This window comes from Apium graveolens, chromosome 10 (genome assembly GCF_009905375.1).
Source record: "Apium graveolens cultivar Ventura chromosome 10, ASM990537v1, whole genome shotgun sequence".
Classification (NCBI taxonomy): Eukaryota; Viridiplantae; Streptophyta; class Magnoliopsida; order Apiales; family Apiaceae; genus Apium; species Apium graveolens.
The window spans coordinates 196254601-196326689 of NC_133656.1; the positions used below are offsets into that span (position 1 = coordinate 196254601).

General features: G+C 36.1%; 7 protein-coding genes and 1 pseudogene across 7 annotated transcripts; 1 reads left to right on the forward strand and 7 right to left on the reverse strand.

Annotated features, from left to right (window-relative positions):
- Window positions 1-12471: 12471 nt before the first annotated feature.
- LOC141691551 (uncharacterized) lies at window positions 12472-12924 on the reverse strand. Its single transcript, XM_074496281.1, has one exon. The coding sequence runs from the start codon at window positions 12922-12924 to the stop codon at window positions 12472-12474; it is 453 nt and encodes a 150-aa protein (XP_074352382.1).
- Window positions 12925-16827: 3903 nt separating this feature from the next.
- Window positions 16828-18192, forward strand: LOC141692811 (pentatricopeptide repeat-containing protein At1g06140, mitochondrial-like). Its single transcript, XM_074497752.1, has one exon. It carries the CDS (start codon window positions 16870-16872, stop codon window positions 17815-17817), a length of 948 nt encoding a protein of 315 aa, XP_074353853.1. The 5' UTR covers window positions 16828-16869; the 3' UTR covers window positions 17818-18192.
- Window positions 18193-19221: 1029 nt separating this feature from the next.
- LOC141692511 (pentatricopeptide repeat-containing protein At1g05750, chloroplastic) lies at window positions 19222-20786 on the reverse strand. Its single transcript, XM_074497378.1, has one exon. It carries the CDS (start codon window positions 20751-20753, stop codon window positions 19230-19232), a length of 1524 nt encoding a protein of 507 aa, XP_074353479.1. The 5' UTR covers window positions 20754-20786; the 3' UTR covers window positions 19222-19229.
- Window positions 20787-23482: 2696 nt separating this feature from the next.
- LOC141688951 (receptor protein kinase TMK1-like) lies at window positions 23483-27867 on the reverse strand. The gene is made up of 2 exons (XM_074493102.1): window positions 25254-27867; window positions 23483-24310 (listed from the first exon to the last, which is right to left on the reverse strand). Exons 1-2 carry the CDS (start codon window positions 27601-27603, stop codon window positions 23802-23804), a joined length of 2859 nt encoding a protein of 952 aa, XP_074349203.1. The 5' UTR covers window positions 27604-27867; the 3' UTR covers window positions 23483-23801.
- Window positions 27868-31495: 3628 nt separating this feature from the next.
- LOC141689739 (xanthotoxin 5-hydroxylase CYP82C4-like) lies at window positions 31496-33134 on the reverse strand (annotated as a pseudogene).
- Window positions 33135-34815: 1681 nt separating this feature from the next.
- Window positions 34816-35208, reverse strand: LOC141691552 (strychnine-10-hydroxylase-like). The gene has a single exon (XM_074496282.1). It carries the CDS (start codon window positions 35206-35208, stop codon window positions 34816-34818), a length of 393 nt encoding a protein of 130 aa, XP_074352383.1.
- A 3459-nt stretch (window positions 35209-38667) lies between these two features.
- On the reverse strand, window positions 38668-40679 carry LOC141692756 (cytochrome P450 CYP82D47-like). Its single transcript, XM_074497689.1, has 2 exons — window positions 39727-40679; window positions 38668-39521 (listed from the first exon to the last, which is right to left on the reverse strand). The coding sequence occupies exons 1-2, from the start codon at window positions 40666-40668 to the stop codon at window positions 38901-38903; spliced, it is 1563 nt and encodes a 520-aa protein (XP_074353790.1). The 5' UTR covers window positions 40669-40679; the 3' UTR covers window positions 38668-38900.
- Window positions 40680-42183: 1504 nt separating this feature from the next.
- Window positions 42184-48991, reverse strand: LOC141690084 (transcription factor LHW). The gene is made up of 10 exons (XM_074494692.1): window positions 48244-48991; window positions 47388-47564; window positions 47194-47275; window positions 46841-46882; window positions 46706-46765; window positions 44083-45852; window positions 43879-43980; window positions 43510-43650; window positions 43257-43382; window positions 42184-42639 (listed from the first exon to the last, which is right to left on the reverse strand). The coding sequence occupies exons 1-10, from the start codon at window positions 48336-48338 to the stop codon at window positions 42460-42462; spliced, it is 2775 nt and encodes a 924-aa protein (XP_074350793.1). The 5' UTR covers window positions 48339-48991; the 3' UTR covers window positions 42184-42459.
- Between the last annotated feature and the right edge of the window lie 23098 nt (window positions 48992-72089).

Genomic DNA, 72089 nt, shown 5'->3' on the forward strand with positions numbered 1-72089 from the left:
TATTTAAAATAAAATACTCTTATAATAGATTAATATTCACAATATAATTATATAAATATAAATAGAATTGTAATATGTCTAATGGTTTTGAATTAAACAAAATAATATGTAATATTAAATAAAATTATATTATTGATCTATTCCTAAATAAAAAATAAAAATAAATTATGTACAATTAGTTGGATTTGCATCCTCTTATTAAAATAAAATAACAAAGATTGATAAAATTTTGAAAGCAAATTTTTTTGGTTATTATAATGTCATCATGCTAAAATAAAAAAAATAAACGAGTTAAAACAAAATAAATTGAAAGTAAATTCGTTTGGCATATATAATGTCATCAGACTAAAAAAAATTATACATATTATCAATTTGTCTAAAACATAATAATATTCATTTCGGACTAAAATGAACTTAAACTAAATATAATTAGCTGGATTTGGTTGACATAACGGGTCTGACACTAAAACCAAGATTTGCTAACTCATGGTAAAACAATATAATAAATACTACCGATCTAGCTAAAAAAAATATTTTATCAAACCAAGTTACAACATAATACGTTGGTCGATATAATATCATCGGAATAAAACAAAATACGTTATTTATTCATCTTAAAACAAAATAATATTTGACCAGAGCTAAAATAAAATTAAAATCAAACTAAATGTAATTAGATGGTTGATATAACGGGGCTAAGGATAAAACAAAATAATGTATATTATAGATCTTCGCTAAAATTAAAATTAAATTCAAACTAAAGATAATTTTTATATTATTGATCCGTGTTAAAATAAAATCAAAGTCTACGTAATTCGTTGTTAGGTATAATGTAGGCTCTGGATTGTGGGATAACTGGGTTCTGAACCTAATAGCCAAAATATTAAAAATTGTGTAAAATGTTTGGATTTATATAATTACGGGTTTTTTCAATTTCTATAAAATCAAAATCTATTTTAATAACATGAAAATAGAGATGATTCATTAGTCAGTAAAATTGCGTCAGATTAAAATAAATCAATGCATGTTATTCATTCGTGCTTAAAAAATGTACAATTGATTCATGATAAATTAAAAAAAATAACTATACGAGATAAAAATAAAAAAATATGTACTTTTATTATTGATACATAAACTTTTTATCATTGATCTGGGTTTGAACAAATTAAACCAAAATAAATTTGAATATAAATAGTTAGATTTGTTCGGTATACCAAAGTAAAGATAATTTATTTACTATTGATTTGAGCTAAAATTTATCATTTAACTGAAACATAATTATTTTTATTAAACACACGTATGAATTTTAACAAAACTAAATCTTTCGATCAGCGGTACTTGTTTAAAAACTAAGATTTTACTAAATTATACACATGCATGTTTAAAATAATTATCAAATCATATTATCCAAAATTTATAATAAATAAATTTTAGAGCTTAAAATTTCCACTTCAAATTAAATTTACAAATTATATAATATTAAAAATAATACATGCATCGTACGGATTTTAAAATTGTAATATATAACTAGAAAATGTGAAAAGTGGACCTTAAGAACTTAAGGCAATTCTATATATATATGGTAAATATTAATTAATTTTTCTCTGACCTTATATATTTACCCGGGTGAGTATGAGAAAATATTATAAATTCATATTACCTGAGGATAATTTTAGATACAAATTATGATACATGCTGATGCATGTATGATATTCAAGACTGTACAAAGATGTCGCCGTAATTATTCTTAATGAGGGCGTTGGTGTTGCATCAGCATTAGACGTACACCATCAAATCGCCAATTACTCCCATATCTATCCTATCTTTAAGAAGATTTTACAGCTACCTACTGATCATTTCACATCTCTCTGTGACACACACTATCAACACCACATTGATTATATTAATTCTAAAGGGTAATTAGCCACATTGATTAGATATTTAGATGTAAAACGAATATGTATAGATATGTGTAGAGGACGTGGACAGAGTTAGAGAATTTGGGAGGATACGAACCAATAACTAATGTTTAGGTAAGAAAATTATGTACACGAATACAAAAATCAACAAATACCGAATAATTAATGTGGTTTAATTTTTTGATGTAATTGAAGGAACGAAAGTATAGGTATAAGTATAATATCTATAATATAATTTATAGAGTAAAGTATATTTGCTGTACTTGTATTTGATTACCACTTGCAATCTTATAAAATCGAGAACTTGAAATATCAATACTTACATTTTGTAACACATTACTCCCTCGGTCACTTTATCAATTGACCACTTTGACTTATACGATTTTTAAGAAATTAATGTAAATTTAAATCCCAACCACATAAAAGAGGTAGTGAGGTGATAGATTAAGTGTATTATACGAATTTGTGATTGATATAATCTTAAATAAATGTTATAAATAGTAAGTTCATTCTTTTTGGGATATCCAAAAAATGAAAATGGTTCATATAAAATGGGAAAGAAGGAGTATCACATTCTGCTAATTTGGATTAACTCCATATATAATATAAGGAATAAAATATATTTTGTATACTCGCGACACTTACAATTAGAGATGTTCAAAAAATCCGAACCCGAAATCCGATCGATCTGATATGGAAAAAAGACCGAAAAGTCCGATCCGGAAAAAAACCCGGCCAGGTTCGGCCTGGCCCGCGGGCCTTAAATGGGCCTCATTTTTTCTCGAAAATCCGATCCGACCCGAAACCCGAAAAGCCCAGATAAAATCCGGATTTAAATAAGTCTGGATAAAAGTCCGGATCGAAAAAAGCCCGGATAAAAGCCCGGTTCGACCCTGATAAAAGCCCGGGTTTTTTAAAAAACCCGATTAAAAAACCGAATTTTTTTATATAAAATTTGAAAATATACAATACTTTTTATGATTTTTAAATCATATATTATAATATTAGAAACAATTAAGGTATATATAAATATTTATATATTATATTGAAAATAATTATTTATTTCGGTGTCTAAACTACTCTATTTGATATATAAGATATTATTTTTTCCGGTATTTAAAATACTCATAATTCAAGTTATAAAATATTAAAATATTTTTTTAATATATAAATAAGAAGGCCGGATAAAACCCGGTTCGTCCCGATCCGTCCCGGCCCGCGGGTCTAAACGGACCATATATTTCTTAGGAAGCCCGGTCCGATTTTTAAAAAAGCCCGGTCCGATCCGTTTTAAAAAAAAACCGGGTTTTTTAATGTCCGGATAAAGCCCGACCCGATTGACTTTTTGTGCATCTCTACTTAAAATACTCTAATTTCAAATAGAGAGTTACGTGCTAAGTACACCAAATATACATTAGTTAAAATGTGAGTATACAAAGTGTACCTTACTCTCTAAATTATTAAGGGGTCATTTGATTTAAGATATGGTATGAGATTTGAGTGAAACGATGATGAAATATCATATTTGATATCATGTATTTGGTTAAGTGCTGAAATGAATATTTTTAATTTAAAATATTATAAGTCAATAATTTTAATTTAATTAAATATATTATATTTACTATTTTGATTTATTTTTTGTTCATATATTTATTTTGCTATTAAACATTTTACATTTAGTTACTTAAATAAAAATTAAAATAATATAATTAAAGTTGATTCACATACCACTCTCTTCTATGCACCTCCTTGTGTATAAAAAAAATCATACCTTTTGAGGAACTCACCATCAATATTTTTTTCTAAATCAAATGTTAGGTATGTTGTTAAAATAACAAAAACTCGTACTTGATTTCAGAATTTGACAAAGTAAGTTCACCCAAATTAAAGGAATGCAAGAAAATATATATACAAACATCGATATTTCAAGAGCTCGATTTTGAATTATATTATTAAAATAATGTATGGAGTAAGATACCAGGATACCAAAGACACTTTACTTCAATTTGTAATTTTTTTATTAAATATGAATAATGTAATTGTACTTAAAACTTTTAAAACTTCTACGTAGATGTATTTCCCCCCAAAAAAGGTATATGTACTACTTCCTAAATTTCTGTTATTAATTTTAACCGGCACATTTTAACTAGTTTCATGTAGTTTGTATTCAAAACTTGATTAGTTACTGTTTGAGTCTATTTACTTGGCTAGTAAATTTTTTAATATTTGATATTTAAATTCTTTTCTGCGATATATAATTTGTATACTTTCGTTTGTTAAATAAATAAACATAAAAAAGTTAATTTTGAATTAATGTCATCCAATTAATTTACAAATATAAATTTGGGTAAAATTCTGATTAAAATTTTGACACGAAAGTATAAAAAAAACAAGAAAGTTGTGTGCACATCCCGGCCGTTACTATGGTTGGGAAGAAAGAGAAAGGTAGGGGGCGAGAGAGAGGGGCCACCATAAAACTATATAAGGAAAAAATCTAACGAATGTCGACAGCTAAAAGGGAGATATGTAAAACAAATACAGGGATACAGGAGTACAAGATACAAAATTATAAATATGAGTAGGGTAGCTAGACGCTAGTACTACTAGTACACAGAATCTAGTAGCTAGCTAGTAAGGCTTAGCAGCATAACGGAAACTCCGAGTTGGAAACACTTTAATAAGTACCACTGATGTTTCGCCTTTTCCATTAATAAAGATGACGATTGCCCTTGCTTGTTCTTAGCTGGAACCAATCGAAGCTGATTTGATCTAGCTCATACTCATTCATGCCTTTGCCTCCTTTCACAGCTCGTCATTAATTATTTTTCTACTTACAAACTTAAGTTCCACTACTGCACTTGTACTGATGCATGCGTTTAATTATTTGGTGTTATTTCTGTTTACATATATATATTTATTTATTTATATCTGTTACGCCCAGATCCTTTCGGTAGCTTGAACAGGCTTCGGTTGCCTTGAAGGTGGCTTCGGCCGTACCTGAAAGTGAAGAGAATGCGAGGGTTTGTACCCCGATTCACCTCCGGTGTGAGAATCAGAATCTGACTGTAAATGTAGGGTAATAATACAAGAAAAGCAAAGTATTTACGAGAATGTGTATATGTTTTGTCTTACTTTACAAGAGTTTTTATACCCAATTCCACCTTGAATGTCCAGCCGTTATCAATCATTAAGAAGGGAGTGAAAAGGGGGCGTTATGTCCCTTGTTCTGTTCAACGGTCGGCGAGTAGTGGGCCTCGGCCTGGGCTTCCGTGGGCCTTCGTTATGCGGGCCTGGAGGTCCTTCGGCCTAGTAGTTTAACCGCTTACTGGGCCTTCGTTCAATGGGCCTTGTTGGGCCTATAACCAACATGTCCCTGTCCTTCGGCTGGGCCTTCGGGCCGGCCGACGGACACCGGTCTCGGCCCATATAGGGGTGAAGAAATCCTAGGGCGATCGCTTCAGTTCCGCCTCGATCTTCGGTCATACACGTAGCAAGCTTGTGGGGACTTGCAGTGCATTAATGTGACAGCTGTTGGCACGTCGTTCCATGACTCAATCTCAGCCGTTGAATATCAACCGTTTTAATCTGGGACGTCTATTTCAAAAACCCCCAAACGTCGCTTTTTTGAATTCATTTTAGGCGCCTATATAAGCCCATTTGTGCATTTTCTTTTCTTTTCATCACTTTTAGTTCCTCCATACACAGTGACAAATTGCGGTGAATCTTTCAATCACGGGCAACAGCAACTCCGTCTTCCCAGATCATCCCATTTCAATCCAAGAACATCTCCAGATAAGTAAGTCCCTTTTCTTGCTTTTCAGTTTTAAATATGCATGCCAGTTTTCTGTGTTTTAGGATGTTTGCATGTGGACTTAGTGGTTTTGTTCTGGGTTCATGGGGTTTTTCTAGGTTTTTCTGGGACGTGTACTCGGTTTTTTATTTTTTCTTTAATAGTCTACTAATCCGAGTACATGGACTAATGTCTCTCTGTTCCTGATATAGGGACATGGACCGAGCAAACCGCCCCCCAGATTCTTGGGACCCCTTGTCGAACAGCTTGGCGGGAACGTCTTCCATTCGCCTCGAGCGGACGGGACGGGCCCTTTTTGGTTCGGCTGCGGACTATCCCGCAGCCAATAATCGGTCAGAACTGTCGAAGGGACGCGTGGTTCAGATGTACGATGATTATTCCGTCCCTCGAGGGTTCTGTTGGTTGTATGCGCCGAGGGAGGGCAAAAGGATCTATGATACCCCCGGGGTGCCGGATGGATACGGAGGCTGCGCCGTAGGGGTGTCGGAAGCGGCCTTTAAATGTGGCTTAAGGGTGCCTCCGTTGAAGTTAATCAAGTATCTTTTCTTCCAGATGGGCATCGCCCTCGGGTAGATGGACCCGAATGGGTTCATCCATATTAACTGTTTCCAGAACAGATGTCTTCACGTCGGGATCGCACCCAACACTCGTCTATTCTGGTACCATTACGACTTTCGGAAGAACCCGAAGAGTCCCGGTTTTTACACCATCGCCCGTCGAGCAGGGCGACCTAATTGGACGGCGACCAATTCGAACAACAAATCCACTCACACTCATTGGTGTTATGTGAGTGGTCCAAGGTTGGCTGTCATGTCGGTTTGGCGAGATGTGAATCCCTCGCTGATTCTCATGCCGAGCCTGACCTTGGAGGAGAAGGAGAATTACACGGTGTTAGTGGACGTCAATGTGAAGAAGTTGGGTCCCAGAGAGTTTCGGGACAAGGACTGGCTCTTCAGCTTGTGGGGTGGGGGTAACAAAACTTCTTTCTTTATTTTTTCTTTCATTAGTTTTGTCCCATCACCGATATATTTGTTTTTCCTTGTTATGCATTCGATTATATATGCTTGGACTGACTTATTTCCCCTTTATATTTCAGTGTCTTCGAGAGAGGCTTTGATCGAGACGAAAAAGGCCAGGGCGGCCGAGAAGAGGGCGGCTGAGGAGGCGGCGAAGAAGGCCTCCGACCGGAGGGCTACACCAGATCCTTCGGAGGACACAGACGAGAGGGCTTCGTCACCCCTCCAATCTCATGCGGCTTCTAAGGCCGAGGAAGGGGACGACCTGGAGTACATGGGAGAGGGAAACCCTTCCAAGCGGACCCGGAGCAAGGAGGGGATTGTGCGCTCTTATCTCCCCGGGTGGGGCGTGCTCACGTCCGACCACATTGTGTACCCGGCCCGGCAATCCACAAAGGAGGTGGCTTCGGACATATGCCATGGCCTCCAGCTTCCGGTTGATCTTCCGACCTTCGCTTCGGCCTCTGCTACCGAGGCCTGTACGGAGCTTCTGTCCTTCCTGTCCCTGGTACGTTTTTTAATCTCCCCTTTTTATCTTTCGCTTATCTTTTTCTCTTCGGCACCTCTTAGTAATGTTTTTTATCTTCTTGCAGGCTGCTCCTTGGGCCGCAGCCGTGGAGGATAATGTTAAGGACATGGAGACTCGGATGGCCGGGGTGAAGGAGTTGGAGAGGAGGGCTACGGCGGCCGAGGAGGAACTCGTAAGGGTGAAAGTCCAGAACGAGGTCGAGGCCACTGCGGTGAAGGAGGACATATCACGACTAGAGAATGAATTGGAGAAGGCGAACCGGAGGATCTGCCACCGGAACGTCCAGCTGAAGAGGTCCCGAAAGGAGCTTCGGAAGAAGCAGAAGCAGCTGGACCGGACGGAGGAGCGCTACTTCCAATTCGGCGCTGACTATGTCCTGGAGAAGGCCCATGGCCTGAACTGGGATTATAAGCAGTTGCTGGACGACAGCCTGGAGGATCCTATCGGTCGGCCAGCAGTCGAAGTCCCTCATGTCTCCTCCGGCGAAGATGAAGAGCTCTCGGATGAAGACCCTCAAGCCTAAGCCTTCAGCACTGAGGTGCTTGACATGACGGAAGATGATCTTGTTGCGAAGTTTGTCGTTGGTGTTTCCATGGTCATACCCAACTCTTGCAGCGGCATTCTTCGTTCATCTTTCTGACTTGTATTTTTATTTTTTGTAATCAGTTCTGCCTTTTGTAATTGGTACTCCTGCCTTCGAGCTTTTGTAATTTAACTAGCCTTCGGGCTTTTATATTTTAATGCATCTTTCATCTTTCGTCAGCATTATTTTATTTATTGCTTTTAATAGTTGTATCTTTGGCTTCATTCGCCTTAACCATTGAAACGAATCGCCTTTTCGGTATTATTGATGCCTTAACGATTTTAATGGGATGAATCGTACCTTCGGCTTATTCATTCGCCTTAACGATCTTTTTTAATAAAATGAATTGTATCTTCGGCTTTATCTGCCTTAATAATTTTAACAATTTTAAATAAAATTAATCGTATCTTCGGCTTGTTCATTCGCCTTAACGATCTTAATGAATTGTATCTTCGGCTTTATCTGCCTTAATAATTTTAATGAAATGAATCGTATCTTCGGCTTATTCATTCGCCTTAACGATCTTAATGAATTGTATCTTCGGCTTTATCTGCCTTAACAATTTTAACAATTTTAATAAAACGAATCGTATCTTCGGCTTATTCATTTGCCTTAACGATCTTAATGAATTGCTGCCTTACTACCCCCTACGGCCCCAAGGGTTAAAGGCCGAGGGTGACTTCCGGCTGTTAATCCTTCTACGGGATGTAGGCGAAGGAACAGGGATGCTGATCTTTCAGCGGTTTCCCCTAGATCATCATGTCATGGTTCGTTCATCCAAGAGGAGGTCTTCTTCGGGATTGCCCCTAGACCTGGTTTTGGGTCCTTTTTAGAACACTTGATTGAGACGAATGACCATGTTCTTCTTTTGATTGCCCCGGGACAGGGGTTCCTTCGGCCTTTTTAGTACCAAATGAATGAGGCGAGACGAATGACAGGGCGTTATTCTAGGATTGCCCCTTAAGGCCCTTAATTCGTGTGTACCATGTTTAAATTGAGTCATAATAGTGTAGTGAATGATGTTCGAATTTTGGGCGATTGCCCCTTACGTCGTGTTTAATTAACAAATTAGACAAGGACGGCGGCCGAGTGGTTTATCTTCTTCGGGATCGCCCTCAGATAATACTCGGGCGGCCGTGGTACGTGTAAATAAAGAAATTTGACATGAAATGCATCTTCATTTATCGTCAAATCGTTTACATTCTTCTCATATAATTCAAATATAAACTTTCCAGAAATTTCTTACTGATAAAATTTTCGAAGGCGACTGGTGTGTCAAGTGTTTTTGATTGCTTCGCCTGACAACGTTTCGAGCTTGTATGTTCCAGGACGAACGACCTTGATTACCTTATAGCGCCCTTCCCAGTTAGGCTGGAGTTTTCCTTGTTTGGCCGGCATGGATGCGGCCAACTCCCTTAGGACTAGGTCTCCTATTCCGAAGGACCTTTTCTTCACATTGGAGTCATAGTGTTGTGCCGCTTGTAGTAAATACCTCATGTTCCTTTGATATGTAGCTTCTCTTTCTTCCTCCAGTAAGTCTACGTTCGCCTTCAGCCCGAAGCTATTAGTTTCCATATTATAGGTCTCGGCTCGGTACGATTCCAAGCCCACTTCAACAGGAACTAGGGCCTCGGTTCCATAGGCCATTCTGAAAGGAGTTTCTCCCGTTGATGTCCTAGGGGTGGTTCGGTAAGCACATAAGATCCAAGGGAGTTCTTCCTCCCATCTTCCTTTGGCCTCGCCTAACCTCTTTTTTATTCCTCGGAATATCACTTTGTTTGCCGCCTCGATTGCCCCATTTCCTTGCGGGTGGGCGACTGAGCTAAATTTCTGTTTGATTTCGAAATGGTGCAGAAACTTGCGGAATTTGTTTCCAATAAACTGAGTTCCATTATCTGAGATGCATGTTTTTGGAATGCCAAATCGGAGAATGACCTGTTCCAGGAAGAACTTTTACGCGGCTTCTTCGGTTATGGATGACAAAGGACGGGCTTCGACCCATTTGGTCATGTAGTCGATGGCGATTATTCAGTACTTCGCTTGCTTCGTGCTAGTGGGCAGTATGCCAACTATGTCCACGACCCATACGGCGAATGGAATAGGGCTTAACACATAGGTCATTTCTTCTGGGGGCTGTTTCGGGACGGTGGCGAACAACAGGCACTGTACACACCTTTTTGCATAGTCGCTGGTGTCGGCCCTCAGAGTGGGCCAGAAGAATCCCTGTCGGAGAATTTTAAAGGCGAGCGACCGACCAGCCAGGTGCTCGCCGCAAATTCCTTCGTGCACTGCCTCCAGAGCCTGTTGCTGTTCTTCGTTGTTCAAACAGCGCAGAAAGGGTTGACTGACTGATCGGCGATACATCCGCCCATTGATTATTGTGTAGTTAGATGCTCTGTATTTAATTTTCAGCGCCTCCTTTTGGTCGGGTAGTAGAATGCCTTTCTCTAGAAAGTTCCTGAGGGGGGTCATCCAGTCGCTCCCCTGGTGGATTTCAAGACATTCTTTCTTCTCTCTTCTCGATCGAAGGCATCTTGGCTTCGGTGAGGTAAATAGAACCAGTTAAGTTCTGTGTCTTGGCCGAAGCTAGCCTGGAAAGGGCATCTGCCCTAGAATTGTTCTCTCTGCCAATTTGACTTAGTTCAAAGGTTTCAAATGATAAAGAAGCATCGCGTACCTTGGCAGCATAGGCTTTCGTTCGGGGATCCCTTTGCTCATATTCCCCCGTGAAGTGTTTCACGACCAACATGGAGTTGCTGAAGGCCCTTAGGTGTTTCGGGCCAGCTTCCCTGCGAGGAGGGCCTCATATTCGGCCTCATTATTTGTCAAAGGGAAGTCGAGCCTTATGGCTTGACATATCTCAAATCCTTTGGGGCTGGAGAGGATCAAGACGGCGCCACACTTTTTTCCGGCTACCGACCCATCTACAAAAAGCTTCCATTTTCCTGGGATCCGGATTAGTTGTTCATCAGGTGAAAGATCCTTCGGGCCCGAGAATGTGCATTCAATCATGAAGTCGGCCAAAGCCTGGGCCTTAATTGTCGTTCGGGGAACGTACTCGAGATCAAATTCCCCGAGTTCGATGGACCATGCTATGACTCTTCCAGAGGCTTCAGGCCTAGTCAAAATCTTCTTCAGAGGTTGGCTGGTGACAACTTGGACCGTACGGCCTTGGAAAGCCGCAATTTTCGGGAGGCCATAACCAACCCATATGCGAATTTTTCGGCGTTGGGGTACCTTGTCTCTGCATCCTAGAGGACATGGGACACATAGAACACAAGATGTTGATTACCTTCGTAGTTTTTCACAAGGACGGCCCCCAGAGTTCTGTCGGACACAGCTAGATAAAGCTGAAGAGTTTCCTTCGGATCGGGCCTCATCAAGAGTGGTGCCTTTGTCAAATATTCTTTTACTTCTTCGAACGCCTTTTGGCATTCGGGCCCCCACTCAAAATTCTTTGACCCTTTGAGCACGGCGAAAAAGGGAAGTGCCTTCTCAGCTGACCGGGAAATGAAACGCCGAAGAGTGGTGAGCCGGCCCGTCAATTTCTGTATATCTCTGATGCATTTGGGAGGTTCCATATTGATAACTGTTTCGATCTTCTCTGGGTTTGCCTCTATTCCCCGGGCGCTGACCATGTACCCGAAAAACTTTCCACTAGAGACTCCGAAGGTACATTTGTTCGGATTGATCCTCATGTTGTACTTTCGGAGCGTTTCGAAGCATTCTTTTAAGTCTTCGACATGATCTCGGAATAGTGATTTTACTATCATATCATCCACGTATGCTTCCATGTTCCTCCCGATCTGCTCTTTAAAGACCTTGTTCACCATTCGCTGGAATGTGGCTCCAGCGTTCTTCAGTCCAAAGGGCATTCTAATATAAGCATAAGTCCCCTTCGGAGTTATGAACGCTGTCTTGGGCACATCCCTATCATTCATAGAAATTTGATGATAACCAGAAAAAGCGTCCAAAAAACTAAGTACCTCATATCCTGCCATTGCGTCTATCAGTTGGTCGATGTTAGGTAATGGGTAGTGATCATTCAGACATGCTTTATTGAGATCCGTGTAATCTACGCACATCCTCCATTTTCCATTTGACTTCTTGACAACCACCACATTGGCTAGCCAGTCGGGATACTCGATTTCCTCGATAAATTTGGCTTCTAACAATTTTTCCACTTCGGCCTCGATTACCTTCTGTCGTTCGACTCCAAATGTCCTCTTCTTCTGCTTTACCGGCTTGGCCTCGGGCTACACATTCAAGCAGTGCGTTGCCGTCTTAGGATCCAATCCAGGCATATCTTCCGGCCCCCAGGCGAACACATCATGGTATTGCCGAATGACGGCTATTACCTTTGTCTTCAGATCCGCCCCCATGTTTTTTCCAATCCGAACCATCTTTCCCGAATGACCCGCGTACAATTCCACTTCCTCGGTCTCAGCGGCGGGTTCGGCGATCGGGCTCGAGAGATCGGCCCCGAATTTCTCCAACTCAATGTTCAACATTTCCCAGCTTCCGCTGGGTTCGGACTCTGCCCGCTTCCTCTTCCCAGTTCCGTCCGGTCCTTCATATTCTTGATCCTTCTCAAGGTCTTTGAGCATTATGATTCAGGCGGTTTTCTGATCGCCCCTCATTTCTCTTACCCCTTTTTCAGTGGGGAACTTGAGTTTGAGGTGGGGTATAGACTCCACTGCTTCAAAGGTTGATAAGAAGGGCCTGCCAAATATTACATTAGATGGGCTTTCGATCCGAACTACATAGAACTTCACTAGCTTTTCGACGGTATACGACAACTTGCATAGGAGGACCGGAAGAGTAATCGTTCCTTTGAACTGAATGGGATGCCCTCCGATGGCATAAATGGGAGCCTCGTTGCAGGGCTCTAGTTGCTCTCCAACCAAGTTCATCTTGTAGTAGGTTTTGTGGAACAGTATATTGGCCGAGCTGCCTGTATCCACCATCACTTTCCATATCTTTTTTTGCCCGATGATGGGATTGATGATTAGAGGGTCCTCGTGCGGGCGAATGACATCCTCGTAATCTTCAGTGCTGAAGGTCATGGGCATGTGGGGCTTTGCCTATCCGAATTGATACAAATTGTACACCTGTCAGGCATACTTCTTCTTTGATGTCTTACTATCCTTATCCAGGATGCTTCCCCCAGATATAGTTTTTACTTCGCCCCTTATCCTGTCCCTTCGCTCTGGCTCATCGACCTCTACTTCCTCCTCTTGGTTCTCCTTCGGCCCCAACCTATCTCTCAGATCTCGGACGAACTGATTAAGCTCGCCATCTTTGATCATGCGCTCAATGAGCTTTTTGAGGTGATAGCACTCATCGGTGTTGTGCCCCTTGTCCCTGTGATAGTCGCAGTACTTATCGGGGTTTTTCTTGTGGTTCGGGACCTTCATTTTGGTGGGACGAACGAATCCTGGCTTGCCCTTTATCTCATGGAGAATCTTGGAGATCGGCGCATTCAAAGGAGTGAACACGGCCGAATCTCTATCTCGACGCCGTTCAGCCCCACGATCTATTTCTTTCCTGCTATCCCTCCGGTCAGATTCTGATCTTGAGCCCTCATATCTGTCGGCCCGCTTTGATCGGTCATCTCTTCTTGAATCTTTATACCCCCCAATACTTTCCATCTTTCGGCGAATGTTCTCGCCTCTTACATATATATCATTCAGGGATTTTGGGGGAAAATCGTAAAGAGATGAGCGGAGCTTTTTACCTTTATAGGGGTCTAGCCCCGCCGTTAGGAAGCCCATTGCTTTGATTTTGTCCAGGTTAGTGACCATCCCCGCTTCTTCCTTGAACCGAGTGAGATAATCCCCCAGCTCTTCATTCGCCCTCTGTCGGCAGTGGACCAGGGCTTCAGTATCCTTCGCCTTTCGGCATATGTGCGAGTAGTACTTCAAGAACTTCCTCTTCAACTGCTCGTAGGACCCGATGGACCGAGGTTTTAGGGACTTGTACTACATCGAAGCAGACCCTTTGAGATAAGTCTTGAACATTTTGCACAACGTGATATCATTGTGGCCCATCCCAACCATCAGGAGTTCATACTTTTCACAGTGGTCCTCGGGGTCTCCTTTCCTGTTGAACTCGCTCATCTTGGGGAATTTTCTCTCTTCGCCCGGTGGGGGTTGGTATTGCTCAATCTCTTGTGTCACAACAGGTTCTCGATCGGGCCTCCTATCACCGAACATGGCCTTCTCTAAGCGATTAAGCCTGAGGCGGGATCCATCGGGCTCCTCATCTGAATCAGAAGAAAAGGGTTGTTTAGTCCTCTTCCTTCGGGGATGCGAATCAGAGTCAGACTCATCTTCTTCGTCATATGCCCTCCGTTCCCTTCTATCTTTATGCGCTCTGCCGGTCTCGTCGGCCCGCATCGCCTCCCTCAAGGTTCGTTCTTGCAGTTCAATTTCCTCCCTCTGCAGTTGTTGGGCTTTCAGTCGGAGCGCATCAGCTTCTCTTTTCTTGGCTCATGCTTCCGCTTCTTTGTCAATCTGATCAACTTTGGTCTTACCCTTCTCCGCGACCTTTTCCGCCCGGATCTTTAGGAGTAAGGCCTCTTCTTCGGGGGTTAGTGTGATAACCCCGTCCTCGTCGATTAGGGAGGACGGTTGTCCTTTGTCGGTGAAACCAGGCGGCGGTGAGTGTTCATGGATTGTTTCTGTCATGGTCTCTGTCTCAGCTTGTAATTCTCGTATTTCCCACAGACGGCGCCAAATGTTACGCCCAGATCCTTTCGGTAGCTTGAACAGGCTTCGGTTTCCTTGAAGGTGGCTTCGACCGTACCTGAAAGTGAAGAGAATGCGAAGGTTTGTACCCCCGATTCACCTCCGGTGTGAGAATCAGAATCTGGCTATAAAGGTAGGGTAATAATACAAGAAAAGCAGAGTGTTTACGAGAATGTGTATATGTTTTGTCTTACTTTACAAGGGTTTTTATACCCAATTCCACCTTGAATGTCCAGCCGTTACCAATAATTAAGGAGGGAGTGAAAAGGGGGCGTTATGTCCCTTGTTCTGTTCAACGGTCGGCGAGTAGTGGGCCTCGGCCTGGGCTTCCGTGGTCCTTCGTTATGCGGGCCTGGTGGTCATTCGGCCCAGTAGCTTAACCGCTTGTTGGGCCTTGTTGGGCCTATAACCCACAATATCATTCATGATGCACGTGATATTTAGGGTCATTTCGGATCTTTTAAAAAATATAATTTATGAGCAACTCATTTTTTTTTGAGTAAATTTATATTCAGCTCGGGGTCGACTTGTTGTGTTCAGTTATTAAGTTTAGCTCGACTCGGATAATCTTAAAAGAAATCAAATTAAACTTAGTTCAAATAGAACACAACTCTACTCTATTCATTGACAACTCTAGTCATTTGGATATTGATAAATTGATGTGTGTCCTCTCCTCTCCTAACGATGAAGGAAATATAAATGTTGCAGCATATATGCTTGGGGGTATAAGATTTTTAATGTGAATGCCAGATATTCATTAATCTTTACTGTAACCTAAAAACGAGGACTTTAATTTGATTTTATCCTAACTTTAAACAACAATAAAATTTGCTGTAACAATTATGTTCAGGAAAAGTCCTCTAATAAGATGATAAAAATTTGACAACTTAATCGCTATGTTAGGAAATTGCACATTAGCTTGGAGTTGTTGCAAGTACATATAGTTAGTAATAAAGTTTTTGGTTAAACCAAATTCCAAACACATGAATCTATAGTTATAACTCTTCTCGCAGATGCATTGACGTATATCTGGAGTATATGATTACTGTCAGGCACACAGGACGACAGGGTCTTAAATAGTAGTTACATATACTACGTACCCGAAATATGGCTGCGTAAGTAATCATGTTCTTCATTTGAATTAATTAAATTCGCCATTCTAGCTCTCAACTTCCAGCATTCTCCTCTACTATAAATATGGTCCAATGCAGAGCACTTGTGTTCAACTAGTTCCACTACAGCACCTGCTAAAAACATATTTGTACTACTACTAGATTAGGTTTTAATCCATGGCTTTATCTTGTAAGAACATATTTGTTGTTCTAATGGCCTTGTTGTGCTTCTTTGTGCTCCTACTAGCTTCCGGTATACATGATCTTTCCCTCTCACTTTTAGTCACTAGTAGTAGATTTTTTTACAAATTCATTTTTTTCTCATTGTTTTTGTGCAGGCTACATTGCAGGGCACGAGAGCTCGTATGGCGGTGTAGCTACGAGTAGAGTGCAAAGCAGAAGGGAACTAAGGAAAGCTCCGTCGGGTCCTGATCCCATTCATCACAATGCTGCTCACCCTAAGAACCCTACTACCACTTCTCCACCCACCCGTCACTAGCAAGCTCTCGTCCTTAACTATATATGTACATATATAATTAACCTCTCCTATCTAAATGTACGTATGTGCTTGCGCGCGCGTTTGTGTGCTTATCTAGAAAAAGCTCTAATCTAGACGAACCTGAGCTTGTTTTTGTTGACTTTATATATAAGTACATGTTCATATGGATATGCGAATGCAAAGTGCAGTTTTGTGGTAGAATTATGGATAGTTAACTTGTTTGCTTTAGATTCGAAATGCTCCTACTTATCTTGTTTCATACAACTTCGTACTTTGATGTACTTGCACAAGTTGCAACAAAGCCAACAAAAATATGGAGATTAATTAGTGCTATTTTTGTGGACTAATTAGCAAATTAGTTTACCGCCTTGTTCGTATCCGATTTAGTCTGTGGACGTAATATTATTTTTATCGAAATTGTCAAATGAAAACTAATTTGCTATGGACAGATTTATTTTGTTCTGAAAAATTAAAATTTTTAATTTGAATCCGAATTAAGTGTTTGATCAAATAATTTTCCATTAACTTCCAATCCGAATAAATTTAAATAAGTTTATAATATATTCTAACTTGATAGTACTGTATAAGGTTTATGATGTTGCATGATAAACTAAACCCCTTCTTACAGCCCTGCATTGTTACAGAACAGTGATGCGCAAACCACAAGAAATCATACCTTTGTTTGCGTCACTTCTAGACATATGTTCATCAACTAAAAACTTACAAAAACTCAAACTAGTACATGCAAAAACCATCATCTTGTCAGTTTCAGACAATGATTTCATTAGAGTTAAACTTATTTCCTCTTACTCTTCTTGTCAACAAATGCACCAAGCTTCTTACATTTTCTCAACAACAAATCAAAGAAACAAAAAACCCACTTTTCTATTTAATTCTTTAATTAAAGGGTACAATTCTATTCAACTTTTTAGTGAGACTATTAATGTGTTTGCTTATATGGTTAGTGTGAAAAAACAAATTGACAAGAACACTTTGCCTGGAGTGCTTAAAGCTTGTGGTGGGTTATCTGGGCTGAGACTTGGTAGGATTGTTCATGGGTTTGTTGTGGTAAATGGGTTTGTTTTAGATTTGGCAAATTTGAATGGGTTGGTGACCATGTATGGGAAGTGTGGTGATTTGGTGAATGCAAGGAAGGTGTTTGATGGAATGTCTGAGAGGAATTTGATTACGTGGTCTGCGATGATGGGTGGGTATGGGATGGGTGGGGATTTTGGGGAGGTTTTTGGGTTGTTTGAGAGGATGGTGAGATGTGGAATGGTGCCTGATGGGGTGACGTTTACAACGGTTTTATCGGGGTGTAGTCATGGTGGGTTTGTGGATAAAGGGGTGGAGTATTTTGAGATGATGAAGAGGAGGTTTGGGGTGAGGCCTACATTGGAGCATTATACTTGTATGGTGGATTTGTTGGGGAGGGCAGGGAGATTAGATGAAGCTGAGAGGTTGCTTGAGGATATCGGAGAGGTGGAGCCTGATAGTGCTTTGCTGGGTGCTTTGTTGGGAGCTTGTAAGATGCATGGGAGGGTGGAAGTTGCTGAAAGGGTGGCTGAGAAGTTGTATGGAAGGAGGTTGATTGCATAATCTATGTTGAGTCATGGCTACAACCTGGTACAATATTGATAGGCTAATCCTATTCAATTGAAAGAGTCCGAGGCACTATTTCTTGCGCGATTACAATAAAAAAGGTTTCAAATTGTGGTTTATTGATGTTCAGTATGCTGTCCATCTACGAACCTCTGTACATTCATTAGACAGTTTTACCAGATTAGTTATCGCTATTTCTTACAGATTCAAAATGTAGTTCAGTTATAACGAGGTAAAGTCGTGCCAAATTGAGTTTCTTGGTGTATATCACTATTTTGTGCCTTTTAAGAGGTAATATTATACCAAATTGGATTCGGTGGTGTATATCATTGTCTTGTGTCTTTTAAAGAGGTATTATTGTAACAAATTGAGTTTGATGGTATATATCATTGTCTTGTGCCTTTTAAGAGGTATTATTGTATCAAATTGGGTTTGTTGGTGTATATCATTGTCTCGTGCCTTTCAAAAGTATATTGTATAAAAATGGGTTTGATTGCATATGTCATTGTATATTATGGTAGTGGGCATGTCGAACTTGTAAGTTAAAAATATTTTTTATAATAATCATTTTATAGGTTAAACATGTGTCGGTATTTAATATTGTCCGAGGGTCACGAAAGTTGCAATATATTAATATTTTAAAACATATTTCAAATATTTTCATGTATCAAACCAAAGGAATTCCCTCTGATTAGATTTTTACATAATTTTAATACTTCTACCTATCTTATAATTATGTTATCATATTGAATTTCTGTATTAATTGAATATACATCTCTGACCGAAATTATTTAAGTGACTGGAATTTTTGTTATCTTATTCAGGTATGGTCTTTGAACAAGATGTTAGCTGGACTAGATTCGAAAGTCGGAGATTTGGATTAATCTACAAATAGTCTGCTTGAGCATATACTTTATATAAGTGATCATACCTTTCTTTTACTTTTTCAGGTGTTCTCTCTTCAGACATAAGGCATTATTGTCTAAGATTCCGGGGCCATCGTGCATGATCTTCGGTTAGATATGATCTTCGGTTAGATAATAAACTTTATTGTATGAAGGAAACTCTTTCTTTATTTTGCATCTCGAAACAATCTATATTTCGAGTTTTTATATCTCACCGACAAAAAAAAATGTAGTTTAGTTACTTCGAATATTATACTGATCAATTAGACGTACCTGAGCTGTTTTGGTAAATCTATATCTTTGGAATGAACTTAAGACACTCGTCTGAATTCGATAGAAGATGCTACTTCTGAGCTTGTGTTTTTGTAATACTTCAGGCCTATGAAACCAAGCAACCGATAAAAAGTTTGAGATTCATATTACTAGTTCTGCTGGTAAAATAGAGGGAAGCCTAAGTATTATAATTTGTTGACAGGTATCAGTTAACCTCAGTTCATACAAAATCTAATCATGTTCATATTGTTCATTCAAAGAAGTTTCAGGCACGTAGCCTAACATATTAAGCTCAGAAGACAGAAGCTCTAGCATTCCGTGTATATTCTTTCTATCTACGTGTGTTTTGTCACCAGCCATGAATTTATGTACCATGCAATCGATTTCAATTGAACTAACTCCAGGCTTCTTCTGTATTCCACGAGCCTTCATTTTCCTCCTAACGTTGCTTGCGTTTTGCCAGCTCCCAACTGCAGCATATATATTTGAGACAAGGACATAATTCGAATCAGTCCTCGAGCCCAACTTCATAAGGTAATTTATCAGTCTTTCAGCTAAGGTAATATCACCACGAGTCCTACATGCAGCTAGAAGAGATCCTAAAATAACTTCATTTGGTTTCATAGGCATGTTTTCTATGACACGCAGTGCATCATCTAACCTCCCTGCACGACTGTATAGATCGACTAAGCAACCATAATGCTCAATTCTTGGAACAATTCTGTAAACCCTCTTCATAGTGTCAAATAATTTGATCCCTTCATCAACTAAACCAGTGTGGCTACACGCTGTAAGAGCACCAGTAAAACTCACTCCATCCGGCTCAAATCCATCCTTCCGCATTAAACTAAAATATTCAAGAGCCTCCTCCGGCTTCCCGTTTAGTGCAAAACCAACTATGATAGAATTCCAAGTAACCACACTTCGCTTAGGCATACTATTAAAAATTTGACGAGAAAATTCAATTGACCCACATCTGGCATACATATCAATCAACGAATTATTAACCCGAATATTATCTCTAAAAACCTTCTTTATAACAAACCGATGTATCCACAAACCTAAACCTAACGCTCCCAAATTAGCACAAGCCGATAATACACAACTAATCGTAACATAATCAGGCTCAACACCGTCCATCTGCATTTCTTGAAACCACTTCAATCCCTGCTCAAAATAACCTTTTTTAACAAACCCATCAATCATAACCGTATACGAGATCACATCCCTGTCAGGCATTTCATCAAACACCTTAACCGCCTCCTCAAACTCGCCATTTCTCATATACCCGTCAATCATACTATTCCAAGAAACCTTATTCTTGACATCCAATTCATCAAAACTCACTCTAGCAAGATCCACTCTCCCACATTTCGAATACATATTCACAATCGCCGTCCCCACCTTAACATTCCCAACATCAAACCCGAGTTTTCGGGCCAGCCCATGAACACAAATCCCAAAATGTAGCGATTTTAAAGGCACATTAGCACAACCCGAGAGAAGCGTAACGAAAGTGATCTCATTAGGCTCAACCCCAGCTACTCGCATTGCCGTAAACTCTGATGCAGCCTCTGATAAGCGATTGGCACGACAATAGTGAGATATCGATGAAGTCCATGAAGCCGTGAGATCGATATCGTGGTGCTTGTAGTTGTTGATGATAATTGAGTGATGCGAAAAGGGTTGATTATGATTTTGATGTGGGAAGAATGGTGGTTGAGAAGGGTGTGTTAGAGAGGCGGGAAAGCTCATTTTTCATATCACAGTCGAGAGAAACGACCTTTTAAAAGAATTCATGCATTTTTTTATAGTTTCGTAAATTTAGGGTTTCTGATAGTGTTCGCGACTAGGGATGGAAAAATAATTTGATCCGACGGATAACCGATCCAAAATCCGAAATTTTGGATTTACCGAACCCGATTTTTTGGATTTGGATTTGGATATTATGTATACCGATCCGAAATCTAAAACTCTATCCGAACCCAATCCGAACCCGAAATCCGAAAAAACCCGAATCATTATATATATATATATTAAATATATATATATTTAATATATATATATATTAATTATTATATATATAATATTAGAATTTTATATATTACACATTATAATATATATATATATATATATATATTTTAATAATATACATTATACATATTATTATATAATTTTTAGAACATATATTTTTATATTTATGTTAAAAATTAACTAACTATAAAGTTTAATTAAATATAATTATTCAATCATTTAAATAGGTGATAAGGTTTATAAGATTAACAAAATATCTTTTAGTAATAAATTTAAAAAACTGGGTATCAATTGAGTTGATTTTTTTAAATATTAGCTATATATATAATAACACAATTAATGATGTGGTGTAGTGGTTGAATATGACACATTAAAACTCTTTCTCTATAAGTTGCGTGTTCGATCCCAAACACATGCAATATCAATAATTATACAAATTTTCATATTTCGGGTTCGGGTTTCGGGTTCGGGTATGAATATCCAATTCAAAAAAAATGCGGGTTTCGGGTATACCCGAATCCGATCCGAAATCCGATGGATCGGGTTCGGATATTCATTATCGGGTATTTTTCGGGTTCGGGTATGGATAAAATTTTCGGGTTTGGATATGGATTCTGCAATACCCGACCCGATCCGTCCCGATTGTCATCCCTCTTCGCGACAGGCTAAAATTATTATTTTTTATTTATTAAAATTTTGAGAAAGGAATTAATATGTAAGAAAAAAATAGTAGTTCAAATAAAATGATTATTTCATGTTACACTCCATATATTTAATCATATCTAGAGAAAAAAAATTCCTAAAGTTAATTTTAAAAAAATTATCTAAATTCACTAAAATTTTGTATATAAAGTTAAATGATATTTTTGTAATAATAAAATTTATCCTCCATCTTTATAAAAACAGCCTTGATTTTGTATAGAAAGATGACTTTATTTTAATTAATTAGGTTAAGTTAACCGTAGTAACATTAACTCCTATCTAAGTTCTAATAATATCATTGCATGACTTCAAAAATAATGTCATTTTCATGCTCTATTTACATATTTTCCTAAATAAAAGAGAAACAAGCTCTATATAAAACATTTTAAGATTATATAAAAATTAAATCAGAAATCATGAAGAGAAATTATAAAATCACAATATCTTTTTAATAATTAAACTTATACACCTTACACTTTGAGGTGAGGAAAATCGAATTCAAAACTCAGAACGGAAGAGATAAACCCTGATTAGTCATTGTGTTGAAGCCTAAGGTAGGGACTGAAATTGTGTTGCATTCTAATGCATCTTTTATTAGAATATCTTAACGGGAAAGAATCTCATGATCTAAACCCGCACTTAGCGGTCCACAAGTAGCAGTAACAATTTTAACAACACATGATCTTAATGATCTTGTAGTTCCGTTTGGTTTAGAATCTTTACTTGGCAAAAAAATACATTTTTACCAAGCTGGAAAAGCAAACACCATTGACAGGTGCATATTATCAATTTTAACAAGTAGGGAGTAACACAATTCATTGCAATATAATAGAGAGTGAGAGTCTTGTAATCTTGTAATCTTGTAAATGCAAGTAGTGTGCAACTTCGTAGATCTATCGGCAGGAAACAAAAACTTGGTACCCAAGACTCAAAAATGTTTTCTTAAAGAAAAATAATAATCGAGAAAGCATTCCTTCACGAACATATCGCAAAATGCATTTGAATCTTCCACTACAGGATCAAACAAGAATCCATTTCTTGATTTTGGGAGCTATCTGAAAAGTCCCATGAAGAGCTAACTACATTAGGGAAGTTAGGAACTCAGGATGCCAGCTACAATCTCTTACCAGGCCGTCAAGATAACTGAGTTTGGCAACTAACTTAAAGCTCTGTCAAAGTTTACAAGATGACATGATCCGCTTGCATTGACTTCATCTCACCCAAAACTGATATCAAGGTATCAATTAGTATATAGCAGTTTGTGAAGTGGCGTCCCTCAGATTTGATACTATAATGTAAAATCGACCAACACCATTGTGTCCCTCGGATTTGACACTAAAAAATCAACATTTATAAGTTTGGACCATCATCATATAAGTTAAGGAAATCCCATTCTAAATCAACTTCCTGAATGTATGAATGATCACATGAACGGAGCGTGAAAAGGAATGGATATTTACACTGAATCACTCTTGATCACAAACAAACATAAAAATGCAGCAGGGAAAAGTTACCAGACTCGATGCTTACCCTAGTCTGTAGTTAAAGATTTATATGCATTTTGTGAACCGTTTTTCTGAACTTGGTGCCCATTCTGTACCTTAGGTTCTTAAACTAGCAGTTGCAATACTTAAAAAAAAATCATTATATGCTCTATTTAGAGATTTGCGTAAAGAACAGAGAAACAAGGTCTGTAAAAAACAATTTAAAAATAAAACAAAAAATAAAATCTGAAATCATGTGTAAAATCATAAAATCATTGTATTCAAGCTGAAATAGAGACTGAAATTGTTATATAACAACTGGGTAGTTTACAGTATTGGCAGCCGAGGACATTCAACTTACCTAGCAGGAAAAGCAACACCATTGGCAGATGCATCTAATCAATTCTAACAAGTAGGTACTAACACAATACATTGCAATATAAGAGTAAGAGTCTTGTAAATGCAAGTAGTGTAAAACTTTGTAAATCTATCAGCAGAAAACATAAAAACTCTGTAGCAAAGACTCGAAAATGTTTTTTGAAAAAATTAATAAATCAAGAAAGCGTGCCTTCACACAAAATCACTATCGAGCGTCAGCAGAAGTGAAGGAAGCTGCAAATCCAGTTGGCCTGTACGGAATACTCTCGGTGCTATCCTGTAGATTAGAGTTTGTGAAATTCACGGTGTCTGTTTCCTTCCAGTCGTTCAACATCTGTCTGAGAGGTAGATTATAATCTATGCCAGAATAGTCCTCTGTTTCTTTATCAAAAGGCTTCCACTTTTCAACCAACTGGCCCAGCACATTCACTGCATGTCCCATATCAGGCCGATGATTCGGATCTCTCTCCGTGCAGTGTCCAGCTAGGTCAGCTACAATGGAAATGCTATCAAAATTCTCTTCCTTCGCATCTATTACAGGGTCAACAGCATCAGCTAGCTTCTTATTGTCCGATTTTATCTGCGAAAACCATTCAGCAAGATACCTGGTTTCTGCAGAGCGGTGTTCATCGAGAGCCATTAATCCAGTCAAAAGTTCCATTAACACAACTCCAAAACTAAAGACGTCGGCTTTGGTTGTGATTTTCCCTGTCACTATAAGCCACAATAATTAGAACTAGTAAGAACGATAAGCATTAAAAGAACTATAAGGTATAGTGGGATAAACTATAAGTGGTACATTAATCACTATTCACTAGACTGTAGCTTTAAAATCTCAAAGGCGATGCATCGAAAAAAATTTAAGAAGCACCATATACATATGCAGAAGTATAAACCAGAAACATAAAAGATTGGAAAATTAAAACAGTCAGATTTTTATGGTTTGCAGAATATGTTCACTAATCATGTGGTTCCTGTTCAGTCTTGTTGAAACCATCCGATTTTAGAAATGTTGATCAAATTCAAACTAGCTACATTCATGTAGGTGCTTCAGGTTGCATGTGTGTACAGATGGTAATTTTTACAGTAACCTAGTATCAAGAGGTAACCAAATCTATGTGCAGTTACAGATAGTAGCCTTATAAGACTCATCTAAAATTACACATCCCTGCTCTAGAAAATGATTATCGATATGCAGAATATGTTCACTAATCATGTGGTTCCTGTTCAGTCGTGTTGAAACCATCTGATTTTGGAAATGTTGATCAAATTCAAATTCTAGCTACATTCATGTAGGTGCTTCAGGTTGCATGTGTGTACACATGGTAATTCTTACAGTAACCTAGTATCAAAAGGTAACCAAATCTATGTGCAGTTACAGATAGTAGCCTTATAAGACTCATCTAAAATTACACATCCCTGCTCTAGAAAATGATTATCGATATGCAATAAATCTTCACTAAAATGATGAGTTATTCCCCTAGTAACTTTAAGCCCGTAAGTTCTTCTTTATAACTACATGAAGTTCAGCAATGCATAAACCAAATTCATACATACAAAAACACACACACACACTGACACACATATCTTCTTTACATAAAACAGCATTACACGACAGAATCATCTGCAGAAGATGAGATATTACGTATTCTCTTACCAGCATATTCCGGTGCAAGATATCCAAACGTCCCAGCGAGCCTGGTTGCAATAGACCTGTCTCGATCGGGAGCAAGTTTCACCAACCCAAAATCAGAAATTTTTGCTCTAAAGTCATCCCCTAAAAGAATATTTGAAGATTTAAGATCTCGGTGTATAAAGATCTGACGTGCCAAATTATGGAGATACTCCATCCCTCTTGCAACATCTAAAGCAATAGTTAGTCTTTTTGCCCAAGATAGAGGTTCGAGGTTTAAGTTCTTCCAACGAAAGAGATGCATACTTAGAGCCCCTTGAGGCATATATTCATAGACCAAAAGTCTCTCTTTTCCTTCAACAGAGTACCCAAGAAGCGAAACTAGATGCCGATGTCGAACCTTAGAGAGAACTCCAATTTCAGCCTGAAATTCATCCACCGCTTTGTTACCGACTACCCCAGCTTCCATTCTTTTAACTGCCAATTTGGTTCCGTCTTCTAGTTCACCTTTATAAACTGCTCCAAAACCTCCACGCCCAATTTCGTTTTTTGGTGCAAAATTCTCGGTTACCTTGCGAAGAACCTGAACTGAGATGATAGCATTTCCATCCTCAATCACATGGGTATTTTGTGTTCCGCCATTTGTTCTATGCTCAGGACCAGTCCTGATTTGATTGTATCCACTTATGTCACTAGTAAGTGTAATCTTAACCATGTTATTGGGGTCAGATATATCTCTAGGGTGGACAACATATGCAACAGGAGCTTTTTTGGGGTCTTTCTTTTTCCTGTAACAATATACATATAAAAGAGCTGCAAGAACTAGAATTACAGGAGATGCAGTTATAGCAACAACAAAAATTGGCTTGAGGCTCTTGCCCTTGTTTGCTTCTGTGTGCCCACTGTAAGATTTAGGAGAGTCCAAAGTTGAACCTTTGGACGAGGAAGGAGGGCTGCCTTTCGAGGAATTACTTGATGGATCTACTGGACTTACCTTCGGAGGTCTTCCCACTTCAGCCACCAATTGAGGATTACCATCTATATTGATCTTCACAGCATCACTAAACTTTGGTAATGGAGGTGCAAAATTGTTTTCTTTTATATCCAACAATCGCAAGGATTTTAACTGAGTTAAACTCATAGGAACTACCCCACTCAGATTGTTCCTATCTAGGTGGATTTCTTGTAGAGAATCGAGGTTTGCAAGTGAGGGACTTAGTGTGCCATTAAGATTGAGGCCTCGCAAATTTATAACAGACACTTGGGAATCTGAGTTGCATACTATCCCCAACCACGGCTGTTGACACGGATCATTACCAGTCCATTGTGAAGCCAGATTCAATGGGAAGCCAAAATCGCCTATAAAATCTAATAATGCATTAACGGTAGGGGAGCATTGCTCACCAGGATCCGACAGACAGAATGAATTTGAAGAATAGGTAACATTAGCAGCTTTAAACTTTGGGATTGGACCCATCAGCATATTGTTGTCTAAAATCAGTGAACTTAGGCTTAGATTGGTCAAACCTGGCGGAATCAAACCAACTAATTTGTTTCCATTAAGGTTAAGTTGTTGCAAAGATGTCAGATCCCCGATACTATCAGGAATAGTTCCAGAAAACTGATTACCATGAAGCCATACCTGCGTCAATCCTGTCATCGAACCAATGACATCAATTGTGCCAGTCATCCCCCCATCACCTTGATTATTCAACCACAAAATCTGTAACACAGAATCACGAAAACTCTCCGGTATGCTTCCAGACAAATTGTTAGACGCCAGTGTCAGTAAAGAGAGAGACGGCATTTTGCCAAAAAAATCGGGCAAAGGTCCAACCAAATTACAAACAGAGCAAGAAAAATTCACCAATTGAGCAGACTCCTGCAGCTCATCAGGTACAGACCATCCACTACTCGCATTAAACGGATTTTCATCTAAAGCAAGATTCCTTACACTACTAAGCCCATGAAAAAAATCCAAAGGGATTGCATCAAACTCATTAGAATTCAAAAAAGCATACTGCAATTCCAACAAACCACTAAAACTAGGCAATGCACCATTCAGTTTGTTCCCCTGCAGACCCAAATTTTGCAACTTTACGAGCTGATTAAAGTTCTTAGGCAAAGGTCCTTTTAAGCCCATATTTTGAGCCTGAATTTGTGTAACTCTACTATCAGAACAATACACATGAGGCCATAAAGGAGGGCCACAAGGATCATCACCCTTCTCAGGCCAGTCTAAAAGCTCAGGATTTTCTAAACCATTTTTAAAATCATTCAAAATTGCTAAATCACCAGGGTGTGTAACACTATAACCAACTGAACTCATGCATAAGCACAACAATATAGTCATGTAAACTTGATCACAGCCCATGTCTTGATTCAGTAAAATATATCTAAAACACCAAAATTCACAGCCCTTTTTCTTCAATTTAACAAGATAAATTAATGATCAAAATCAAGAAAATTTACTTAGATATTAAAATATGAACCAACTTGTAATAGAACAAACTTTATAGAAGCAGAAAAATTTACCCTTTGAAAGCAGAATCAAAAGGAGAGTGTGACCAGAAGTTCAAGAAAAAGAGAGGAGAATTCTTGAAATTAGGGAGTTTTATGGAGGCTAATCAAAACCCTGTTCGAGATATTACAGTTGTATCAGGTAGTATGTAATAACAAGATAATTTAATGACACGCGTTTAAAATATAAATAATGCACGTAATTTTAGCAGTATACTAACGTAAATTTAGCCAGAATTTTATTATTAGATATATTTCTTTTACTAGCAATGAATTTTTGATTTGGGGACAAATGTGAGCTTGATTCCGTATTATTATTAATAAAGTCAGCCTGTACATTTATGCATTTTTGAAGAAATTTTGGAAAAAACTGCAGGTATCTACTATTTTTCTTTTTATATTATATATTATTAACAACTATAATAATTATTTTTAATGTTTTTTAAATATAAAATTAAAAAATGTTGTTTATTTATCATGTACATTACATGTTAATGATTGTGACTTGGGTAGTTGGACCTGTTTCCATTTTCGGTCTCGCAAAAAAAAATTCTCACGCTTTTCCAATAATAGTTTTTATTTATGATCGATCATTTTGGAGTTCTCAAATTGAAACAGAAAAATGAATTTAAATATCACAAGAACATATGTGGTGGTCTGATTAGCTATAAATCAATTAATAATAATATACATCTATATCCATATTAAATTTATCAATAAAAATATCATTAATTGTTAAGTAACTAGTATCAAATCATTTGTTACTTAATTTTGATACTTAAGTTACTAATTCTAGCCTACTCTATTTTTACTTCCCACTTATTAATGCAAAAGAATTTGTTCATATATTATTCCAGATTTTATTTTTGATAATTTATCAAGAAGGATATGGTATATACGGTCAGGTATTCAAGTATATTTGGGCTCCGTTTTCCCATCATATATGATATACATCAGAATAGAGCCCTATTTTTAAGATTTAAGAAAGGGCCTCTCTTACCCATATTCGGGGAAAGGGCTGGAACGACCTCTCAATCTACTTACTGCAGCCCTCTACAGTTGAGATATAAAAACTTCCTATCAAGCCGTAGACGGAGTTAAGACGCGTGTTGATACCACGATTTAAGAGTAAGGACGAGATTAAGACGTGTGGCGATACTCGTGAAAAACAAAATTTTAACTATTAATACAAGGAAGTCGCTTTCTTTGCTGTCTTTTTTATTTTGACTTGGTTGGCAGGGTCAGGGTCTTTCTCACTCGGTGAGCGCATCCGATTCTAAAGTTTTTTCCTAAACACTTCACGTTCAGAATGGTGACTTTACTTTTTAGAATTACTTTTTAGAATTAGAGAAGAACTTTTTTGCGGCAACTTTTTACTGAATAACTGTCAGAAAGGTATTTGGTAAATTGTAAAAACCGTTGTCTGAAAAAGCGTTTTTGATCTAAAATCTGCTGTTAGCAAAAATATGTCCCCCTTACTTTTGGAAAAAGCTCAAAAATATATCCTCGTACTTTTGGAAAAAGCTGCTTTCAGCTTTTGTAAAAAGTAGCTATCAGTTTCACTTTCAAACTTTCTCAAAAACATTATTTTTATATATTATATCTCAAAATATGCATAAATTAAAAAATACTATCGAACAGTCATCTAATTTTCCCGACAATACTTTTTCCACCCGCATTTTTTCTCATAATACAACAGTTTTCAACATCGGAGAGAGCCAAAATCCCAATCCAGAGAATTCGAACAAATATTTGAATGCTGAATTTAAAATGTATTCAATTTTTTTAATAACGAGTAAATCTCGATCTTTTGCTATCATAATCAATACTCCCTCCGTCCCTAAAAACGTTTCCTATTTGTATTGGACACGTTTGCTAATGCATACTTTTGATTGTTAATATCTTTAAATTCGTATTAGTATTAAATATAAAAATTTCACTGTATTAAAATACTGATAAATACGAATCCAACGAGATCACTCATGACTATATTTGATATTATAGATTAGACGTAAATTAGTAGTCAATCGATTAGCATAAATAGTAATGAAAGTCAAATTAGGAAACCTTTAACGGGAGGGAGTACCATACAAGATGAGGTTGAGTACGTAAATTAAAAAAATAACCTACATAATAACCTGCTACAAGGCAATCCTCCGAGGCCTACCATGTCCTCTATTTTGAACCAAGTATTTCCACAGGACAGAAAAAGAGTCCATGTATGAATAATGAAAAATAAGTCTATAAAATTTTTGCGTCGATTAATTCTTGACGAGTAATGAAAAATTGTATAGAATCATTGCGTCGATCAGCTAAAGTTTTCTTTTGAGTTTTGAGTCTAAAACGTGCATGAAAATGATTGGAATCTTCATGCAACTTCAACTAAAAAACCTCAACTTTGTGAGAACGGGTGGGTAAGAATAAAATGTCTAAAACTTTTCATGAACCGATAATACCTTCTGGCATTTAGATTACTTGAAAGAAAGAATAGGATGTAAAACAATTCACTTTTAGTTTACAGAATCTCATGAACGAACAAGCACAGTCATCTGCTTTCCTCAACAACAAAAATATCAACTACGGTTACTGCCTAGCAAGAAGTTCATAATTTCTTGTAATAATCGCATATCCAAGCTTTAATTCCAAATCTCAACATTCTGTTACCAAGAGGTATACATTACAAGATCAGGAGTTAGATATGAAATTTAAGACTTTACTGACGTAGGCCTTATATGTATTATAAATTAGTGAATTCGTTCTAGTAAAATATATGTTGCTTTCACTTATTTTTTAGTTCCTGCATATTTTGATTTCACTTTTTATAATTTATGTTATAATTTTAAGTGTATTATTTTTTATTTTTTTTATTTCTATATAACTTATAATTCTATATCAATTATTTTTACCAATTTTTTGAATTTTAGAAGCCATGCTTTTTTATTATTTTATAGGTTTGAATCCTATATTTAATTATGTTTTAAAATAAATAGGTTTATAAATTGGCAACTAAATAGATTCCGAAAAATATAAATCATGACCAAGTAAATAGGCCATGTGTTTAAATTGTATATTTTAATTTTAATTTTTAATTTGTTGATGGAATTTTATTTTAATAAAATAATATGTCAATTATAGACACCGTATTGTGGTTTCACCCCTAAAAAAATAATAAATTTGTTCAAACTGTATTATTATTAAAATTCTTTTTCCGTAGAACTCTAAATTATTTTTTGATAGGGTATTTGGTTTCTTGATTACGCCGTTTTTTGGTTTCACTTGTTGATTTATATTTCATGTAGAGCTCTGTATTATTTTTTAACGAAATATGGATTGTTGTAATCATATTATAATTACCATATTTATATTTTTTGTAGAATTCTTTTCGGACAACAGAGACATAATAATAACCTTGAGTTTGTTATTCTAATAAAATTTGAGTTAATAAATGCTACACATAATTTCAAAAGAAAAATTGCAATAGTAGTACAATAAGTACAATTTTATTTATTATATATTTTAATTATAACTTAAAATTAATTTTTATAATTATTATTTAATATTGATTTTTTGATAAGCACGGTGATCAACTAGTATTCATAATTGATCAGAAATATGCAATATTTTTTAGAAACAGTAAACTGCAAAAAAAAACTTCAAATACTCTTTATTATGGAAATAACAATTGAAGAAAATAAAAGGCCAACGCACTCGAACCATTCACTGAACCCATGGAGTGTGTCTGCTAGCTACTGGTAAAGCTTGTCTGGGAGGCGTGGACTAAGCATAACTTGTAATGGGTATTTCTTATGCAGAGTTATCCCTCCTGCTTCACTCATATTAATCGGTTCATTCGTAGGAGTAACCAAATCACATCCTTGAAGCAAACGAGCTAAAGTTAGTTGCATTATTTGCATACCAGCTGTCATTCCAGGACACGATCTCCTTCCTGAAGTGAATGGTATGAACCCAAACTGTTGACCTCTTGCATCAAGTCCTGCATGACTTGTTAGAAATCTCTCTGGTTGGAATTCACAAGGGTCAGTCCATGTTTCTGAATCTCGATGCAGTTTCCAGAGATTCACCAATAATGGAGTTCCTTTCGGGACATAATGACCTGATACAATGCAATCCTCCAAGGACTGACGGGGAACTGATAAGGGAGCAGCAGGATATAATCGCAATGTTTCTTTAATAATAGCTTGGATGTATACCAAATTTTTGATATCTGATTCTTCTACCCAACGATCTATTCCAATATGGATATTGAGCTCTTGTTGGGCTCTTTGTAACATTTCTTTGTGCTTTAAAAGTAAAGTCAATGCCCAAGTTAAGGTAGCAAAAACGGCATCTGATCCTGCGAAAATAGCTCCCTGCAGAAACAGATTAGTAATGAAAATTTCCAATTTTGATTAGATGCGCACAGGCATGAAACCTTAAGTTTTTGGCTAAAGCTTGGAAAGTAATGAAACAGGCTATGACATTTATGACTTACGGGAACATTTGCCTTGATGACATCTTCAAATTTGTGTCCATGTAGAAAACCATTGGATTCTGCCAACAGCAACAACGTGACATCAATGAAATCAGGAGTTTCTTTCAACTGGCCTTCATTTCCCATTCTCTGCTTATGTTCTTCAAGCCAAGAACTCAGAATGAAGTCCAACTCCTTCACTGTCCTTTTCATGGCCCTCTGATTTCCCTTCAAATCAATCCACTCAGTAAAAGGTATCATATTTGACAGCTCTAAAGGATTAAGCGTGACAAAAAAACCTTCATACGCTTTTTTAAAGATCCTCGATTCCATCTCCTTGGCACCTTCTCCAATACTGCTATACCGCTTCCTAGCCATCATTTGCATTATCATATTCATTACCACTTGTTGAAGTCATTTACCAATGTTGAACTTTACTGGACCTCCTATCCCATTCTTGCAGCAGACTGAGTACAATTCCCTAATGCATGTAGTCATCTCCGAAGCTCTCACAGGCTTGATGAGCTCCAAACGGCTATTTGATAGAAGCTCAGATACTAGGCAAAAAATGCACTATTGGCAAAAGCTTTAGGACGATTCATGAAACTAAGGTCATTAGTAGTGAAGATCTGTCTTACTGCTTCCTTGCCACTCACGACCAGTGCATGTTGCAAACCAAGCTGAATTCTTAGTACAGGCCCGTATTCATCGGCCATTTCTGCCAAGATCCTGCAAGCAGGACCCGTACCTCTAAAAAGTGGAAGGTGCCCTAAGATTGGCCAAGCTCCATTTGGTTTAGGGGCTTGTATCTTCTTCTTCTCACCGCGATTGTTGGCTCGTGATGACCAGAAGCTACAGAACAAAACCAACGTAACAAAACTCAAAGTGGCTTGTAGTAGGACTGTTGCATCCATTCTAAGTGTGGAGTTACACAACTTGCATATGTGTGACATTGTAAGTCTCCCAAGTAAATGAATGAATTATATTGAGGACTGTTGGAACACCTTCCACGACTTCAATTATTCTGAATTACTTTTTTATTGTAAGCCCATAACAAGTAATTTTCGGTGGTAATGTGCATGTGAAATCATACCTTCCACGTCTAAAGTTGTCTATTAATGGAATAGATCTATCTTGGTAAAAGTTGCAAACATTTTATATTATATTGTTGAGTGAATAAATAAATAAATAAATTTAGAATGATTTTGACACTTGTTGAGTAACCAGCTCATGTAAAACCTTAAGGTGTTAGAGGAATGTCCCAATAAAATCATATAGTATTTAACAACAGCAAGGCCGGCTCCTTAGTCAAAATTAATTTTTGGGGCTTGCTCGCCTATAACCGGACCTCAGCGTCCCACATTGTTTCAGATGAATGTAAACTTTTTAAACATCATTAGTTCGGGCTGCTGCAGTACTTCTCGTGTTGTTACAATGTCAAATTTAAGACTTGGTAAGTTAAATTTGTATAATTATATGTAGGGCATTCTGTTATTATTCGACTTGTGTTCATGTATACATGTTATTCTGATTACTCACTGTGGCGGTCGCGGAACCAGAATCACAAAATAGCCGGGACTGAAAATAAATCATGACTAATTTTTAGAGTTTAGCTGGGGCTCAAAATAAAACTTCTTCCATAAACTTCTACCAATTTTTAACTAAAATCGTGACTTTACACAAAATTATTACTAAAACTTTAATCTTAGCCCGGGCTTCAGCCAAGGCTAGCACTACCTTGATTCCGCCCCTGCACTGTGGTGCTCATCTGGATAAAAGTTCAGTGCGGCTATGTGTAATCCACCTATGCTTTGGTCTGCTGAGTCCATTTTTAGCCTGAAAATGACGTAGATGTTAAAAATATTTTGTAACAATAAATTATGATACACGTGCAGCTGCAATGTGACTTTTGTATATCAGGTTCAAGGAATTTGCGTCATGCATTATTCATAGATATTTATCTAATTTAGCCTCCAAACATGATGGGAGTGAATGGCATTGACAAACTCTAAGAACTGAAGTGTACAATTTTTGGCGACGGTGCTACAGAGAAATGCTATCAAGTTGTCAAAAGTGATGAAATACTGGCACAACAAAGTTCAAAATGATGCGTATAGTTCCAAAAATCTTCGTTTTAAAAAAAAGTTTAGATGTTGATGAAATTCTTTAACAACCAGTTGTGCTTAATACTGATTGATAGTCGGTGATTAGCGGTAGCAGGTAGTTTGAGTGCCGAAGGGACTTCTGCATCATTAGAAACAAGCATAGTGACTACTCGTCAAGTGGGTGAAAGATTGGATGGTGGTCATTAGATGGTGGATGAAGAAACGGACAGTTGTCGTCAATAAATTTGACATGGTACGAACGAATTGTATCCCTGTTCGGTTATAATAATATAGTATAGATGAATTTGATAGTTAAGCTTACAAATGCCCAAGATTATCACCTGAGCAGAAACATGCAAAAAATTTCAGTTTAATTTCTGGAAACAGTAAATTTCCGAAAACCATTAAATCCTTATTATTTTGGTAGTTATCGATTGCAGAAATTTCAAACTCAGGCTTTAGACAAGATTTGAATCTTCATACACATATGTTACTGAGACTTCAACCTCTCACTTTCATAACCAAGAGAAGATGATACCTGCTCCTGGTCCTGATAAAACTTATTTCCGAGGCCTGGAGTAAGCACAACATATAAAGGATCTTTTTTGTGCAGAGTTATCGCTGCTGCTTCACTTATGTCAACTATCTCATTCCTAGAGTACTCACATAAAATCCCTGAAGCAAACGAGCTGGAGTTAGTTGCATCATCTGCATACCATCTGTCATTCAGACATGATCTCCTTCCTGAACTGAACGGAATGAACTTGAAGTGTTGAACTCTTACGTGAACTCCTGCATGACTAGTCAGAAATCTATCAGGTTGAAATTCATCCGGGTTGGTCCATGTTTCGGGGTCTCGATGTAGCTTCCACATATTAGCCATTAGGAACATAATAACCTGCTACAATGCAGTCCTCTAATGATTCGCGAGGAATTGATAAGGGAGCAGCAGGGTATAGTCACAACGTCCCAAATTGATTCCCAAAAAAGTTACAAAATACCACGTGTAAGGGTTTATTGGCTATATAAAAATGGACTCCCCCTGTATTTACATTAAAAACACCAATAAAATCATTCCATACTGCCACATCAGCCATGACACGTCATTTTGTAACAAATTTTTGTATAATTTTTTGTGTCTCTAGCGTTACTCTTAATACTTAGCTTGGAGGTATGTCAATTGTCAAGTGTTTAATATCCGATTCTTCAAGTAGTCTATCTTGTCCAATATGAAAATCAAGCTCTTGTTGGGCTTTTCATAACACTTCGTTATGCTTTAAAAGTAATGCAAGTGTCCAAGTCAAGGTAGCAGTAGAGGTATCTGCTCCTGCAACAATTATACTCAGCAAAATGTTCAAATTTTGATTAGATATGCACAAAATTAAGTAACACGAATCTTACATAGTGGATCGGATCGGCGAGCCCAGTAATCAACGAGGTTAAAATAGCCTAGGCACTTAAACATTAAGCCCAATTAAAAACCAAATTAGCCAAAGATTCATAAGAAAATAATTCAAATCCTGATTGCATTCTAATTCCAAAAACTCATAACCTTGCCTTATTTAATAATGATGACTTGTACTCCAAAAATTCAAATCATATTTACATTCTAAATTTCTCTACATAATGGTTCTATAAATAGGCCTCATGCAAGCTACGAAAGTATTATAATAACACAAGATTATAATATAACACACACGAAGAAAGAACTCGGTGATTCAGAGTGATTCAGAACAGGAGCTGCAGGTAGCAATAGCTATGGTGTGTTTTCTCGAGTTCGTTGTTATGATCTTAATAGCCGGCCTGGTAGCTATGTTCATTACTTTGGCAGATAAAACACCACACGAAGAAGAAACTTTTTCTTCAAATATATCATCACTGGCGGACCCTTACTATTACGAGATTTTAGTGAACCACTATCGTGATGCACCTGAATATTATGCAATGAGCAGAGGCCTTGCTGATTCAGAGTTGGTTCCGGAAGAAACACTCAAGGAGTAATAATGGTTATGAACCATCTATAATCGTCGTCTTCTTCTTCTTCTGCATGGTTAACATGCTTGATATTTTTTATAATGTTTATCGTCTTTATTTACTCACTGATACTGTTTAAGGTATCATGTTAGAGATTTGTAAAACGGAAGAATAGTATAGTTAATTTTTTTGTTAACAATGCTGTTGTTTTCGAGTAATTATTTAGTCCTCTTTACGATGTTCTGCTATAATTCAGAGCTCACGAGTTGAGCTGTACAATGTTCTCCTCTGCAGCTTGGCTTGTTTATATTGGTAGGCATGAGTTTTATTGTCTAAGTTGTAATCATGTTCAGTGAATCCGCTAGTACTCGGTTTTTTATAAAGTCAATTTAATTTTATATACGGTTTTTCTTTGGTATGCACTCATGGGCACAAAATAAGCACGTTTATGTCGGAAAAAGCAAGAAGGAGATAATAGAAAAAGCAAGAAGATATAGTTGATAAATTCAACTTAAGGTCAAGTAACATGTGACTGAAAGAGAGGCGATGATGGAGTCAGAAGAAATGGTAGTGAGTGATTAGCTAGCAGCCAGCATAAGCCGTACAGTTGTTCGAAGGGACTTTGGTATAAAGAAGTGCAGAACAAACAAGTTTAGTTTGACATGAAGGTTGGAGGGGACGGTAGATCAACAAATGGTTAGTTGCCGTCTAAATTGATTTGTGAGAGAGTCGAGGCTATCAGCATTGGAAACGAGTTATTTAGGCTGCTTTTTGATAGATTACTGGAGTAGTTGTATAATGTATTTTGCTGAAACTGCCCAAGTGAGGCTGTGGCGGATTCAGCTTCGAATATAAGGGGGGTCGGAAATTTTTTTTGACGATCTCGAGCCGTGCATTTGGCATGTTTTGCTCGAGTGCTTGAAATAAGCTCGAGCTTACCTAAAAAAATAAAAAATACGATCTTATATATTAGATTATTGAGAATATTTTCGACTGAAAATCTTCTTTTAATTGTTGTAGTTGCAACCGTTAGAATTACTAGCAATTTTACCGACATATATAAGCTCAAGGATATTCAATATTTTTGTGTAAGGCTGTAAGCTGCCCGGCTCGAACTCGTTTTACCGGGCTCGACTTAGCTTGTTTCATAAACGAACTCGAGTCCGGATAGAGGTTTCGGCTCTTTTAATTATACGAGTCGGCTCAACTCGACTCGTGAAATTAAACGAGCCAAATTCGAGTCATGTTTTATGTTCGATTTAGTGTAAAATTGATATATTACCCTTAGAGGATCCGCCTCTGAGCCCAGCAGGTAATAACCGAACCAAAATAAGAAGCATATGTGATGTATCAGACATATGTACAACAACTGGATTGAAGAACTCTTATAAGATCTGGATTTAAAGACTCTTACGTATGCTAGATTTAAAGACTCGTAATATGTTATAGTAACAAACTTGTGTTATAATGTGGCCTATGCACTAAAACATCAAGCCCAATTAAAAGTCAATAATAGCCCCCACGATTCATAAGAAAATAATTTAAATACTAGTTACATTCTAATTCCAAGGACTCGTAGTTGCCTTTAATTAGTGCCTTATTTGTACTGCAAAACTTCAAATCATAATTACATTCTAAATTTCTCCGCATAATGGTTCTATAAATAGGCCTCATGGAAGCTACGCAAGTATCATAACACAAGATTATATCAAACACGCAAGAAAAGAGAACTCAGTGTGTTTCAGAACAGGAGCTGCAGGTAGCTAGTTATGGTGTTTTTTCTCGAGTTCGTTGTTATGATCTTAATAGCCGTCATGGTTGCGACGTTCTTTACTTTTGCGGATAAACCACCACAAGAAGAACACGATGAAGAAACAATTTCAAATATATCATCACTAGCGGACCCTTACTATTATGAGATTTTAGTGAACCACTATCATAATACACCAGAATATCATGCAATGAACAGAGGCCTTGCTGATTCAGAGTTGGTTCCGGAAGAAAGGCTCAATTAGTAATAATGGTTATGAAAATCGTCTTCTTCTTCTTCTTCTTCTTCTTCATGGTCAACATGCTTGTTATTTACTCATTGATACTGTTTAAAGTATCATGTTAGAGATTTTGTAAAACGGAAGTTTATATAGTTAATTTTATTTGTTAACAGTGCAGTTGTTTTCGAGTAATTGTTTAACCTTCTTCATCCTATTATTCAGGGCTCAGCTATACTGTTGAGTTTGTTTTGGCTTGTTAATTATGTTAATTCTGTGTGAGCTTTATGGTCTTATATATACTGCACTTTCAGTTAAGTTTCTACTAATCAATCCAAGAAAATACTTAGGATGAACAAGATCATAGAAAAACAGGAAGATATAGTTCATAAATTCAACTTAGGATGTACCCCTAGAAAGGGACGATCATAACCAGATTTGCTTGTGAAGTACAAACCAATACACTAAACTTATATTTTACAAGATTACACACCAATACAAACCAAGACTATCTTTTCAGGATGGTCTTTAATCAGCAAGACTCCAATAATGGATTATTTGTACTAGACATCACACTGTATTTTTATCACAAGCATAAGCATCGCCTCGATTCTTAAGCGTAAAGCTTATTTGGGAGGCGTGGAGTAAGCGCGACTTCTAAAGGATATTTCTTATGCATAGTAATCCCTGCTGCTTCAGTCATATTAAGTGGTTCATTTGTCGCAACCAAATTAAATCCTTGAAGCAGACGAGCTAGTGCTAGTAGAATCATCTGTGTACCGGTTGCCAATCCGGGGCATGATCTCTTCCCTGTGCTGAATGGAATTAAGTCGAACTGTTGATTTTTTACTTCAAGTCCTGCATGAGTAGTCAGAAATCTCTCTGGTTGGAATTCATAAGGGTCAGTCCATGTTCGAGGGTCTCGGTGCAGTTTCCAGATATTCACTAACAACTGAGTTCCTTTGGGGACATAATGACCTTCTACAGTGGTATCTTCTAAGGCCTCGCGAAGAATTGACAAGGGACCAGCAGGGTATAGGCGGAATGTTTCTTTCAAAATAGCTTGGAGGTATGTCATATTTTTGATGTCCGATTCCTCTACCCATCGTTCTTTTCCAACATGGAAGTCGAGCTCTTGTTGGACTTTTTGCAACACTTCCCTGTGCTTTAAGACTAATGCAAGAGCCCAAGTGATGGTAGCGCAATTAGCATCTGTTCCTGCAAATAAAATACCCTGCACAAATACATAGTATGCAAATTTTGATTGTCGATTGGATGCACACAAGTTGGGAAACTGCATGACAGTGTGAGTGTTTAAATATATGTTATGGAAAATAACTTTTAAAAAAAAACGTCAGGCAACATAAAACAAATAAGGTGTCTAGTAAAGAAATTCGGAAAGAAATGTAACTGCAGGCCCTCAACAGAAATTAACTTACTGAGATAGTTGCCTTGATAACATCATCAGTCTTGTGGCCATGTACAAAACCATCGGATTCTTCATACAACGATATCATGATGTCAAGGAAATCAGGATCCTCTTTCAACTGACCTCGTTTTCCCCTGTGCTGCTTATGTTCGTCTATCCAAGAATTCAGAATCAAATCAAACTCCTTTTCTGTCTTTCTCATGGCCCGATTTTCTTGCACGTTCATCCATCTAGTATATGGTATCCCTTTAGACTTTTGAAAAGTTACAAGCATGACAAAAAAATCTTCATATGCTCTTTTCAAACAACTCAATTCCTTATCCCACGCATCTTTGCCAATACTGCTATACCGCTTCCTTGCAATCACTTGTGATGTCATATTGAATAACACTTGTTGGAACCATTTGCCAATGTTTAACTTGGCTGAACCTATTACCCCATTGTTGCAGCAAAGTGAGTACAATTCATTAATGCATGTAGTCATCTCTGAAGCTCTCACAGGTTTGAGGATCTCCACGCGGGTATTTGACAGAAGCTCATGGATGGAAATCTTACGCATCTCCTGCCAGAAAGGACCGTAAGGAGCTAATGCATAAAATCCACCGTAAAAGCCCATGTATTTCAAGGCGAGAACATTAGGACGTCCCATGAAATGCATGTCATTAGTAGTCTGCATTACTGCTTCCTTGCTACACACGACAAGCGCTTGTTGCAAACCAAGCTGAATTCTGAATACAGGACCGTATTTATCAGCAAGATGTCCCAAGATCCTAAAAGGATCCGGACCCGAAAGTAGTGGAAGGTGGCCAACGATTGGCCAAGCCCCTTTTGCTTTAGGTGCTTGTATTTTCTTCCTATCACCGTGATTGTTGGTTCTTGATGACCATAAGCTATGTAACAGAAGGAATGCAACAAAACCTAAAGTGGCTTGTAGCAGAACTATTGCATACATCCTGAGTGTTGTGCAATGTTTGAGAGTGAGTCTACAAATGCTGAATTGAATGAGTTATATAGAGGATCCTTAGAACACCTTCTACGACTGCAACTATCTAGAACTACTCTTTTATTGTTAAACAATGAAACGAATCATCTTTGCTACTAAACATATAACGTGCATGTGAAATTCGTATCATTCACTTCTAAAGTTGTCAGTTATTTGGAAAAATGATTGGTGAAAACTGCAAACATGATTATGTATACTGATTTGGCACCCCCATACAGATCGTTTCAGATAAATTTTAACTTGGAGAAGCACCCCACACAGATTGTTCAGATTTCTTTTTTGCTGCTGCAGATTGTTTAGATGAATGTAAACTTTAAGATCCTGCATGCAAGTGCTGAAGCAGTAATAACACATTTGAAACGGATACAACACTTGATAGTCATGTCATTATTTTGGCATAATTGTTTTTCGAAACATATCACCTGAGTGTATATTTTTTTTTTAAAAAAAATATTAATTTAGAATATATTTTGTATGCACAAGTCTACAATATGTATACTTTTCTGTAATTATGAAAAAATTGATCTCAGGTAACAATTATCTGAAAATGACTTTTGGAGCATGAAATGAGATCGATAAATTTATTTTTTGACAAAATTTGTATATTTTTCTCTCAGTTACTATGGTTGGCGCGATTATGGCATGTTTGGGAACTCTTGTTTTCACCTTAAACGGGCTTAATGCCTGATTTGTATTTTGATATCCTGTTTGGCAAAAAATATGGAACGTCGTTATTTCACCAATCTGTGGTGACAAGAGAAAGTGTGGTTTCTGAACTTTCTCATTTTCTTACCTATTAGCATTTGTTTCTTACCTACATTATTTTACTTTTGTTATGTATATTTTAACTTTAAGTCATAAATTACATATTTTAGGAAATCTCAAACGCGTGTTTTGAGAAGTTTGTTAATGGCATTGAAGATATGATTTTTGGAGCAAGTAACATGTAACATATGACCAAGTGAGAAGCAGTAGGGGAGTGGAGCGGGAAGAGATGATATAGTGGGTGATTACTTACCATATGCAATGCTATAAGTTGTCATCAATAAATTTGACGTGGCTGGAAATTCCACAAGGTCATCAGATCGGAATCGGGCAGGTCGAGTGAAATGCCCATCCCAGCCTCGAATGTTAGAGGCGATTAGTATAATAGTAAGAGTCGGAGGCTATCACGACGGAAACAAGTCTTAGCCTTTTCTCGGATATGTGGATACCTGTAGCAGTTAAAGAATTTCTGATCATGTTATGCTCAACTGCCAAGGAACACGGCAGTTTTGTACCATGTCAGCTCACTGGATGAACAAGCATCTTACTCATAGCTATGAATGCACAACTCGCAGGGCTTCATATGCTATTTTTGTGTTTCTTATAATGAAAGAAGCATTCGTCAAGTCATTTCATGTCCCCGTAACAATTCACTTTGTTTCCCTTCTTCCCCACAACCACGCTTAACCATATATTACGTGGACAAAACAACACGGTTACTACAGTGTTTCATTACAGTGTTACATTCCTCGTCTATCCCTTTACAGAAGAAGCAAAATAAGAAGCATAGTTGATTACTAAACATATGAATGCGGCTTTAAGTTGAGATCACTAACTGCTCTAGAGAAGAAAAAGCCATCAGCCTAGATTCTGAACCCAAAAATACATCAATTTTAGATCAGTGCTGGTCATGGCAAAGCTAAAAGGCGCTTTGCTCTCTGCATATCCAGACCCAAAATTGATATATTAGGTGATTCACGGAAAATTGCATGGTCTGCCAGTTGCAGCTATTGAAACCCCCGCATGGAAAGGCTGGTGAGACATTGCACCATCTATACCAACGCAATTGGCTGACTCTGCTTTGCTTTCAACTGATTGCTCTAAAAGGCGAACAAGGGAAAGAAATATCTCCATCCTCGTTACATCCCTGTTGGCCTGGTCACAGAACTAACATAATTAAGATATGTAGAAAATATGAAGACAAATAAAACAGGAACGGCATGACAACTACTTCACATACTAGATATTTACCCTCAAAATTACATTTAAGTAGCTGAGCATTCCTTACGCCGAAGCCAGAAATTTTCTTAACTCAGAGATACTTCAAGGTAAATTACTTGTGAGCAATGAGCATAATATGAATGATTAAGACGTCCTTGAAGGCTTCACAACTCTATGACTATATGTCTAATATATTCTACAGTATCATACTCATTTATACACTGCATATCTGTATTGGTGGGAAACTTTGATCCTAACACAGGACCAATAATTCTATATATGCAAGCTTAAAATACATGTCGATGTGTTCTACTTCTACTTCTTTAGCTTTGGCCAAATTGCAAAGTGTGGCTTTCCAATATCGTGTAAAAGATGCCATTTGTCAAAGAAGTGAAGTGTGGAAACTAGAAGCTTTAAAACTTCAATTCCTAGACACATATATGGGATTTATTAATATAGTTTTAGACTTTTAGTCACAGTGCATAATTAAACAATCAAGTTCTCCCACAAATACACATCTTCTTAAAATTGTTTTTGATGTTATTAGTTACCTCCACAGCAAAGCGTGCCCAAATCTTGTCATTACGAGTTTCCATCATCCCCTTCAAGATGGTTAAACCCAATCCTCTAACTAAATCAGCAATTTCCAAAAATAAACCTCGTTCTTCACACAGCATCTACATTTGAAAGAGAAAATATCAAATATAAAGTAGCTGACAAGAAAGTATGGTAAAGCTGGTGTGTGCAATCTATCAGGTTATATCTATAGTATTAACATAATGATCTAAAATTCCCTATTACTACCTCTACAAGCATTTGGCGCGGTGGATTTAAATCCTCAACTATAATAGGGCAGACCATAGATTGTGAACCGACTTCATAAGCCCAGGTTGCTCCCCCTTCAAAGTTGTCCTTCAGTAGTAATCCACCTTCTTTGTTAAGAATCTGGAATATCACACAAGAATATGTAAGCATATTTTGGATGCAATTAGATGACAAAATTAATGACTGGAAACTTCTGCAGATTTACAAGCATCACAATTCAATACAAGGCAAGACTTGTACGAAAAAGTAAACTGTATTCTGAATCTACTATGCCCAAAAAAACATCTCACTAAAAACCATCCATAAAAAGTACAAAACTCTTTATCTTAATACAGAGTGTATATATACCATGGACTCCCCCGTCTGTTTTAGTTTGTCAGCATGCTTCGTAACACTTTGCAAGAACAGCATATGTTTGATCGTCCGCTCCAGTAATGCATCAATGCTACACTGTTAAGGAAAACAATTTGCTATAATTGTCAGCAACTGAAAATTTTAACTGAACATGGGCCGTGTTGAACAAGGACAAGGAGACTGCAAAGATGGCAGTACCTTTGCACTATTTGGAACAATATCCCTTAACTCTTTTACACGGTCTTGAATCATCTGCCGGTCTTTTGGCCTGGGTCTAGGATTCTCTCCAGGTTTAACCCTTTTGCGATTTGATTTGCTGATTTCATCTGACCTCTTTGAAAATGTAGTTGAGCTTGAACTTTGCTTCATTTCAGGACCTTGTTCAACCCAAGAACTACTTTGGGATCCATTAAAGGACTTTGTTTGGGAAAATTTTCCTGACTCTTCCTTGCAAGGCTTATAATTATATGAATAAGATTTTAATGCTCGCTCTTCTGGTAGGTACTTGGCAAGACTAATGCATGCTTCCTGCACTTGATTAGGAGGAGTGTTGGCTAACCTGGATGAGGTAGAAGCAGTAGGAGCAATAGTGCCACCAATCTTTGCCAATGAATCCCTGCAAGACAAACTATCATCCGAAGTCTGCTTTGTAGCAGCCTGAACTCTGCAGACCACAGCATCAAGAAGATTGTCTGTGCTAGTCCCGCATAGAGCATCACTATCTGAGTTTCCTTCAGTAATCACTTGCATCTCAGAACATGCATTCTGAAGTTTATACAATGTATGGTAATTCTTGTCCAGATATTTGGAGTTTGAACCTGGCCCATCATTCCAACTTTCATCAAAGAGAGAATTCTTAAAATTCATTCCGAAAACATCAAACAAGTCATTCCCAGAATGTGTCTGGCCATATACATCTTCATATTGAGCATGCCCGATATTCTGATATCCAGAATTTTGCTTTATACCATCATGACTGAAGCCAGAACTATGGCCAGACAGATCAGTATGGTTGTCTGATGGAGTATATGGGACACTACTACCCTGAAATTCCACGTTTTTCACATTTTCTTTACTTCTGTACGAGTGAACCTGAGCATATGTAATATCTTGAAATTCATTTTTCTTATTAGAGATACTTGCAGGCAAGTCGTCGGAAGTAAAACTCAATGTAGACAACTGTGTGCTATATTGTGAACCATCTTGAAACTCACTTTCGGCACTAAGAACAGGCAAGTTATGTCTTTTCACCAATCCATGTAGACCACCCAAAGCATTATGTGGGTTGCTCGGTTTGTGTGATGGCACACTATCAGAACCTGTGTGATTTGAGTTTAAGTGGTCTGCTGTTGTCCATTTTGAAAGAAATGCATCGGATTCGTTTAGAACACCATTTCCAACAGCAGAATTTACCAACATCTTATGTTCTAAATTTCTACTTCCAGGAACAATAGCTGCTGGACCAAGGGAGGGTTGCTGATCTGTGGACCCTGGAATATAAAAAGAAGCCTTCTCGTTCGGCCACAACTTCGGATCCAGGGTAACTACTTCAGCTTTTGTGATTTCATTTTCTAGTTGGCTCTTCTGATTAATTGTAGGCTTAATATTTGGAATGACTTGAGCTTGAAAATGATTATTGGAAAGTGAGAATCGTTGATTCTGAAATTTTGGACCAGTAGACGGTACATTATCATGAATTTTCCCAACCACGCCAGAGGTTTGACCACCCACCACTGGAGCTAGAGAGTCATTTAGCTTGTTGTAGTTGTCCGTAACGTAAGAAGTCAAGTTTGCACCCTTACAATTCCTAGAAGAACTCGCAGAAGCAGGGTTGTCAAGAACTAGCGCTCCAATTTCAGAGGAAGGTTCCTTAGTTGCAAAGTTGTCACGAAATAGAGACCCGGGAACATATCCAAGTTGCAGAATCAAAGTCTTGACGTCATCCATAAACTGCATGTTCTCCATGATCTGTACCAGTGTGGATACCCACCCACAATATAAATTAATAGAAATTAGGAGCTATTAAACAAATGACCAATATAACTGCTATACCAGCAACCTCAAACAGGGAGAAGTTGGTACAAAAGGGGATAGTGGATACATACAGTGCTTCATCTTCCTCTGGTGTCTAATTATCAAAAATTACCAATGAATTTATAACTATGGTCTCTTATGTAGGTGTATCAATATAGAATTATTGATACAATTGACTCAGAAGAGTATTCCACCAGGGAAGGTATCATCAATTAGTCACTGAGAATTAACCTACTCCTATGGCCTATTAGGAACATTACTTGTGTAAATAAATCAATTGAAAGAAAACCCAAATAAACACGGTCACATAGCGATGTAGCATGAAGGCCTGCAGGCTGCATCTAAACTAATAATTATAATTTGCTTTTACGATAGGCAGGTGCTGAAATAATCCAAATGAATTTTCACGAGGCAATTGTAATATTAATTTATAATATCACAAGCAAAGAAGACAACATAAAGTTACACAAAAACTACATCAGCTCCAAGCAAAATATAAAGGATCTATAAGATCAAGTTTTCAGATTATTCTATATAACGCCATAGATAGCTGCATCCAGTTCATATTATGTCATCCACCCATAGCTGACTTAACAAAAATATTGTTACTGGCAGAGTGAAGAGAGTATGGACTACTAACTATTAAGCCCAACCTCATGACATGGAATCTAACTATATCACAGGCACAGACCCCCTGACACATATGCTAGAGTTTACTCATACCATAATATAAATGTAAACGGCTAAGGATTTTAAAATCTCATTATTTAGAGAAGCTAGTCCTTACAGATGATGATGAACCAAGCTGAACAACACCATGAGGAAGAACAGGAATGACTGCAACTGTCTGCAGATCAAGAACAATTATTAATTAGTAGTTAAAGGAGTGATAGGCTATTATGAGATTGCACACACACCCTACCTGCATTCCTGCTGAGATTTGTTGATGCATCTCACTTAATACCTAACATCATCCAGAAACAAGAATAAAAGATAAATTGGCACAGTGAAATCACAAAACCATACAGTATGTAGGAGTAGGACCAGATAAAACAGATAAGACTTATCCTGAGTTACTTTATATGATACATTTATTGAATGTAAATTCAAATTCATTATGGACAGTAAAAAAAGAACCTGCTGAATCACACTTAACTCACTAATCACCCTTTTCTCCTTTTAATTTCAAATTCATATTACAAGTATATTATTATATTTAGTCTTTACTTGTTGTAATATCTAGTCTCTAGCTGACACATACATAGTATAATGTACCTCTGGTGGATAGAATTCTTTCGTATAGTTCTGGGTAAGAATCCAATGAGAGTTTCCGGTAAATGCGGCTCGCCCAACAAGTCTGAAGAAGAAAATATGTAACAACACCTCTTTTAAGTATTTGAGTTGTCAAAATGAAAGCATGAATAAAATGAAAGAGTAAACAATAAAAGATTAAAATGAAAATACTGTACCCTTCTCCAACAACATTAACATAATTGTCTAGCATCATTTTGTTCACAAGTAATTGGACTCTATCTCCTCCTTGAAACCCAAGAGAGTTGCAAACTTCGGGAGAAACAAGATCAGGCATGGGTGGAGCACCGGAATATGTTATGGGGCCATAATAACATTCTTCCCAAATTAAAAGCCTGGAAATGATAAATGGATTTACAAAAACTAAGATGCAGTTACAATCAAATCATCCATTATCTATTTATATGCTTGTACAGTTACTAAACCAACTGGTTTACACAAAATTAAGATAGGTTATAAGCTTATGGAAATGGATACTGACTACTGAGTGTATGACTCAATCTACATGCATTAATGTTTAAGAAGACAAATGAATCTGACAAAATAACAATGAAAGGATTGTAAGCAAACATACAAAAAAACAGACTTCGCCAAAGCCAAAAGTAAAATGAAATCTGGAATAAAATCAACTGAATCCAACAAAGGTAAAGAAGCATACAGATATACACAGTAAACACTAAAGGAGATTCACATAGACATCATAAAGCTGAAGGTGAGGTCAACATTGTCTCCTCCATTTTTTCAGAAACCAAACAGAAACATGGGTCAGCACAAGTTTCTATAAAGAAATTAATGAGAAAAATACAAGACAACTGCAAAAAGAACACAAACAATCAAAGTACTGTTTATCCTCACTACCCACAACAATACACAGTCTTTTCCCAAATGTTCAAAATACAAATTAGAGGACCAGGTTTAACACTATCTATCTTCACAATTTCTGAATAATCATTCAGCATCTTACAAAATAAACAAAAAAATGTAAACAAAAAGAGCAAAATAGAGTGAACTTACTTAGGATTTTGACAGCCAAACTTCCAAAAAACAGCATAAGACCATTGATTAACTCCACAAAGAGTCTTGAGAGCTTCTTTTAACAAATAACCCATTTCTCTTATGACACAAAAATTTCAATTTCCTGAACATGCACTGATGCTACATAAACACCTTCAACTTCTTGAACTTACACTATCTCTTCTTTCAATTATTTTGGCTCAAAACCACTAATCTAATCTAACTACCTCTGCAAGAACCTCTTCCAGCTTGTTTAGTCCTTAATCCACCACTTCTCTTCCTCTCTGGATCCAAATTACCATAAATAGTCCTCCTGCAAGCCATTCTATAGACACAAACAAAGAATAAAAACACCAACTTTATACAAATGTATGTATCTATAACACAGTCTAAACAAACCCAAAAGCTCTAAGCTCATAAATAGTCATTAATGTCTCCATTTTCAGCTAAAAGAGGTTGTTTCAAGAAAAGGGCTGGAATTATTTTTCAAGATTTTAGTAAAAAAAATGATAAAGTTTGGATCTTTAGCAAGAATGAAGGCTTAAGATGAGATTTTGAGTTGAAATTTTGGTGAGTTTTGGTGTTGGGTGGGTTGGTGAATAGTTTTGTTGAGGTGGGCTTTCAGAGCTTTCAGCTTTGTATGTAAAATATGTTTTGTGTAAATAAATACTACTTCAGTCTCTTTCTCTCTCTCTCTCTATCTCTCTGGTGATTCTCTTTTCTTTATTACACTCAGATGTGGACTCTCTGCTCAACTCTGCACAAAAGTGTTAATCACACCAAAAGACTTTGTGAAGTTCAAGAAATGCCCATGTTTTTGTGCTTATTTTACAATTTCACCATCTTTTTTTTTCTTGTCGCTTATTGTAACTTATTTGGACCGCTTTATTAGTGTTTATCCAAAACCTTTCATTTCTCACACTTATGTCTAGACTCTAGATTAATCAAGGTTATCATATCTATGCCTATGGTGTTAAGTTTTAACTGTTTATATTTTTAATATCGTATTTTCTGTGGGCACACAATAATAATAATGTGTCAAATTTTGATTGATTTATCTTTTATAAATGTTGATGAATCTCTTGTATTTACATAAGTTCTACCAATAAAAATATTTCAAATTCATAAAAGTTAGTGATTAATGTGTGCCCATAACACACCCTAGTCAAACCCTTTTAATATTAAAGAACAAATATTTAATTTATTGGACCTTTGTAATACATTGAAAAAAAGAAAAATCCATTGTTGAACAACGATTCATTAATTTTCATGAAAAGTCCAACATATATTTATACTATTCTATTATAAATGAAATATTAAAAATTTGGTTGTTGTTTGTTGTTCGTTTTATTATATTTAAAATAAGACACTTAATATTATATTTAAAATAAGATACCTAAAATTACTCGACTATCAATTCTATTATTTTTAAAATAGGACATATGACACTTCATATTATATTTAAAACATTACACCTAAAATTAATCGCCTATCAGTTCTATTATATTTAAAATAGGACACTTATATTATATTTCTATCTATACTATTATATTAAAGACGAAATATTGAAAATTTGGTTTTCGATCGTTGTTGACCGTTAGATTTATTCTTAAAAAATAGTATTATTTAAGAGGTATAAGGTTCGAATCATGCCGACAACATATTAAAATTATAAAAAATATAGTATTCTTTTAAAGGTATAATTAAAATTAGAATTTAAAATATATATGATAAAAAGAACGGTGCATTGCATGAGTTATATACTAGTATATATTATGTTTGGATAGATAAAGTCTAATGTCGTTCAAAAATGAAAACTTAAAGTTACTTCGATATTTTTCTAAAAAAGTAATTTTTTAAGAGACTGAATATTTGAGATTAAAATGAAAAAATATTAAATTTAGACCTCGTTTTTAACATTGAAAGCAATTAAATTACAAAAATACTAAACTACCTTTGCTAGATGTACGTCAATAGCCCCTCAAAAATTTAATGTAAAAGTAATATGATCTTTTCACAGCATATTTGCTATGAAAATTAGCTATAAGTGATGCAAAAAAAGCCCGGACCCGAAAATCTGGCCCTGCCCAATCCGGTCAAAATCCGGTCACACCCGGTCCGGTCCCGGTCCGGGCTTTGGGCCTCGACGGACCCTATATTTTTAGGCAAAACCCGGTCCGGTTAAAAATCCGGGCTTCGGCCCCGCTTGACCCGATTAAAAACCCGAAAAAGCTCGGTTATAATCTGATTATTCTAATATATTTTCTTATATATTTATAAATTCATATTTAATATAAATATAAATAATACTTTAAACACATATATATTTACATATTTGTGATTAATAATATTATTTATATACTTCGTTGCATAAATAATGAAAGAAGATATAATAATTACACTATATATATTTGGATATCATTGTTATGAATATTTGGATATCATTGTTATCATAACAATGATAAAAGATATTATATAAACATGTTTATTTTTTGCCGAACTTAAATGTTTTCAACGAAGTAATGTTTTCATAAAATATTCCATGTAAACTAATACATTTTTACGATGATCTAGTTGCTAACACATGTATTCTTCGGAATCTCTAATAATACTCAATCCGATTTAAATTAGAAAAAAGTCCGGCCCGATCCGATCGGGCCCGAAAAAAAGTCCAGTTAAGCCCGCCTCGAGGGCCCAAACGGGTTTTGACATTTCCGAAAAATCCGGTCCGGTCATAGTCAAAGCCCGAAAAGTCCGGTCCGATCAAAACCCGGGCTTTTTAAGGTCCGGTCAAAACCCGGTCCGGTGGACCTTTTGTGCATCTCCTACGACATTACCCCTTAAAATGTAAGAAATTAACATACGAAATCAATGGTGGGTTTGGCTTCACCGATTGAAGTTGATATCTGAGGAAACAAAGTGACGGAACTTGGCCGGTTGTTATAGGGAAGTGGCGGTTCTTTTTGTTTGCAGTTGTCGGATGATTTGGACCACATATTCACCATTATCATCTATCTCGTCTCATCACACGTACGATCCTTTTCTATTTCCCTGCATTTTTTAAATTTCGTTGGAAGTTAATATTCTTCTTTTTTCACAATTTTAAATAAGGATAGTCATTTATTTACTTAATTTTTTCTGTCACACAATACTAGTCTTATTTAATAAAAAAATTCATAATACTTATTCGTTCCGACTTTCAAATCAAATATGTGATTAATTTTTCTAAGCTATGCTTTTTAAAAAGTATATAACAATTAACGAGATGTGAATATGAGTTTAGAATAATTTCTACTTTTATAAAATTAATTTATTTATATTTGGTATAATTGGAAAATATTATTAATTTAATATTTTCTTAATACACGTAATTTTTAAAAAAACTATATTACAGGAGCGGGGAAGTATTTGTTATACATTTGAAATTTAACATGGAAAATTGGGATAAATGTAAGAAATGAAGTCATTCTTTTAAGTTAAATTTATTAATTTGTCGAATTTGTTTTTGTTAAATCGTCGAAAATTTTCATAGAGTAGAATTTCAAAAACATAGTCAATGTTGTTTTGTTCAACGGTGTTAATAAAGTTGGGAACTTTGCATCGAGCTATGTTCTTCCTAAACTCGATCTTGCAAACACTGGTGGCCAAAAACTACTAGTCTTTTAATTAGGATATAGTAAAATGTTTCTTTTTTAAAGTAGTTTTTATTATTAAAATGACAACAACATTCTGCGTAGTTGTTATGTTGAAGAGAATATGGATTATGTGCTAGTGAGGACTTGAATTTTCCATAAATCTGTTTTTGTTAATGCATTTAGTAATCCTACTATAAGACCATAATGTAAAAATAATTAAAAAATTCCTTCACCTAACATATTGAAATTTAAAATATATATAATATTATATATCGAATTATATATGATATTATATATAAATCCCTATTTTAGGCCGAACAAATCAAATTATTTTGAACCGAAGTATCAGATGGGTTAATTTTTTTAGGAACCGAATAAATTGAATTGGGTCAAGATTTATTATATTATAATCATCATCCAATCCGACCCGTATGTATGCAATTACAATTTATATGTCGGGATATATAATTTATTGATCCTCTTTGATTTATTACAGCCTATATCCCATATTTTCTCTTCAGTTTTTCCTTTTATTTTTTATATGATCCAATAACTTACTACCTTAGAATATGAAATATCTGCTTGTAATGTTCCACTAATTTATATTTTTAGTCTTGTACAACAACATCTTAAACAATATAATGTATGCTGAGCATAACAGTGGTAAATATATAAATTATTTGTTTACTATAATAACCAATGTCAATCTAAGTTGATATTGATAATTAATATTCACGAAATAATTTTTGACATGAATATAAATAGAGTCTAAGTTAATATTGATAATTAATATTAACAAATTTATTTTGACATGAGTAGAAATAGAGATCATTGAAGATATTATCAAACTAATTTAAAAATTAAGATATAAATTTAAAGTATAATAAAAAAGTTAATACATAAAATTCATTAGTTTTAAATCAGAAAAAAAAATCACCTGGATAGCCCTATTAGTTAGCACATAAAGTGTGTGGCATTACTTTGAGCCATAATATTGATGTTATTAATATACATTGACCATTAGTATCGTAAAAATCGCATTAAGCGGACGCTTAACCGGATGTTTAAACGGACGCTTAAACCGGCGTTTAAGCGGACGCTTAAGCGGAATCGGAGGTAAAACGTTTAGATCAGTGCAAAATCGGATTAAGCGTTTAGTAAACTTTAAGCGGATTTAAGTGGATTTTGACTGTTTAAGCGGTTTTTGACCAATTAAATGGGAGATTAAAAAAACTTAGAAAAAGATAAATATTATTTTTAAAAGGTGCGTAATTTGATATTTTTAAATGTTACTTGTATTTTTTCTAAGTTGATTATGACTTTGTAAATTATTATTTTATTGGTTTATTATAATATGTGGATGTTATCTCTCTATTTAAAAAGTATTCATTATTTTTAATATATACATATTTATTTATTTATTTATAATCCGATTAATGGTCTACTTTTCAAACCGCTTAAGCATCCGTTTTAGCGCTTAAGCGCTAGAAGGTGAATTCGCCGCTTATGTTTGATTTACGTTTTTTACAACACTGCTTTTAAACTACCATTTTATATAAGTCTATAAAACTACATGGAAAGTTGAATACGGCTTATTCCGCATAGATTTAATAAACCCTAAACTCGATCAACTCGACCCGTGCCGATCCAACCCAACATACAAAAGGTAGGTTGGGTTGAACATATATTTTTAGACAAACGAGTTACATTTTTTAAAGCCAACTTAATTAGGTTGGATCGTGTTATAGCCTCTAAACTGATCGACTCAACCCGCGTCCCCCTCCGGCTGATCTTCTTCTTTCTTACTTTGTTACTTTGTTCAGCCGTCGAGACATTTAGCAATTTTCATTGATAAAATATCCAAGTCTGTCTTTTTTTCTCCTCCTTGTGTAAGGATTTCTGCATTTTTATATTATTCATTTTAATTAAATATTTTTCGGTAAAAGTTGTTCCCAATTTAAATGAATTTATTTATTTTATTTTTGTTAAGTTAAACTTAAGAGCTTGGTGTGTTTTTGTGCGTTTTGGTGTAATTTAATGTCTGAGATGTTAGATTTGCGGGAATTTTAAAATTTTAGTTCAGTAATGAAAGTTCTTATGACATTACATTTATGATCTAAAACTCAAATTAGTTTTGGCGAAAAGTGTAAATATGTGTGTGTATATATATATCAATTTCAGCAAATCATTTATTGTATCTGAAAAAAATACTTGATTAATCAATAATATAATTTATATTATATTTATTCGACTCGATTATATTTGTTGATGCGCCGTCTAACTTTATATTATTGTATTAAATTTCCTTCATTTTTTTTATTTGTAAAATAACTAATATTTTAGCTGGTATGTATGTAATATGAGAAATTATGAGATGTGACTTTATTATTAGTTATTCTCCTATAAATACAATGAACAACAAGGGTGATATAGTGTTGGAATCATATAAGATACGGCTGACACTTATCCTGCCTCTTAAAATTTAAAGGTTTCAGATAGTCTTCCTAATTTACTTGTTAGAATTATGTTGTGAACTTGATGATAAGTTAAACAAAACACCTTAGTAGATTTGACTTAGTAAAAATTGTAGCTCTCGACGGATGATCTAATATAGTCCCGACAGATAAATTTTATAGTCCCGACGGATGACAATTTGACATCCATCGAGAGTGTAGCTTATGTAACAAATAAGTAATGTAGCACATTTCTGTAAACAGCATGTTTTAGACTAGTAGATTGTGTAGGGTTCTCTAAGTCATGTTGACTACTAGATTAATATGCAGAATAGGTTGATTAATTGTAAATATGAGATGTCTTGTAATTCTGTATAAGTGAAATAGAGTCAAGTGACAGACAGACTCCCGACGGATGATCTACAAGGCTCCTGACGGATGATCAACATATTCCTGACGGATGTTCAACTTACTCCCGGCGGATGATCATATTCAAAATAGCTGTTGATAGTGACAACACAGTCACATGCGTCGGGTGTTTGTAAAAGGAATGTGGCAGTCTGTTAAGTAGGATTTTGAGAACAAAGAAGCATTACCGTTTCCATGCTAATGTGAAAAAATTCAAAGTTGCTGAAATAGAGTAATGAAGCAGCATGAAGTTAGACTAGATATAGTTTTGTTTTATTATCTTGTCTTACTGTCATGTAACTTGGTGATATATAAATCAAGTGTAGCAAGTAGAACATTTAACTAAGCAATCTTATTTTTCAGAAAAACATATCAAGCTGTATTCTGTAAGAATTTCTCTGTAGTATTGTTTGTTCAACTTGTAAAGCAGCTGTGAGCTATTCAGAGTTTCACAGAGTTCTCAATATGATATATATATATATATCTGGTGGATACTTTCAAATCCACCAGAAAGTTTTAAAGCATGTGTTTTATTACTTAGTGTTGTGATTTCTATTACTCTTTCATTCCGCACTATTACAAATCAAACACTGTTATATATATTAAATTAGAATAATTTTAAAATCTCAAAAAGTAGCCAGAATTATATTTAACCCCCCTTCTGTAATTCTTGTTGTATTGTTAGGAAATAACAATGGGTATTAGAGCAAGTTCTTGAATAACAAAGAGTATAAAGATCACAACAAACAACAAGATTAATAATAAGGATGTTGGAGTTAAAATTCCATTTCAGGACAAAGACACCTGTAACGACTGGGAATTTCGTAACATAATTAAGTAAATAAAGTATGATTTTGTGGTAGAATTATAAATTATGTGATTAAATGATTTCGATGGTTAATTGTCTTTGTTGTATATTAGTAACTGGGAACGTAGAAAGATGCGTTACAATTTAAAGAGTCAGCTTAGGGGTTAAGCTGTGTTGTCGGGCCGTCAGGTAGAACGAAACTCGTCTTAAAAAGGGATTAAAGTGTTTAAATGTGAAATATGTGTTGATATGTGAGATGAAATGTTTAAGTAAGTATTACGTTCTAGTGATGTTTCGGTTGGTAAAGATAATTGTGAAGCGTAATTGAAACGCTGAGCGTCGGGTCGTCAGGCAAAATGTGACCCGATACACGAAAAGAGGAATACTAATAAAAAGGGAAATTTTATGATCAGATATGAGTTGTGATGTGTGAATATATGTGCTTGCTTGTCTGAATGCATGATCACGTGATCTGTTGATTTTTAAACGGATTTAAGGGACTTATTTGAATTAAAGTAAGGATTACTGGACCTTTATACATTTTTATAAAATTACTCGAATAAGGTCGAGGCGTGAAATCTATTTTGTTACCTTCAAAATAGTCCTAGAGACTTTCTAAAAATGATAGACGGATTTATTTCGTGATCGTTGCATTTTAAAATGATTTTATGGAGTTAAAATGCTATTTGCAGCATAATCTTGTAAAATTCGTATTTAACCAACCGTTCGCTCAAAAATTATTCTGAAAATATGTCCGAAAAGCTAATTTCGAATCCTATATTTTAAAATTGATATTACTTCCATTTTCATCTTTTCTGAGAGAGCTATATAATATTCTAATTCATTTTTGGGAATGAGAAGTGAAAATTAATTGTGGCATAATTACCATTCTACCCTTGCCATACCATTATATAAACCACCCACCCTTCTCTTTTTATCCCCTTCTTCCCTCACTTCTCTTTTCTCTCCCTTTTTCCTCCCTCACTCCCGAATTCTCTCTCTTAGCTCTCTCTTCATCTCTCTTCTCTCTCTTACATGCAACCTTAAAACATAACTCAAATTCAAAGATATACCCATCAACAATCATTATTTTCAGTCCTCTATTCATTTACACTTTGCATGTAAGTTTCTAAGCAACTTTTCTTAGCTTAATTTCTTTTGTCATATTCACGAAAGTGTAATTTCTTGGTATGTGATCATAAAGGAATGTAAACAAGTGTAATTTGTGGTTTTAAGGTTCAAAACTCAAAGAGGAGACCCGTGTTGGGCACTCTTGAGTTCGACCACCACCGGCCGTGATCCAAGGAGAGCCGGTGGGATTTTAGGAGTGTGATATTCTTAGTGAAATGATGTATTCTTGTTAAAGTATAACTTGCATGTTTGATATTTGATGGATTCTCGAGTTTTGATGGTAAATGAAGTTTTATGTTTAGAAAATGGGAAATAAGGACTATTACTAAGTGATTTTGGTGTTTAGTTGATTGAAATGGGATGCATGTCATAAGAATCTATATGCATGTCACTAAAAGTCATTGCATGTCAATGTTCTAAATTTCTTTTGGTCTTGAACCTTTGTTAGGTTCGAATTTTCTTAAAAATTATGTGGGAAAAATGATTTTTATTGTGTGATAGTATGGATGGTAGAATTAAAATGGCTGCAAGTGATTTGGTTGGTTTTGTGCTAGTGTTTGGTTCAAATTTATGTAAATAAAAAGGAGAGGAGTAGTTGTTTGCTTAAGGTGTTTAAGGTTTAAGAATCAAAGAGTCTTTTGTCTTGATTAAATGGTTTTAGTTCAAATTTTTACTTCTTAAAAAGGGATTTTTTATTTTGATTCAAGTTTATAAAGGGTTTTGATTTGAGGATTTAAACTTGTTTCGGTTTTGTTTGAAAAAGGTTTTAAAGGAAGAATTTTGGCTTGAACTAAAGATTATAAATGATCCATATCCTTGCATGTCAATTTGTGGTGTTTCATGTGATGTTTCTTGAGAAATTCGAATGGTATAAGTCGAATTTATAGAAAATTAAGATGGATTATGTGCTTAAAGTGTTGCTTATGTGTTTCCATGATGAATTAGAGTTAGATGTGGATGAAATAAGGATTGCATGTTAAGATATGAGGTTGTATTTGACAAGATTAGAGTCTAAAAGAATCATTGGATCTCTTGTTTGTGTTATGTGATAAAGCCGAATGGTTTATGGTTGTAAAAGTAATTGATTTGAATCCAATATCTTACCAAGTGAATGCATGTGAGATTTCTAAGAATTATGTGGTTTATTTTTTTGTTTGGTTCAAATTAAGTGATGTAAAAAGGAGGTTTTTGAGTCATCTTGATATGCGATTATGTATTGATAAGATAACTCGAGTATAGAGTTTGAAATACAAGGATTAAGTGTTATGTGTCGTATTTGCATCGTAATGCGTGAATCGAAGTCTATATGGTTAAAGTATACGAGTTATGGTATAGACATGTTGTGTGATTATAATTGAGTATATAAATACTCTTAGGGTATTGCAATTAAGGGAAATGTTAAAGCATTCTGGGAACGTCGAGTGGGAATCTGATTAAGGTTTTGATTTTTGGATTGTAGATTCGGAGCGTGAGGGAATTCAGGCTAGGAAAGGGAAAAGTATACTAGGTGGCAGTAGTTCAACTTCCGTGAAACAGGAAAGCGAATTCAGGCAAGTAACTCTACTTACTTGTGCAATTGTTATAGAGATGATATTGTTCATGCCATGTAGAATATTGAACTGTTATAGTGATATACCCCTGTTATTGATTCTTGAGATGCCCTATCATTGTCCTTGTGAACCTTTTTATTGATAAGATTATTGTTCATACCTTTTTAAGTAATCTTTTCTTATCTTGATCACTTGTTAATACCTTGAATTCTTGTAAACCCTATAAGAACCTTTGCGAACCCCTTTGTGTGATGATCCTTTATTCCTTTGTTTACCTTATTCCCTAATGACCCTTGAAATGGTTTTGATTCCCTAACTTGTATACCTTGTTATCATTTGATCAAGATCCTTAACATTGAACTTTGCTTACCTTTGGTTTATTCGCTTCCTTTGAATTCTTGAAATTGAACTTAAGAATGAGTTTCGACTTGAAAGAATCTGAATGATTTCATATTCTTGGTAATGATAAAATGGATTTAGTAAACCTTTCTTTTTCCAACACAAGGTTTTCCAAACGAATTCCTGATGGATTGGATCGAGACATAAGAGACTCGTGAGACTAGTCCAGTCATATAAAGAGGCTAGCGGGGCTAGTCCAGTTTATGGCTGAAATTATGCCATAGGTACCTTAAAGACCGGATGGAGGACGGTACGGGCTGATCATCCGTATTATTATGAATTGAAAGTTAAAGAAGTCCAATCAAGGGTTCCATAACTATTTAAAAAGTAATTGAATTTCCTATTCAGTAATTGATTCTTTGAAAATGAAAAAGGTTTATATTGTTTTGAAAAGAGTTGATTGTGATATTGTGAAGCTTAAAGCTTGTGAACCCTGATTTTGATTCTATTGATTCCCAATGATGAAAAGATTACCGCTTTCCATTTGAAAGATCATTTAATGATTTATGATGAATGTCGGCTTTCACCCTATCTTGAGCCTTGTTCATTGAAAGCCCAAAGCTTTTCTTCGTAACCCTTTCATAGCCCAAAAGATAGAAATCTGCCACCTAAAAATGTTAAAGTAGAATTCCCTGAGATCAGTAATGGTATATTATGGATTTTGTATCGTAGAACTGTTTTATAATTACTTGCTGAGTTTTATACTCATATGTTTTGTCTTAATCTAACTATGGCAGTTAAGCAAGAAGAAGGCCAGGCTTAGGCGCACTGCTCGTAAGAGTGTACCTGGTGGTCCCTACCGTGTTGAGGGCTTCCGGTTGATAGAGCAGGTAGTACAGGTTTTGAGTGAGCAAGCGTTTAGTCGAAAGATTGTTAAGATACAATGGATTATCTGTCGATTCCAAGTCGGGATCGACTATGTAAATTTGGTTTTATCTTGGGTTGTAAATTATATTTTATGGTGGGTAGTTGTAATCTTGTCTCATACTTTATCCTATTTGATCTTGTTAGTAGCTAATCGGGGTTTATGCTTATTTAATTCTTAGTTTAAAGGTGTGTGGTTCCTCATTTCCTAACCCCGAGATTGAGGGCATCACAACAACTATCACCACTGGAAGGTGAAGATGTACCTACATCTTCTTTCCCAAGATGAGGCCTATATGGACTACATAGAGAGAGGTCATCATGTACCTATGAGAGCTGCAACTGGTAATGAACCATATGTTCCAAAACCTAGGCATGAATGGTTAGTTCCTGATATCGAACAAATCATGAAAGATAAGAAGGCCATGAACATACTGTTTAATGGTATTGATGGTGATATGTTTGATAACATCATTAACTGTAAAACAACCAAAGAGGTTTGAGACATAATACAGATTATTTGTGATGATACTGAGCAAGTGAGGGAGAACAAGATGCAGCTCCTGGTTCAGCAATATGAGCATTTCCACTGTGAAGAAAGTGAGTCACTCACTAATATATTTAGTAGATTTTAAAAGCTACTAAATGCTCTGAAGCTGCATGAAAGAGTCTATCAAACAAAAAGACTATAACCTCAAGTTCCTTAGATCTCTTCCAAAGGAGTGGAAACCAATGACAGTCTAATTGAGAAATTCTCAGGATTACAAGGAGTTCGTCTTGGAGAGACTATATGGCATCCTGAAAACCTATGAGCTTGAAATAGAGCAAGATGAAAGGATGGAGAAAGTAAGGAAGAAAGAAGGATTCATAGCACTAGTTACTGAGTTAGAGAAGGAGAAAGAGATAAATGTGGAAGTTGTTGAATCTGTATCAAAGGTCTGTGAAAGCAAGGGTAAAGGGCTGATAGCTGAGAATGAAGATCAGTTGAGCCAAGATGACATGGATGATATTGATGAGCATCTAGCATTTTTATCCAGGAGATTTTCCAAGCTCAAATTCAAGAAGAATTTTAGAGCAGCCAAGCCAAATAGAAACATGGTTGATAAGTCAAGATTCAAGTGTTTAAAATGTGGCTTGGCAGGTCATTTTTCTAGTGAGCGTAGAAAGCCTGATTCCAGCAAAAAGTAGTTCGAGCCTGTTGATTATAAACAGAAATACTTTGAGCTGCTCAAGCAAAAGGAAAGGGCTTTCATTACACAAGAAAATGACCGGTCTGCAGATGATTTGGATGAAGATGAAAAAACTAGCTATGTCAATCTAGCCCTAATGGCCAAATCAGATGAAACAGAGACCAGTTCTTCAAGCAATCATGTAATCACCGCTAACTTATCACATTTATCTAAAACTGAGTGTAATGATGCAATAAATGACATGTCTACAGAATTATATCACATGCGTGTTACACTTAAGTCTCTCACTAAGGAAAATGCTATAATTAAAGAAAATATTTTTTTTAAGTGAAAGGAATAATGTGCTAAAGTCTCAATTTATTGAATTTGAAAAATTAAGAATTGAATGTAAAATTGCTAAGGATGAATTAACTGAGTCCTTGAAGAAAGAAGAGATTTTAAGAAAATAGCTTGAGAGAGAACATGGAGTAATTAAAGCATGGAAATCATCTAGATATGTTCATGCTCAAATTACTAAATTTCAAGGTATAGAATCCTTTTGTGATGCAGCCTGGAAAAAGTTCTCTTGGACATATTTCTAAAGTCCAAAGATGATGCTAGTGAAATCATCATCAATCACAAAAGGCAAGTCAATAATCATCTTGACTTTAAAGTAAGAAGAATCAGAAGTGGCAATGGAACCGAGTTTAAGAACTCTGTGATGAGATCATTTTGTGAAAAGAATGGGATTATGCATGAGTTTTATGCAACTAGAACTCCACAACAAAATGGAGTGGTGGAAAGAAAAAATAGATCTCTTATTGAAACTGCAAGGACAATTCTTGAAGAATCAAAGTTACCAACATATTTTTGGGCTGAAGCTATGAATACTGTATGGTACACTCATAATATTTCTTTGGTTAATCAAACCAAATGCATGATTCCTTATCAGTTGTTCAAGAATAGGAAGCCAACTCTAAATTTTCTACATATATTTGGCTGTAAATGCTACATTCTAAGAAATCAAACTGATCAACATGGAAAGTTTGATGCCAAAGCAGATGAAGGAATCTTTGTTGGATATGTTGTTGGAAAAGCATATAGAGTCTACAATCTAAGAACCAACATTGTTATGGAATCAGTACATGTTGTGTTTGATGATAAAAAGATTGAAGGTGCAAGATGGAGATTTCCATGAGAGCCTCAAATTCGATAATGTTGAGATGGTTAGTAATGACAGTGATTATGCGAGTGATCAAGAAACTGTGTCTATGGACAACACATAAAAATCTACACCTAATGAAGCACATAACTCACCATCCGCCGAGTTACATAATGCTTCATCCGTCGGTAGAAAATCAGCCTCATCCGTCGAGATACAAAGTGCATCATTTGTCGGAACAATAAGAGAAGCTGAGAGTCAAAATAGATCACTTACAGAAAGAACCCCATCTTTAAGTCAAAGATCCGCAAACTCAGGGGGAGTTTCTTTCAATCAAAACTCAATCACACATCAAGACAGCAATGAGGCCTCTTCATCAAGAGCTAATCTACCACAACAAAGAAAATGGACAAGAGATCACCCTTTTGAACTCATTATTGGTGGTGCATCTTCTAGAGTTCAAACAAGAAAAGTAACTCAAGAAGAATGTTTTTATAGCAGCTTTCTCTCTAAGGAAGAACCAAAGAAGGAAGAGAAAGCTCTGTTGGATCCTGATTGGGTTTTAGCTATGCAGGAAGAGCTAAGCCAATTTGAAAGGAACAAGGTATGGAAGCTGGTACCCAAGCCTAAGGGAAAGAATCCAATTGACACTAAGCGGGTATTCGGAAACAAGATGGATAAAAATGGCATAGTTGTTAGGAAAAAAGCAAGATTGGTTGCTAAGGTCTACTGTCAACAAGAAGGATTAGATTTTGATGAAACTTTTGCTCCTATTACAAGACTTGAAGCCATCAGAATTTTCCTAGCCTATACAGCCCATGCCAATTTCAAAGTCTATCAAATGGATGTAAAAAGTACCTTTCTGAATGGATATTTGGAGGAGGAAGACTATGTTAGTCAGCCTCCTGGTTTTGAAGATCCAAATTTTCCAAAATATGTCTACTATTTTTTGAAAGCACTTTATGGATTGAAGCAAGCACCTAGAGCCTGGTATGACACTTTATCAAAGTTACTCTTAGAAAATCACTTCACAAGAGGTACTGTTGATAAAACTTTATTATTTAGAAATGTTAATGGCTCTAGTATACTTGTTCAAATTTATGTAGATGATATTATATTTGGCTCTACAGATGAAAAACTTTGCAAAAAGTTTGCCAAACTGATGCAAAGTAAGTATGAAATGAGCATGATGGGAGAACTAACTTACTTTCTTGGTTTAGAAGTTAAGCAAGTTAATGATGGAATATTCATTTGTCAAACCAAATACATTTTTGATCTTTTAAAGAAGTTTGGTCTAATGGATTGCACATCTACAAAAACTTCCATGGCCACTGCAACTAAGCTTGAATTAAACACTACTGAAAAGTATGTGGATATTTCAAACTACAGAGGCATGGTTGGCTCACTTCTGTACTTAACAGCTAGTAGGCCAGATATAATGTTTGCTACTTGTCTTTGTACTAGATTTCAGGCTGATCCAAGAGAATCTCACTTAGTAGTTATTAAGAGAATTTTTAGATATCTCAAGTGAACACCAAAACTTGGCATTTGGTACCCTAAAGATTCTAGTTTTGATCTAACCGGTTATTTATATGCAGATTATGCAGGTTGTAAAATAGATAGAAAAAGTACAACATGAACCTGTCAATTTCTAGTAAACATACTTGTGTCCTGGTTCAGTAAAAAACATAATCCAGTTTCTACTTCTACAGCTGAAGCTGAATATATTGCTGTTGGTAGTTGCCGTGCTCAGATTTTATGGATGAAAAACCAACTGTTGGACTATGGTCTACAAGTGGACAGAATTCCTATTTTCTGTGATAACATAAGTGCAATTGCCATCACTGAAAATCCAGTGCAGCATTCAAGAACAAAGCACATAGACATCAAATACCACTTCATTAGGGAACATGTGATGAATGGTATTGTGGAACTTCATTTTGTTCCAAGTGAAAAGCAACTTGCAAATATCTTTACCAAGCCAATTGATGAATCCAACTTTTCTAGGTTTTTAAGTGAGCTAGGTATGCTTAATTATTCTTAAATTATTTCTGATAATCTTGCAAGCTATAATGCAGAAACTTCATTGATTTTTCTGTTTTAGATGAAATTTTGGCAAGTCAAAATCTATATCTCGGCGGATGCCTATTATCCATCGAATACGATCATCCGTCGTAATAGAATTTCTTAATAAAAATCAAATACTTTTATGGATTATTTTATACCCGGCGAATAACTGTTTTATCCTCATCCGTCGAATTGTCTTTATCTTAGCCGTTAAAAGTACTGAACATTATCCATCGGATATACTTACAGTCTGTAAGTATATCACGACAGATAATTGACAGAATTTTGACAGTTTATTTTATTTTAAACGGCTATTTTAGGCAATTTTGATTGGTTACTTTATTACTTTTGATAGTTTATTTCTGAGATAGTATAAAAGCTAAATTTATTTTCATTCTTTTCTTTTATCTTTCTCTACTGCAATTAACTACTCTCTTCTTATTCAAAGCAAAACCCTCTCTCTTTCTGCAAGATATCTTACTCAAACAATGGCACCAGTAGTCAAAATCATGTCTCAGTCAAGAGTTATCTATGAGAAGAACAATTTTGTGGCACTTGTGAACAAAAGGATTCCAACATCTGAAGATTATCACAAAGTGATGGATTTTGTGAAGGGATGCAAGCTTAATTATGCTATGCTGGAATCACCCACAATCTACTACGAAGTTGTGGATGAGATGTGGACAACTGCTGTTTATAAGGCCAATGACAAAACCATCACTCTCTCCATCAAAGGTAAGGAACACTGCATTAACTATGACATTATCAAAGCATGCTTTAAAATTCCAGATAACACCACTACTAGTCCGTACACAGATGCTGATATAATTAATTTGCTTAACTCCATAGGCTATGCACTTCCTGCTACTAAATTAAGTGAGATGAGAAGGCTAGGTCTTAAGAAAGAGTGGAGTTTCTTGTGTGATGTAGTTACCAAAGTGTTTTCTGGTAAGATAAGTATCTTTGATTCTGTCAATACTACTATGCTTAACATGCTTCTTACTGATAAGTACTTCAAATTTCAGTGATGCTGTTATGTTTGAGTTAGGATATAAGTTAGGAGAGGTTAATAAGAGATCTAAACATATCTATTATGCTAGATTCCTTACGATTATTGCTAACCATATATGTGAAAATCTTATAATTGAGAACCCAACCAACAAATTAGATTGTTGGGTTCAAGAAAGAAGGGTAATTGCAGACTTGAATAGAGCTGATCACCACAAGAAGGTGCCCTTGGTTTATTTTTCAATCATGGAGGGCCCTCAGGTAAGTAAGGTAAGCACCATTGTCTCTACTATTCCAACCTCACAAATTTCTTTGCCTTTGAGTGTAGCTATGGCATCTGTGTCAATGACCAACAGATGCCTACCCAAGCTACCAAAATAAAAAACTTCAAAATCCAAAACAAAGAAAACCCCCTATGGTTTCTCTCAAAAGCAACCAGTTGCAAAATCTACCAAAACTAAAGAGGGGAGTGTGAAGGGTAGTGAGATAGGTGAGGGACGGGGTGAACATCAAAGAAACCCCAAGGATAAGGATGGAGAGGTAAGTGTACCTAAACCTAGCCACACCGGAGTTTCTCAACAAACTGTGATGATTAATAAGGAAATCAGCTCACTTCTAGTTTTATCCTCCCAAAAGGATGTCACTATTGAAACAAGCTCCCAACCAGGAGCACATGCTAAGAGGGGAAGGGACACAAGTTCACCCCAAACTTATGCTAAAAAGAAGAGATCTAAAACCATTGGGGATGCAAAAGGAACACACACAGTGCAAACTGAAGCTAAAGACTCAGTCATTGCACCATCTCAAAGTCAATTTGATGTGGCTCCAATAAATATGGAGTTACAGCCAAAATCTTTAGTAATAGAAGCACCACAAAAACCAAACTCTCCCACAAATTCTCTGGATGTGGATATGATCAACACATCAATTTCTGATTCCCATTCTTTAACTCTGTTGGGGAAGCCAAAATCTAGTGCAAATGAGCATCATCTTTTAGATAATTTGTTGGCTCACTTGCCAATTCTTTCAGGAACTATTGAGACATCTGTGCCCAAATTTTCATCAATATGCACAGAGTCTACAATAGTATCCACTCCAAACTCATTCATTTCTTCTATTCCGATGGATATTATTCATTCGTCGGTTAGTGATTGTATCCCGACGGATGTGTCTAACAGCAGTCATCCGTCGGCTAACCTAGCTACTATCTCGATGGATGTTCCTCATCCGTCGGTACAATCTACACACACTGAAATTTCAACAATTATTACAAGTGTAGATGAGTTAGTAGTTGTACAATCATTCTTAGGACTGAGGGAAGGGAGTGCAATGAGTGAGACGCTGGGTTGCTCCCAATAAAAAAGGAGAGGAAAGTAGTGAACTCATACATGCTATTTCTTCCAGCCTGGCAAAAGAGAGTGAGAGGAGTTCCACCTTAGAAGGTGAAGGTGAGGGTGGTGAGCCAAGGGGAGCCCTTGATGCAAGAACATAGAGAAATTGAGAGAAATGCAGGTACAAGAGAAATAAGGATGGACATCATTGTTAGTGAGTCAATGAATGTCAATGATGCAGACATAGAGAAACTATTTCAGCATGATCAAGCTGTTATAGATTACATCGCTTTGGATGCTGAGATATTTACTCATCCTGTTCCAACATATCAACTTTTGGCTGGACATGACAATGAGAATGCAGGAAAGATGTTTAACTTGGTACATACAACTGAATTAATGCAAAGTACAAAGGATGCCATCACAACCATGCCGACTAAAGCTGGTGATGATGTTGACCATGGTACTGGTGAGTCTGAAGACTTCTTTGGAGATGAGGATGGTGATGGAGAATAGTTCATGGGCATAGGGGGAGAAGCAGGCTCTAGCTCTAGATCAAATATTACTCCTTGGGTGTTTTCTAAAGAGTGTGATGAGCAGCATTTTAAAACAACTCTTTTCCACATCATTCAACAGACACACAATGCTCTTCAAGCCACTACCTATGCTAGCACCAAGCAGCTTCTACAGGAACACCTCAATTCTATACAACTACATCAAATCCAAGCCCTTCAACACAACCAAGATATCACTTCAATCAAAAGCCTATGTAGAGAACTGGAGATGTCGACAAGCTATTCTACATGTAGAGAACTGGAGACCTCGACAAGTCAAAGACACATGTAGAGAACTCAAGATATCGAGAAGTCATTATACTTATCGATATGTTACATCCCTACATAATAAAAGAGATCTCAATAATCTATCTCAAAATTCAGAATGCACACAAGTTTAAGATTTAAGATTATCAGTCAGCAAACAATTCATTTGTTGAACTGGAAATTCTACAAAAGCAGCTTGAAGAATACAAGATCAAGGGTTAAGATTCACTCGACAAATGATGGTCACAAACCTACAAGATTCTGCATAAATTTGCCAACACCAGAAATGGAAATAGACAATATTGCTTTAAAATTTGTGTTAGTGCATTTTAGTGCAGGTTTTGTAAACCCATGATGTTGGTCTATAAAACATGCACGGGTCAAGATTTGTAGCTGAATTCTTATTTTCAAGAACACAGGTTTGTAGCAAAAAAAATTGATTAATACAATTAAGTGAGTTTTGGATATTTTGTTTGTGTGTTTACAGTTAAACAATTTATCTGCACAAGTTCATATCTGCTTTGTTCATTTATAAACCAAACACTTCTAAAGCCAATTAAAATCCAAATAAACACATTCACCCCCCCTATGTGTTATATTTCACTGCACTCGATATTTAACACTTTAATATCTAATATAATAATACAGAGTTCAATATGAATTATAATTTAAATTGGTACATGAATTTGACTTCAATATAAATTAAAATTAGAATGACCGACCAACCAAACAAACTTTTAATTTTTGTTCTATTATATAATAATATAGATAAGACACTATTTAGCTAGTGTAGGGATGAACGTCGTGTCACATCGAGGTGGGATAATGTTAACTCTGCCCGATCGATTTCTCTAATTCCCGTCCTCAGCCCATTCCCCGTCGGTTAATATATATCATTCCTCGTCCCCGACCCAAACGGAGAACGAGGATCCCCGCAGAGAATTGGGGATTTTTTATTTCAACAAAAATTTTAATTAAACAAATATTTTTCATACAAGATGTAAAAAAAAATAGTAGCGAAATATTACATTGTATTGTAAATTATAATAATTTTATCTTTTGATCACATGAAATCTTAATACAAAATTAAAGTACATTTACCGTAACTCACTCGACATTATATTTTGAAATAAATAGTACTTAAAAGTAATTTTAAAAACTGTTGTGCAAGACATGTCTGTATAATAACAAGACTAAATCATATTGACAATCCTAAGATTTAGTTATTTGATAATCAATTTTGTATTATGTAATGTATTTCTTGAGTCTGTAAAAAGGTTAGAAGATTAGACTGGAGGATTTTTCAGTGAACAGATTCAAGCTAAGGAATAAACTCTAGAAGAAAATCAAGCCATGATTATGACTCAGAGAAAAGTGTTGAAGCTTGAAGTTGAATAAAAATGTTCTATAATAAATGTTCTAAGTCAAGATATCAAAAAATCACATATCAAGTTATATCGAGAAGTCATTCGAGAAGTCCAGAATGACTTATTGAGAAGTCCAAAATGGTTATAGAGAAGTCTCAGAGATATCAACACGTCAAATGAACATGTAGAGAATTAGAGATATCGACAAGTCATTTATGCATGTAGAGAACTCAGAGATATCGACAAGTCAAATGAAGGTATGAAAAATTGGAGATATCGACAAGTCAATTTCTTATATAGAGATCTCAGAGATATCGACAAGTCAAAATATGTATATAGAGATCTCATTGATATTGACAAGTCATTTCTATATGTAGAGATCTCAGACATATCGACAAGTCATTTCACATGCAAGGATCTAGAGACCTCGATAAGTCAAGTATACCTATAGAGAAATAAGAGATCTCGATAAGTCATTATACTTATCGAGATGTCACTTCTCTATGAACAAACTGGAGATCTCGACATATTTCTCAAATACAAAATGCAGACAAGTTCAAGATTCAATATTATCAGTTAACAAACGATCTATTCACTAGATTGAAAAGTCTACAAAGTAGCTGGAAGAATACAAGATCAAGGGCCAAGATTAACTGGACAAAAGATGGTCACAGACCTACAAGATTCTGCATAGATTTTCTAAGCTATAAATGGAAATAGAAAAAGGTTACTTTAAAAAGTAGTTTAGTATATTTTAGTGCAAGTCTTGGTGTTAGGTCACACACACACACTGTAGAGGGGGTGAATACAGTGTATAGTACACTCAAATCGAACTTTAAGAACTTAAGTAACAGAAAACAAACTTTATTGAAACAATAAACTCTGTTACAGTATGGAACTGTTACCTCTCAGTGATGAACAAATATCACGAGAGCTGCAAGGGTTACAATGAATAATCTTTTCTAATAATGATAACACTTATAGTGTAAACCCTATGTCTGTGTTTATATACTATACAGTTACAAGATAATCGCTAATTGATATGGAATATAATTCTGCTTCCTAAAATATATCAATCAGATATCTTTTCTTCTAAGTATTCCATTCTTCACGGAATTCCTTCTTCATGCATATCTCTTCTTATGTTTATCTCGATCTTCTTTCCTTTAATCAGCTACTGTCCTTATCTGATTGTCCTTCAGCACTTAAGTTCTGATATCTATCTTCTGATGATTATCTCCTGATAATATAAGTACTGATATCCTTAAGTCCTGACTTCCAGTATAAGTACTGATCAACAATTAAGTACTGATTTATCCTGTTCACATAAGATTCTGAAAGCTAAATATAAAACATATTAGCCATGACATTATCAAATATATCTAACAATCTCCCCCAACTTGTAAATTAACAAAATATACAAGTTTAACAGATATTTGATGATGTCAAAAACATTAAGTACAAATGCATGAGAAATAGACTAGATAACTACAACTTACAGTCCTTAAAGTTTTTACCAATTTTAACTTCTGATAACAACTTCAATCTGTATAAATATCAGAATTTAAGCAGTTATAGATCTTCGACTTGTCTTCTTCATTTTCTGATCTCTCTGATGTCAGGAGTTGTTCTGAGATAGTTCTTCAACAAACATTTCTCAGCATATCTTAGTTCATCAATCATTCTCCTTTTAACATCTTTAAGCTCTGCAGTATCTTCACCAGTTTGAAAGATTGCAGCTCTGAGATCATTAATCTTTGCTTTTCTCAACTCCTGATCTAGTCTTATGACATAAGCTTTGTCAGACTCAAGATTGAATTCAAGTCCCTTAATACCAAGATATGTTCTGATCTGTGCAGTATTAGGCTTCATATCAACAATATCACCATTATGATCTCTGTACTTTGGAACATATATGCTGTCAGACTTAACAGAATAAAGCCTTTTCTGTCTCTGAATCTGTTCTTTTAAGTAGTTTGCAGCAGTCTCTGTTATTCTGTCATCCACTTGAAGTAAGAAAAGTACATGCTCCAATTCTTCTAAATACTTCAAAGGAATGGCATTTTGTCTTATATGATAAACCCTACCATCTGTCATGAAATACAACATGATGTATTCTTTCAAGTAGGTATGGTAAACCATCTGTACAGATTCCAGTTGATTCAATCTCTCAGGAGTTGCTCCAATACCTGGTTCACTCAAGGAAGTTGGATCATTGGTAGTGTTGTGTACACTTCTTTCATCAGCACTTCCCAATCCAGTTTTATCTCTAGCTTCCTTTCCAGTAACTACTCTTGCTTCAAAACCACTTGCAGTAGTCTTCAAAGATTGAGTCTGTTTTGCTTTAGTGAATCCTGGTAGGAGTGTCTTTGATCTATTTTCTGATATCAAGTTAACTTGAGCTCTGTCAGAGGTTACTTGCTTCTTCTGAATATCAGAACTTACAATTTCTTGACTCTGAACAACTTGAGCCATGTTAGAGGTTGTTTTAAGAACTTTTCTTGAAGTCAGAGCAAGATCATCTTTTTCATCAGCAATTTCTTCTTCCTCAGGAGGTACATAACCCTTGATAGGTTCACCAACCTTTTCTTTACCCTTGGATCTTGGATCTATCTGTGGTTGTGATCTAGCCAATGTTGCTTCAGTATGTGTCCTTTCTTTGATCACAATGCCTTTAAGTTTTGGAAGTGACTTTTTACCAGAAACTTCAAATTTAGATGTGACTTTCTCTGATTTAAGTCTGGCTTCTTCTTCCTTTAAACTTTCCAAGTCCATTCCTGGATTTTCTTGAAGAAATAACTGTCTTGACATTTCCTCATCAAGATCTAGAAGTTCATCAGAACTTATCCTTTTACCAGCAGCAGAACTTATTCTTTTCCCAGTATCAGAACTTGTTCTGTGACTAGCTTGTCTTGATGTAAACCTTCTACCTTGACTATGACCGCTACCCATTCCAGAGTTTCCTTCGTCATCTATTCCATCATCCTTTCCTTGCAGTGTCTTGTTGGTTTTGCATTTGGACTTAATTACCTTCTCCCCCTTTTTGGCATCAGCAGGTAGTAAAAGAGAGATAAGTAGTTCCACTGAGGTCTGGATTTCAGTAAGTTGCGATTGCTGAGAAGCTTGATTTGTCAGAATTTGATCAATCTGAGCTTGTTGTTTCTCTTGAGTTTTCTCAATATAAGCAATCATGTCAATGGTAGGTTGAAAGAACTTTTTCTTATCAATTTTCCAAACTTGTTCCTGTTTGATAAAGTTCTCCTGAATCTTGTGTAGCTCTGCATGAGTAGTTGAATGAAGACCTTGTAGATGTTTAGTACTCAATGCAGTGACTCTAAGCTGGGTTTTAAAATCATCAGAATTTAACATTTCATCAGCTTTAGTCAAGTGCTCAGCAAGATGTAAAGCATTTGGAACACATGAAACTGAGTTCCATTCCTTAGTCCACTCCTGACCTGCAAGAGTTTCACTCCAAGGCACTGGTGCATCCCTGATAACAAACTCTTTTACCAGTTCAGACTTAGGAAGAGTCGGTGGTGGAGTATGTCCTGAAGGACCTGCTTCATCAGCATCGACAGTTGGAGCAGCTTCACCAGTATCTCCAACATTTGCAGCATCAGAACTTAAAGAATCAGTATCTTCTGATAAGACAACAGTGTGAGTAGCAATGGAG

What these genes read in the sequence shown, in the direction of transcription:
- LOC141691551 (XM_074496281.1), bottom strand. Translation starts at nt 12,924, where the DNA reads ATGACCTTCAGCACTGAAGATTACGAGGATGTCATTCGCCCGCACGAG.
- LOC141692756 (XM_074497689.1), bottom strand. Translation starts at nt 40,668, where the DNA reads ATGTATGCAATAGTTCTGCTACAAGCCACTTTAGGTTTTGTTGCATTC. An exon ending in TTATCAAGGCAACTATCTCA is followed by an intron (nt 39,522 to 39,726) that starts GTAAGTTAATTT and finishes GTATTTGTGCAG; the next exon opens with GGTATTTTATTTGCAGGAAC.
- LOC141691552 (XM_074496282.1), bottom strand. Translation starts at nt 35,208, where the DNA reads ATGGCTAATATGTGGAAGCTACATCGAGACCCCGAAACATGGACCAAC.
- LOC141690084 (XM_074494692.1), bottom strand. Translation starts at nt 48,338, where the DNA reads ATGGGTTATTTGTTAAAAGAAGCTCTCAAGACTCTTTGTGGAGTTAAT. An exon ending in AAGAATTCTATCCACCAGAG is followed by an intron (nt 46,883 to 47,193) that starts GTACATTATACT and finishes GGATGATGTTAG; the next exon opens with GTATTAAGTGAGATGCATCA. An exon ending in GGGCACGCTTTGCTGTGGAG is followed by an intron (nt 42,640 to 43,256) that starts GTAACTAATAAC and finishes TTCTGTGACCAG; the next exon opens with GCCAACAGGGATGTAACGAG.
- LOC141688951 (XM_074493102.1), bottom strand. Translation starts at nt 27,603, where the DNA reads ATGGGCTGTGATCAAGTTTACATGACTATATTGTTGTGCTTATGCATG. An exon ending in TCTTGCACCGGAATATGCTG is followed by an intron (nt 24,311 to 25,253) that starts GTAAGAGAATAC and finishes TGTGGCTTATAG; the next exon opens with TGACAGGGAAAATCACAACC.
- LOC141692511 (XM_074497378.1), bottom strand. Translation starts at nt 20,753, where the DNA reads ATGAGCTTTCCCGCCTCTCTAACACACCCTTCTCAACCACCATTCTTC.
- LOC141692811 (XM_074497752.1), top strand. Translation starts at nt 16,870, where the DNA reads ATGCGCAAACCACAAGAAATCATACCTTTGTTTGCGTCACTTCTAGAC.